Source organism: Ipomoea nil, unplaced genomic scaffold (genome assembly GCF_001879475.1).
Source record: "Ipomoea nil cultivar Tokyo-kokei standard unplaced genomic scaffold, Asagao_1.1 scaffold2827, whole genome shotgun sequence".
Taxonomy (NCBI): domain Eukaryota; kingdom Viridiplantae; phylum Streptophyta; class Magnoliopsida; order Solanales; family Convolvulaceae; genus Ipomoea; species Ipomoea nil.
The window spans coordinates 1,702,640-1,774,728 of record NW_017619255.1 but is presented as its reverse complement, the minus strand read 5'-3'; the positions used below and the strand labels follow the sequence as shown (position 1 = coordinate 1,774,728).

Genomic DNA, 72,089 nt, shown 5'->3' with positions numbered 1-72,089 from the left:
TCTAGACCTCACACCCTCGCTGAACCGGACCAGCACCGTCGTGCATCTGGCGATAGCGTTCTTAGAAGACGAATTCTGGTACTTGCTAGAAGATTCGAGAAACCAAATTTCGTTTAATCATTCTAAGCAGGCGGATGAAGAGTCCAATGGTGGAGACGATGAGAAATACCCAGAGGTGAGGAGAATGAAGATGATCGCCGGCGCCATGGTTTTGACCGGATATTAAACGGAATACTGCCAGGTTTATTCGATTGTGAGTTGGAATTGGTTTTCCGAGCAGATGAAAACGCTCGAATTCGAGAAGTTGAATATGGAGGACGTGCAGAGAGAACTTGTTTCTTCCATAGCTTTTTTTTTTTGTGAAAAGCTAGATTATGTAACAGAACAGAAAGATCAAAGATGCAGTATATTATCAGCTAAGAATAACAGGAGGAATCCATGCAGTGATAACACCCTTTTTCCATAACAGTATGGTGGGTTTGGAAATGGTGAAATGAAATGGTTTTTAATGGTACGTCCAAACCGTTACTATCTAAGATTTCATGGATTAATTAGGCTCAGCTTGATGAAGTCACATCAGCCTTTGTTAAGGCTGAATCCCTTAGATCATCTGTTACGTCCAATGCATAGAAGCGGCTCACTTGGTCCAAACTGCATGAAGGATTTCTGAAGGTGAATGTTGATGGCTCTTTTGATCCATCCTCGGGCAAGGCAACCTGTGGGGGAGCCACCAGGGACAATAATGGAGGCTGGAAACAAGGGTATATTTTCAACATAGGGAACTGCTCTCCACTTGAAGCTGAGTCCTGGGCCCTTTTGAAGGGGATACAACTGGCCATTCATATGGGTATAACGAAGGCAATTTTTTAATCTGATTCTACCCTTCTTGTGAACTACATGCTGAGCTCCAGACCACCTTGCATTGCGGCTCACAACATTTCAGAGGCATATATGGTGTTGAAATCTGGTGCACTCGTAATTTAGTGCAAACTTGAGAAATGGACAGCCATCAATGGCTTCGCTTAGCAGGCCCAACATGTTCCTCTAATCTTGGTTGAACTTCGCAGGCTGAGAATTGAAAGACGATGGATTATATCTAAGTTTGTGAAATGACTATTTTACCCTTAAAACTAACGTTTACTTAACCTTCATCTAACGGAAGGACCAACATTGGAAAGATTTCAAAAGTCAAGTGTCTAAATTGTCCAAATTAAAAGTCAGGGACCAAATGTGGAAAATCAACATAGTCGGAGGACCATTGCTGGAATTAACTCTATACTATATATAGAAACAAAATCCTGAAATTTTAACTTCACTTCGTCTCTCTCTAGGGTTTCTTTCTAGAGTTTCTCTCTAATTCCCTACTAGGGTTTGCCTAGGGTTTCGTACGTTGACCAGCAGGGTTTTCTGACGAGTCTTTGTCCGCTCCAGCGTGGTTTGTGACGTCGGGAAGGACGCATGGAACGACAGAATCATGCGGCGATGGAGGAGGGGTTGGCGGAACGAGGTTTGCGGCGTCGGGAAGGAAGTCTGGAACAACAGAATCATGCGGCGATTGAGGAGGAATTGTTAGAAGGGTATGCGGGCATCTCTTTGCTCGACGAGGAGGAGATGTTGATTCCGGCAGGGGGGGTTGTTGCGCCGGCGATGGGGGTGGATCGGAGGGCCGTACATGGATTCTTGTTGGAAGGTTTTTGACGCGAAAGATGGTGAAGCTTGAATTCATGCGGGAGGTGTTGGCTTCCGTATGGCAGCCCGTGTGTGGTGTGCAGGTTTCAGAGTTGCAACCGAATCTTTTTATGTTTGTTTTCTATCATCAGACAGATTTGCAACGTGTGATTGATGAGAGGCCGTGGTCCTTTGATAACCATACCTTGGTGTGTCGACCGGTGGAAGATGGGATGCTACCGAATGATGTGGTTCTTGATACGGTTGATATGTGGGTCCAGGTCTATGGACTCCCGATGGGTTATACATCAATGATCATACAGGAGCAGGTTGGTAATTTTCTGGGAGGTTTTCTGAAGGGCGATGAGAGGTTTGATGATCGTCCGTGGAAGGCGTTCTACCGGATCCGTGTTAGTATTCCGGTGGCTAAACCGTTGCGTCGAAGAATGAAATTTGCAAAGCGGGATAAGTCTTGGTGTTGGGTGACATTCAAGTATGAAAGGCTGCACACTTTTTGCTTCTTCTGTGGCTTACTGGGCCATTCATACAAGTTCTGTTTACAGGCGCGAAATTCGACTCTCGCTTTGGATCAGTATCTGTATGGGGTGGAGATGAAGGCGGGGTTACCACGCGGCCCTAGGCCAGTGGGCAGTTCGTGGCTGGTTCCCGTTGGGGGGAAGAGGGAGGAGGTGGCCGAGAGGGGAGGTAGGCCGTGTGCTACGGGTGGGGGGGTTGCGGTGGGGGCTTTGGTGGAGGGCCGACCGGTGAGTGGCGAGGGGGTGGTGTGTGGTCCGAAAAGGCGCAGGGAAGTAGGGATGGCAATGTGCCCCGTCCCCGTCGGGGATCCCCGCCCCCGTTGGCGATGGGGACGGGGACGGGGAAAAAATTCGGGGATCAGGGACGGGGATGGGGAACTTGTGAAATTCCCCGGCGGGGACGGGGACGGGGATGGGGATACCCCTCCCCGCCCCGCCCCGTCCCCGAATAATTAAAGTTTTTTTCTACCTATCGCTAATACCGTGTACTATTGATTTAAAAATAATTAGTTAGTTACACAAAGCATTGTTGTGTACTGTTTATATTGAATATTACATAGAATGTATGTAATTAAGCATAACTACATAAAGCATGTTGTACTGTGTATATTATTGAATATTTATATGTATTTAAATTTTGAACATAATTATATAAATCATTGCCATACTAATATTGTGTATATATTCAAATATATTATATATTATTGAATATTGAATGTTGAATTTTTTTTATTTTTAAAAATTGTACTAGTTTGACACTTTGACTATGGGTTGATCGGGGATGGGGATTCCCCGTCCCCGCCAAATTCCCCGCGGGAACGGGGACGGGGAATTTTTTCAAATCCCCGCCGGGGATGGGGACGGGGACGGGGACAGTGTCGGGGTAGCGAGGACGGGGACGGGGAGTATACTCCCCGCCCCCGCCCCGCCCCGTTGCCATCCCTATAGGGAAGAGGGGGGTACTGAGGATCTCACGGGGAGGGATGGTGAGGGAGTGGTGGAGAGGGTTGGGGAGGATGTGGCAATGGCGGATATTTCAAAAAACTTGTTCATGGCGGGCTCTGGTTCCCAGACCCGCCCATCCTTATGAGTACCTTGAGTTGGAACTGTCGTGGCTTGGGTGATCCACGAACATTTCGGGAAGTAGTGGATATGGCATCCAGAAAGAAACCCGATTTTATTTTTCTTATGGAAACGAAGGTTGCTAGAGATCATGTTGAACGGTTGCGGGTGAAACTAGGGTTCCAGGGGTTGTTCTATGTGGATAATAGGGGGCGTAGTGGAGGTTTGGCACTGTTGTGGAAAACGAATGATACGGTGCGTCTGCTAGGTTACTCTCGTAACCATGTGGATGTCGAGGTACGTATGGATGGTTTTGCGCCCTAGAGGATGACGTGTTTTTACGGTTTCCCGGATCGTGGGGACAGAGAGGAGTCATGGAATCTTTTGAGACACTTGAGTTCCCGGTCTACGCTGCCTTGGGTGGTCTTGGGGGATTTCAATGACTTGCTTTTTCAGTATGAGAAGAGGGGACGTTGCAGACATCCCGAATCGCTGTTGAGGGGTTTTGGTGAAACACTTGAGGACTGCGGCTTGATACAGATCCCCATGATTGGTTATCAGTTTACATGGGAGAAGGGGGAGGGGACGGAGGATTGGATAGAGGAGAAGTTGGATAGAGTTGTAGCGACTGATGAGTGGCGAGGGGTGGTGGAAGGAGCCCGGGTCTATAATGTACTGACCAGGAGATCGGATCATTCGGCTCTCTTCCTGGACATACGGCCAGGGGGGGTTTATGTGTTGGTCCGCGAGATTTTCGTTTTGAGATGGCCTGGCTGCTGGATGAGGGATGTAGGGAGGTGGTGGAAGAGGCATGGGGACATGGGGTGGAGGATCTACAGGCCCGGGTAGAGAGATGTGGCGTAAAGCTACAGAAGTGGGGTGGTAACCGTTTCCATAAGTTTGGGAAACGGATCGCTAGTCTCAAGAAACAACAATTGAATTGCCGTGGTCGTCTGAGCCCCCAGGCGTTAGCAGACTTTCACCGTCTGGAATCTGAGTTAGTAAGATTGGAGAAGCAGGAGGATGTATTCTGGAGACAAAGGGCGAAGCAGCATTGGCTTCGTGGGGCGGATGCAAACACTCGCTTCTATCACAGGTATGCTTCTGCCCGAAAGCGTAAGAATACTATTTTACGACTTAAAGATGAGTTAGGGGGATGGGTAGATGGTGATGGTATGAGAGCAGTTGTAATGAGTTATTTTAATAATATTTTTGCTGCTAACCCCGATGTGAGTAATGGAGCGGACTTTTTTGCCTCTATCCCTACTCATGTTACCGACACCCATAATGAATGGCTGAACCGGCCGTATGACCCGGGGGAGGTGAAAGATGCGTTGTTTTCTATGTTTCCAGACAAAGCACCGGGACCGGATGGAATGAATCCGGGTTTTTATCAGAAGTTTTGGGACATAGTTGGTCCAGATGTGACTAGTTGTGTGCTTTAGTGTCTGAATACGGGGTCCTTGCCAACTGGTCTTAATGAATCAAATATTGTGCTTATTCCGAAAACGCAGTCCCCTGAGATGGTCACGGATCTACGCCCGATTGCCTTGAGTAATGTTGTTTATAAGATTATTGCAAAAGTAATCGCTAATCGTATGAAGCCCCTTTTAGGCGATATTATTTCTGTATCGCAGAGTGCATTTATTCCTGACAGGTTGATTACTGATAATATCTTGATAGCTGCCGAGGTTGGACATTTTCTTAATAGGAAGCAGTTGGGTAAGGTGGGGTGGGGAGCTTTGAAGTTGGATATGGCAAAAGCCTATGATAAGATGGAATGGGCATTTTTGAGAAACATGATGTTGGCTTTAGGCTTCCAGGTGGGATGGGTAAATCTAATTATGTAGTGTGTCACTACTGTTTCATATAATATTATGATTAATGGTGTGTCTGGAGGACAGTTAACCCCATCTCGCGGGCTCCGTCAGGGGATCCTTTGTCCCCATACTTGTTTCTTATCTGTGCGGAGGGGTTATCATTGTTGTTACAACAGGCTCAGGATAGAGGTGATGTACATGGTTTAAGGGTGGCGAGAGGAGCACCTGCTCTCTCACATCTTTTGTTTGCGGATGACAGCCTCCTATTCTTTAAGGCAAATGTTGGTGAGGCACAGGCAGTTAAACGGTGTCTTACTGATTATGAGAAGCTTTCTGGTCAGACTATTAATTATAATAAGTCAAATATTTGCTTTAGTAGGAACACTCAGCAGGTTGAAAGAAATTTGGTGGCGGCACAATTTGGGGTTCATCAAGCACAAAATTTTGGAAAATATTTGGGGCTGCCAGCATTTGTGGGGAGGAATAAACAGGCGGTGTTTGCTTATGTGGAGGATAAGGTGAGACAGAGAATTGGCTCCTGGAATAAGAAACTTTTGTCTAGAGCAGGTAAAGAAATTCTACTCAAATCGGTGGCACAGGCAATGCCAACGTTTACTATGAGTGTGTTTTTGTTACCTGACTCACTATGCAAGAACCTGGAGCGTGTTATGAATAGATTCTGGTGACGCAATGGGAGGGATGGGGGGAATACATTGGCTCGCCTGGGATAAAATGAGTGTACCAATGAAATATGGGGGCCTAGGTTTTAAGGATTTGAGAGCTTTTAATGTGGCTATGCTGGGTAAGCAGGGCTAGAGATTTTTGACAGACCCCCATTCTCTAGTGGCAAGAATATATAAGGCGAGGTATTACCCAAAGTCAGATTTTTTGAATGCCTCAGTTGGAAATAATCCAAGTTTCCCATGGAGAAGTATAATGGCTGCCCAGGGACTCATTATCCAAAATATTAGGCGGAGGACTGGAAATGGGGACTCCACTTTGGTTTGGGGTGACCCGTGGTTGCCGTGTGAATCTGAGCCAAGAATTATGTCACAGAAACCTCCCCACCTTGGGGAAGTCAAAGTTTCTGGGTTAATTGATCCGGCATCAGCTTCCTGGGACATGCCTTTGCTTAATGAGCTATTTCCTGCCGTGGAGGCAGAGCGGATTGCGGCTGTTCCAATTAGTCTGGCCTATGATGATATGCGGTATTGGCATGGGGACCCCAAAGGAATTTATACGGTAAAAGCTGCCTATCGTAATTTAATGGGAACCATTACTGTACCCCCAAATGGTTTCACATCTTGGAATAAAATTTGGAACCTAAAGGTACCCCCGAAGTGGAAAGTTTTCGTGTGGAGAGCTGTGAGAGGAGTATTACCCACCACTATGAACCTTTATAATAGGAGGGTAGATGTCCCATTAGCATGCCCTTTGTGTGTCCTAACCTCTGAAAATATTTTACATTCATTAGTACAATGTGAATTTTCTAAATGTGTGTGGAATATTTCGGGTTTTGACGTGCAGAGTACGGTGGATGATGACTTTAGTGTGTGGCTGGAATTATTGCTACGAAATGTTGATGGGAAACAATTTATTTCTATGGTGGCCATTATGTACAATATTTGGATGCAACGGAATACAGCGGTGTGGGAGCATAAGGTGGGTAGACCACGGCTTGTGTTCGAACAGGCAATGGCTACTTTGTCGGCGTGGTGTTCGGCTACGGGCCGCATGGAGAGGCAGCAGCCGTCTCATGCTGCCACTGCCGTCAGCGGGCAGTCCGAGACACGGCGGACTACTGCCGTCACTGGGCAGTCCGAGACACAGCTCCGCTGCTCCCTTGACGCAGCTTATTCAGCCACAACGCGAAAGGGGGCGTAAGGCATTTTACTCCAGGATGCGAATGGAAATTTTTTGGCAGCCAAAAACGGTCTTTTACCGCTATGTCAGGGACCATTTATGGCGGAGGCGTATGCATGTAAGGAGGCCCTATCCTGGCTTAGGGAATGTGGAGTCACGAAGGTGGAGCTACGGTCAGATTGTTCGAATCTATGTCACGCACTTGGTAATTCAGCGACTGAGTTTCGCACTTATGATGGTTTAGCTGTTTCAGCATGTCGGGATTTGATGAATCTTTTTATTTCCTGCTCTGTTGTTTATATTCCTCGTTCTTTAAATATTTTAGCTCATTCGTTAGCTCAGTCAGCCTCTACGCAGGCAAACTCTATGTTGTGGGAGGATAACCCTCCTTCCTTTATTTCGGCTTTGATTGATTAATATATACAGCAGTTTACTTTCAAAAAAACTTCACTCCCAATTCCTAAAAAATCTCTTTCCTAATAAAATATATTGATTTCTACTTTCCCATTCGTACAATAATTCTGCGTTAAAATTCTATTCTAATATTATAAAATAGTGTAATACAATCTATACTATATATAAAAACAAAATCCTGAAATTTTAACTTCCCGCCCAATTCCTAAAAAATCTCTCTTCCTAATAAAATATATTGATTTCTACTTTCCCATTTGTACAATAATTCTGCGTTAAAATTCTATTCTAATATTATAAAATAGTGTAATACAATGTATACTATATTTAAAAACAAAATCCTTGAAATTTTAACTTCCCGCCCAAGTCCTAAAAAATCTCTCTTCCCAATAAAATATATTGATTTCTACTTTCCCATTCGTACAATAATTCTAGGTAAAAATTCTATTCTAAAATTATAAAATAGTGTAATACAAATCCCTTTGCACATCTATATCTATACTTCTATACTACATATAAAAACAAAATCCTGAAATTTTAACTTCCCGCCAAATTCCTAAAAAATCTCTCTTTCCAATAAAATATATTGATTTCTACTTTCCCATTCGTACAATAATTCTGGGTAAAAATTCTATTCAAAAATTGTAAAATAGTGTAATACAAATCTCTTTGCACATCTATACTATATATAAAAACAAAATCCTGAAATTTTTACTTTCCGCCCAATCCCTAAAAAATCTTTTATCTCAATAAAATGTATTGATTTTTACTTTTCATTCGTACAAAAATTCTAGGTAAAAATTTCTATTCTGAAATTATAAAATAGTGTAATACAAATCCTATTGTAATCTATACTATATATTAAAAAAAATACTGAAATTTTAACTTCCCGCCCAATTCCTAAAAAATCTCTCTTCCCAATAAAATATATTGATTTCTAACTTCACATTCGTACAATAATTCTGGGTAAAAATTCTATTCTAAAATTATAAAATTGTGTAATACAAATCCCTTTGCACATGTATACTATATATAAAAAAAATCAGAAATTTTAACTTTCTGCCCAATTCCTAAAAAATCTCTCTTCCCAATAAAATATTCTTAATATATTACAACAATTTCATTATGTGCATCGCACGGGTGAAAATACTAGTAAAATTAAAACTAAAATAAATAAGAAGAAGACAAAAGGGTGCCATGGACTCCCCTTTGTAAATGATGTTGGATCATTTGATCCCACATTGAAAATGTTTAGAGAAGGAGCTTGAGCTCCTCTATATAAGAAGAGCAATGCTCCTTTTACAAACATAGTTGCTTGCCCATCAATGTGGGCAAGTATTGAGAAGTCCAAAGATTTTTTTTTTATTACTATTGACCCGATAAATTATGCTGTGGAATTGTGTCCACCTTGCAAGGTACACACGATTCCAAAATTGTTCATAATTATGAATATATAGTTCAACAATTATGAACATATAGTTCTATAATTACGAACATAGTGTTGTGAGCATTATTATGAAAATATAGTTATGTAATTATGAATATAGAGATTCAAAACTTATTTGGTAAGTAAATGTCAAATGGAAATTAAATAAAATCTATTAATTGGTAATATTATATATGATATTATATTCTATAATATAATATAATTGATAATATTATTGTTCAAGTATAAAATAAAATCAAAATAATAACAATAACAACAACAACAACAATAATAATAATAATAATAATAATAATAATAATAATAATAATAATAATAATAATAATAATAATAATAATTCAAACAAAACTATATACAAAATAAATTTAAAATTAAAAAAAAAAATAAGAAGAAGACAAAGGTGGCTCCCCTTAGTAAATGATGTGGGATACCCCGTGCCTCTCGCATGCGAAGCGAGCGCTCTACCATATGAGCTACACTCCCATGGATCCCACATTGAAAATGTTTGGAAATAGGAGCTTTTGATCTCCTCTATATAACCATACAATTGCTTTCCCATCAATTTGGGCAAGTATTGAGAAGTCCAAAGACTTTTTTAGTACTATATTGACTCGGCAAATTGTGTTGTGGAACCGTATCCATCTTGCAAGATAAACATGGTTCCAAAATTGTTCATAATTATGAATATATATAGTTATACTATTATGATCATAGTGTTGTGAACATAATTTTGAACATATAGTTTAGTAATTATGAACATAGAGTTCTGTAATTGTAAATATAGAGTTCAATAATTATGAATATGAAGTTCAAAGATTATGAATATATAACTTTATAATAATGAACATATAGTTCAGTAGTTATAACCATAGACTGTGTCCACCTTGCAAGGTGGACACAATTCCATTGTATAACTATTCGATTGACCCTGTTACATGTATACTTTCTCAACCTATTGAAGACCAACGTGTCAAAATGCTTTTATTTAAGAAACCTTATCTTAATGGCTTCTTATTTTAGTTTTTTTTTTAAAATTTTTTTAATTTATTAGGGGGTTTAAAAAAGATTAATCCAAAACGTATATGAGTTGTTTTAGTTTTTAGCAGTTTGGATCAAATTGCTAAGTTATTAAATAATATTTTTGGTGTTTTGATTAAATATAAAATGTTAAAAAGACGGATTTCTTAAAATTTTGACGAATTTGTCAAATAATCAAATTAGAATAACAACAACAACAACAACAATAATAATATCAACAACAACAACAACAATAATAACAACAACAACAACAACAATAATAATAATAATAATAATCCAAAACAAAACTATATACAAAATAAAATTAAAATTAAAATAAATAAATAAAAAAAAAAAAAAAAAAAAAAGAGTCACGGGCTCCCTTTGTAAATGATCTGGGATCATTTTGATCGCAAATTAAAAATGTTTGAAAAGAGAGAACAATCATCCTCTTACAAACATAATTGCTTGCACATCAATGTGGACAAATATTGAGAGGTTAAAATGTTCTTATTTAAAAAGTCTTAACTTTGTCTTCTTATTTTAGTTTTTATTTATTATTATTTATTTATTATTTATTATTAGTGGTGGGTTATGAAAGATTAACCCAAAATGTATGTGTTGTATTAGTTTTTAGCAGTTTGGAGAAAATTACCAAGTTATTATATAATTTTTTTGGTGTTTTGATTAAAGTTAAAATGTTAAAATGACGAATTTGTTAAAATTTTGGCGAATTTATCAATAATCAAATAATAATAATAATAATAATAATAATAATAATAATAATAATAATAATAATAATAATAATAATAATAATAATAATAATAATACAAACAAAACAATATACAAAATAAAATTAAAATTAAAAATAATAAGAAGAAGACAAAAGGGAGCCACGGACTCCCTTTGTAAATGATGTTGGATCATTTTGATCTCATATTGAAAATGTTTGAAAAAAGGAGTCTTTGAACTCCTCTATATATTACTTCTCTTACAAACACAATTGTTTGACCATCAATGTGGGTAAGTATTGAGAAGTCCAACGGCTCTTATTATTATTATTATTTTTTTTTTTTGAGTACTATTGACCTGAAAAATTATGCTGTGGAACCGTGTCCACCTTGCAAGGTAGACACGGTTCCAAAATTGTTCATAATTATGAATATATAGTTAAAAAATTATGAACATATGGTTCTATAATTATGAATATAGTGTTGTGAACATAATTATGAACTTATAGTTATGTAATTATGAATATAGAGATTCAATAATTGTGAATATGAAGTTCAAAAATTATGAATATATAATTTTATAATTATGAACATATAGTTCAATAATTATGAACATAGAGTTTTGTAATTGTGAATATAGAGTCCAATAATTATGAATATGAAGTTCAGAGATTATGAATATATAGTTTTATAATTATTAACATATAGTTCAATAATTATGAAATTAGAATTGTGTCCACCTTGCAATGTGGACACGATTTCACAGCATAACTATTTATAAATAGTCAATGAAAATTAAAAATGAAACGAAAATATTAGTTAAAAATATCATTCCATTTATATTCTAATTGACTAATTGACTAAAAATAAAAAGAAATATTGACTGAAAATGAATCTAATATTACTAATTGACTGAAATTATAAGAAGAAATGAATATTAATAATTGACTGCAAATAAAAAATGATCCATAATTGACTAAAAAAAATGGTCAGATCATTGCATTTTAATTAAAAATTGGAGGGAAATATTTCAATAATAATATTCTACATTATCAATAGTAAATGCATATTTTAAAAAATAGTAAAAGTAAATTAAAAATAGAACGGAAATATTTCAATAATAATATCTAGAGTAAAAGACATTTTTGGTCCTAGACTTATAGTGGCACAGACAATTTTAGTCCTTTTTAAAAAAATCAGACAATTTATGGACACTCTTATTGTGACGAGGACAATTTTGGTCCTCCGCCAATCTTCCCGTTAGATTCTCCGTGTAAGAGAGGGTAATTGCGTCTTTTCAAGATTCCTCCTTGCTGTTGCAGCCGTTTTCATTGTCGTTCTCAGCCATTAGACCTAACATTCGCAGTGGCCGCCTAAGGTTTTCGCCTTTCGCCGGGCTTGAGAGCCGATGCTGTTTTCCTTGGATGTCTGAGATACTGAAATCTCTTGTTGTTTCTTTTTGTTAAGGATTTTGTATTTTTGGGGATTATTTTTCGGTGTTGAAATTTTTCAAACGCTCATCAATTTTGTTATGGTTTTATGGGTAAAGTCAGTGATGATAAATCCAAAGGCTTGTTTCTCAAAACATTCGCAGTGGCCGCCTAAGAGCTTTGCCTTCGCCAGGCTTGAGAGCTTGTGCTGCTTTTATCCTTCCTTGGATGTCTGAGGCTTTCCTCTTTTCTCTCTATTTTTTTTTTTTTTAAAATTGTATAATTTTTGAGTTGTGATCGTTGGATCTTTTTAGAGTTTGGATATTTTTATTGAATTGTTTCATGTTCACTTTGTGATCTTTGTTGATGATGATAAAATCTAAGGCTTGTTTCTCAAAACATTTGCAGTGGCCGCCTATGTGCTTTCGTCTTCGCCGGGTTTGAGAGCTTGTGTTGCTTCTATCCTTCCTTGGATGTCTGAAACATCAATTTTTCCATTTGTTTTATAAAGTATTGTTTTGTAATCACTGAATGTTTTTTGAAATTGTTTTTTTTTATTGAATTGTTTCTTTTTTTGCTTTGTGGTATTTGGGTAATGATAATTAATTCTAAGGCTTGTGTCAAAACATTCGCAGTGGCCGCCTAAGAGCTTTCGCCTTCGCCAGGCTTGAGAGCTTGTGCTGCTTCTATCCTTCCTTAGAGTCAAATTAAGTCTTAGAATGTTATGTCTAATGGGTAAGAACGATCGACAACGGAAAGGGCTGCAATGGCAAAAAGGAGGAATGTTGAAAAGACGTAATTACCCTCTCTTAAACTGGACATCTAACGGGAAGATTGACGGAGGACCAAAATTGTCCTCGTCACAATAAGAGTGTCCACAAATTGTCTGATTTTTTTAAAAAGGACTAAAATTGTCTGTGCCACTATAAGTCTAGGACCAAAAATGTCTTTTACTCATAATATCTACATTATCAATTAAAAATGGAACGAAAATTATGTAAAAATATCACTGCATTTGATATTCTAATTGACTAATTGACTGAAAATATAAAAGGATAACTAATTGAGATTCTACCCTTATATATTTTCACCCAAGTAACCTGTCCTGTTGGATTGAAGGTGTTAGCTCTAGATGAATATGAACAAGATTGTGTTGCCACTACCAATGTCGTCTAGAAAGAGGTTTCAATAATGTGTAAATATAAACGGTGATATTAAGTTTTTTTTAAAATGAAAAAATTGTTATATATCTAGACAAAAAAAAAAAAAAAATATCTTCCATACAAATGAATAAAGATAACAATTCATTTCTAGAACTGAGCTGTTAGAGTACGAGCACATTTGCCTAATTTCTGAAAATACTAAACAATGATAAATAAAATCTTTAAAGTTATAGCACCGCATGCGTACATCTAGACATTAGCTATTAATTTGAGTAATTATTTGCACAAATTCAAGAAATGATATCATCAAAATATATAAACGATCTAAACCATATCTTTAATTGCACTATATAATATTTGATGTTCTAATTTAAATAATTATATATAAATTCATATATTCTTAACAAATCCATTCCGTGCATCGCACGGGTGCAAATACTAGTATATAACTAAAAAAAAAAAAAAAGAGGCGGGCTGGCGGGCTAGGTGGGGCGGGCAAAAAAGTCCGTTTTTAAAACGGGCTTCAAAAACACGAGCCCACCCCGCCCTTTTTGCGGACGGGGCGGGAAAGCCCGACGGGCTAAGCCCATTTTGACGGCTCTATTAATTATATTGTCTTTATTTTTCTCGAATATAAAAATTCTTTACATTCAAATTCATCAATTGATTATATTCGCTACATTGTCTCTACAATGTCTTTATTAAAAAAAAAAATATTCATTATCAATAAATTAATTAAGAGAAATAATTTTATTAGTTATATTGTCTTTATATTTCTCCAATGTAAAAATTCTTTACATTCAAATTCATCAATTGATTATATTAACTACATTGTCTATTATCTTTTGTGTGCACTATTTTTTAATTAAATATCAAAGTTATAATACAAAATATTGCTATATATTTATTTAACAAGAATTTTATTAATACCATGAAAAAATTAAAAAAAAAATATAATTAATAAAGTCAATCATATTAACTACTTGAGGGATTTGTTGACAAAGATAGTGTAAAAATAACACAACAAATTGAAGTGAGAACTACCTCGCAATGTGTTTGTTTAACAATCACGAGTTAGCGGTTAGCGCTCAGATTATATTAGTGAATTTGACCAGCGAATTATATCAACGGTTGGAAAAAAGATATTTGAAAAAATTAACTGTTTAGATTAACATGTAAAATGACATAATAATAATAATAATAATAATAATAATAATAATAATAATAATAATAATAATAATAATAATTTTAATAATAATAATAATAATAATAATAATAATTTTAATAATAATAATAAAATAATAATAATAATAATAAATAATTAATAATAATAATTAATAATTAATAATTAATAATTAATAATAATTGTTTTAAAAAATAAATTAAAAAAAAAAAAACTAAGCCAATCATATTAACTACTTGTGAGATTTATTGACAAAAGAGTATTCAAATCGCACAATAAATTGAAGTGGGAAACTATCTCGCAGTGTCCTTGTTTGACAATCAGCAGTTAGCTCTTCAATATTAGTATATATATTTAATATTTTATGCCTTAATTTTTATTTGCTCTCCCTTATGTCCCGTATTTGGTTTCAACCATACCTATACAATTATTATATTGACAATTATAATCAATCTTGACTATATTATCTTGCATTTGTAAACTTAGAATTACCTATTTAAATACCCAAATTTAACATTCAATTATCTATGCATGAACAATTCTCATATAGCCCGCATGGGCAGCTCAACTGGTTATAAAGGTGAAATTTAAAAAGAATGAACAATTCTCATATAATATTGCATTGTTATACTTTAAAGTACCTATTTAAAAAAAAAACATTGGGCATTTTCCCAATCGCGCAATGCGCGTAAAAAAACTAGTTGTTATTATATATCGTACAGATGTACAAAGGGAATTGTATTACACTATTTTAAAATTTTAGAATAGAATTTTTACCTAGAGTTATTGTACGAATGGGAAAGTAGAAATCAATATATTTTATTGGGAAGAGAGATTTTTTAGGAATTGGGCAGGAAGTTAAAAATTCCAGGATTTTGTTATTATATATAGTATAGAGTATAGATAGATGTACAAAGAGAATTGTATTACACTATTTTAAAATTTTAGAATAGAAATTTTACCTAGAATTATTGTACGAATGGAAAAGTAGAAATCAATATATTTTATTGGGAAGAGAGATTTTTTAGGAATTGGGCGGGAAGTTAAAAAATCCAGGATTTTGTTATTATATATAGTATAGAGTATAGATAGTATAGATGTACAAAGGGAATTGTATTACACTATTTTAAAATTTTAGAATAGAATTTTTACCCAGAATTATTGTACAAATGGGAAAGTAGAAATCAATATATTTTATTGGGAAGAGAGATTTTTTTAGGAATTGGGCGGGAAGTTAAAATTCCAGGATTTTGTTATTATATATAGTATAGATGTACAAAGGGAATTGTATTACACAATTTTAAAATTTTAGAATAGAATTTTTACCCAGAATTATTGTACGAATGGGAAAGTACAAACCAATATATTATATTGGGAAGAGAGATTTTTTAAGAATTGGGCGGGAAGTTAAAATTTCAGTATTTTGTCATTCAATTTTTACCCAGAATTATTGTACGAATGAGAAAGTAGAAATCAATATATTTTATTGGGAAGAAATATTTTTTAGGAATTGGGCGGGAAGTTAAAAAATCCAGGATTTTGTTATTATATATAGTATAGAATAGTATAGAATAGATGTCCAAAGGGAATTGTATTACACTATTTTAAAATTTTAGAATAGAATTTTTACCCAGAATTATTGTACGAATGGGAAAGTAGAAATCAATATATTTTATTGGGAATAGAGATTTTTTAGGAATTGGGCGAGAAGTTAAAATTCCATGATTTTGTTATTATATATAGTATAGATGTACAAAGCGAATTGTATTACACTATTTTAAAATTTTAGAATAGAATTTTTACCCAGAATTATTGTACGAATGGGAAAGTAGAAATCAATATATTTTATTGGGAAGAGAGATTTTTTAGGAATTGGGCGGGAAGTTAAAATTGCAGGATTTTGTTATTATATATATTATAGATAGATTATAGATTATAGATTATAGATAGATAGATGTACAAAGGGAATTGTATTACACTATTTTAAAATTTTAGAATAGAATTTTTACCCAGAATTATTGTACGAATGAGAAAGTAGAAATCAATATATTTTATTGGGAAGAGAGATTTTTTAGGAATTGGGCGGGAAGTTAAAATTCCAGGATTTTGTTAGAGTAAATACCCAAAATGGTCCCTCGACTATAGCTAAATTCACAAATTGGTCCTCAACTTTTAATTTCACCCAATTAAGTCCTTAACTTTGTAATTTTGACACGATTTGGTCCTCCATCTAATTGACCGTTTGTTGACCGTGATCGACGATCTCCAGAAGAACCTTCAGCTCTCGTCGGAGCACGTGGAGGCCTCCAGGATGACGTTGCACCGGTTCGGAAACACATCGTCTTCTTCGCTCTGGTACGAATTCAACTACATTGAATCCAAAGGGATGATGAAGAAGGTGACCGGGTTTGGTAGATTGCTTTCGACAGTGGATTCAAATGTAACAGTGCGGTCTGAAAATGCAACCGGAACCTTACAAAACCGACGGTGGACCATGAAATTACATATATATCCTCAAAAATCACAGTCAACAAACGGTCAAATAGACAGAGGACCAAATTGTGTTAAAATTACAAAGTTAAGTACTTAATTGGGTGAAATTGAAAGTTTAGGATCAATTTGTGAATTTAGCTATAGTCGAGGGACCATTTTGGGTATTTACTCATTTTGTTATTATATATTGTATAGATATATAATAAAAGAGAGTGAATTCCATTTTTTGTGCTACTGTTATATGAGTGTTTTCAATTTTAGTCCACCTTAATTTTTTTTGCCACTTTATGACCACTATTATTGAATGTCTCCCACTTTTTGTCCACTGTTAGTATTTCCATCAAGAGGTCGTGTAATCTAGGGGTATTTTGATCTTTCTTCTCATCCAAGACTATGTTTGACTAAAAGAAATGAGAACATTAAACCTAAAACCTAAGAAATCTCGCCGGCCCATGTTGGAACGAACGAAATGATGTAGCTTTGGCTTCCCATTCTCGTTGTTCGAAGAACCATCTTCGATTATCCGAGGAGGAGGACGAAGCGCTTGGATTAAAAGAGAAGAGACAACCATAAAAAGACCAAAATACCCTTGGATTATACGACCTCTTGACGAGAATATTAATGGTGGACTAAAAGTGAAACACAATTCAATAACAATAGTTATAAAATGACAAAAAAAAACTTAAAATATACTAAAATTAGAAACACCCATATAACAGTAGGACCAAAAATGAAAAGGGAAAAGTGCATTTTCCTAATAAATTAAATGCGGCTACGACGTACGCTACCTCCCTCTTCACAAAATAAACGCAACGTAGTCTCGACAAGTCATCATTGTCCGATATGCTGACTCATTCGCACCATTTCTTTATGCTGTTCTTCCTCGGACTCTCCACGGTGTTTCTCCTGTTCTCTCTCCAGTTACCTTTTTCTTGAAAATGTTTCTCTTTATTTTAATATTATTTCGTTTCTTTTCTTTTACAGGTTCATATACAGAGATGATGAGCCTTTAGTCACACTGTTCGTTAGCAACCAATTCACTTCAAATTCGTCGAAATTTTATTATTTTATTTCATTTTCTGAATTTTCCAGTACCCTCCCCACTCCGCTACAAGTAAGTTAGGGCTTTCTTTGCTTTTTCGCTTTCTTTATATTTAAGGATTCTTTATATTTACGGAATTAATCGTGTGGTTTTTAAGCACTGGTAAATTCAATACTCTTTTTTTCTTTAGCTGCTGTACAGTTTCGGAGGAAATTAGGCAAAATAAGATCATGGGTTTCTTTTTCCTCTGATTATGATTTTCTTTTTGAGTGGGATTGATCATTTGTTTTCTGGGTTTGACTTGTTAAGGCATAAAGCTGAGAAATTTGAAGCATGGGTTCTGAAATTAGATTTTGTTCTTACGGTTATTAATTTGAAGCAATGAAATTGATATTTGTTTTCCCATCTTGATCAAGGAATTTTGAGCATATAATTATTTGTGATTCTGTGATCTTTATTTGGTGATTGAGGTTTTTGTCATCTTCTTATAAGGAATGGCTGGGAAGGTTGTTGAAAAACAATCAAACTCTTTCCTCGGCTTTGAGATTGTTGAACCTGATATCCTTGCAAGTGTTGTAGCAACATCTAGCCAGATTAGCCCGTGGATTGACCCGATCAGTATCAAACTTTGGCATAGAATTGGAAGGGGCGTATTTGGTGATGTTTGGTTAGGGACTCGTAACCAAAGTGCTGAGGATTATGAAGTAGCTGTTAAGATTTTGCATCCCATAAACAAGGACAATGTTAATGTTGTAATGAATCGGTTGGGAAATTTGTTTTCTCAGTGTCAGGGGTTGAGAAATGTTTGCCATATCCAAGGTGTATCAGTCTTAAGTGGGAGGGTGAGTATACCTTTAATCATTAGTTCTCGATATTTTATTTCCTTCCTAAATTTCAAGTGTTATTCCAGTTATGCATCGTTATGAAGTTCTATGAAGGCTCAGCTGGTGACAAAATGACTCACATGAAAGGCGGAAAGCTGTCCTTGAAGGATGTTTTAAGGTGATATTAGCTTGTCATGGATGAATAAAATAGTTTACTAAGGGCTATGCTTGGTAGAGCTTATTTTAAGCTACAGATAAGCTATAAACTCTGTTTGGTAGCTTAAAATAATAGTTTATTTTGAAATGTTATCCTAAGCGTTTTAGAATAAGCCAGCCCAGACTCCAAACTCAGGAGATGGGGTATCAAAACTGCACTCATTCTTTCGTATTTACAGGTATGGGACTGACTTAGCACAAGGAATAATGGAGCTTCATTCGAAAGGAATCTTAGTCCTAAACCTCAAACCTTGTAACTTCCTTTTGAATGAAAATGACGAGGCGGTGTTGGGGGATATAGGAATTCCTTACTTGTTGCGAGGAGTACCTTTGTTGGGTTCGGATATGACTAGAAGACTTGGTACCCCAAACTACATGGCTCCGGAACAATGGCAGCCGGAAATAAGGGGTCCCATATCTTCTGAGACGGACTCGTGGGGATTTGGTTGCAGTATTGTGGAGATGGTGACCGGTGTTCAGCCTTGGGTTGGTAAATCAGTCGAGGAAATTTATAAATCCGTTGTAACGAGACAAGAGAAACCACATATTCCTGACGGTCTCCCTCCTGCAGTCCGGAATGTCCTCCTTGGCTGCTTCGAGTATGATTTGAGAAACCGTCCTCTGATGCAAGACATAATGCACGCATTTAGAAGGTATGCAAAAAGAGCACACTTTGTGAGAGTGCTTTATTGATCTTATTATTTGTTCGATTGTTGTAAATCTATCTTTTCCGTTGTCTAGTTAATCATGTCAATTGAAGCATGTGCTCCATCCCATGACCTTTGGTCTGGCTCTGATACCAAATTGAAGCATGTGTTCCATCTCAACTAAAAGCCTAAGCTGATAGTTGGATTACACATTAATGGCTATATGCTCAACAATGTCCATATCACCGAAAGCGTTTTCTCCTGATATACCATCCACTTTGCAGTTTGCAGAATGCTACCAATCTTGGGAGTGGAACAATTGTAGAGAGCTTTAAATCGATTGGCTATAGTGAGTGGTTTCTGCAGAAGGATCAGCTCCAGATAGGAGATGTGGTTCGATCGAGGAAGCCACCGAACTCATGCAAGCCGGAAAGCATGGAGGTTCCCGAAGGCACGATAGTGGGAATGCAGAATGATACAGAGAGTAATGGATTTGTTTTGGTGAGGGTACACGGCATCCATGATCCAATCAGAGTTCATAAATCGACACTGGAGCGGGTCAGTTTTGGCCTCGCGGAAGGAGATTGGGTGCGTTTGAAGGAGGACAGGAAGAAACATTCGCCCGTGGGTATCCTTCACTACATAGACCGGGCTGGTAATGTGGCTGTTGCGTTTATCGGCCTCGATACTTTTTGGAAGGGAACCTACACCGATCTTCAGATGTCAGAAGCGTACTGTGTTGGCCAGTTCGTGAAGCTGAAGTCTGACGTCTTTAGCCCTCGATTCGAATGGCCTCGGAAACGAGGTTGCGAGTGGGCTACAGGTCGGGTTTGCCAAGTGCTACCAAATGGTTGTCTTGCTGTTAACTTCCCGGGAAGATTGACATTCGGGGAGGAACGTAATAACAACTCCTTGGCTGATCCAGCTGAGGTTGAACTCGTTTCTTTTAATACTTGCCCGAGCATGGTGAAGAAATATCAGCATCTCGAGGACTTTCACTGGGCCGTGAGGCCAATTCTCATCGCAATGGGCTTATTCACCGCCATGAAGATGGGACTTCTCGTCGGGAAGAAGATCGGGAGGGCAAAGTGCAGGAAGGGACGCAATCCCACGATACAAGTTGAGCATCAACGCGGAGAGGGGAAAACTTCTGGCTCAGCGTGGCTTCCTCCAAAGATGGCGAACGTGATCTTCAGAGATGGCGTCACCATAACAACCTCGCGGTAATCCTCTCGAGCTCTCATTGCCATCTTCTCAAGATGAATGCCAATTGTGAAGGTGAAGGTAGTTGAGGTTAGCATGATTTCTGGTATGTTTATTTACCAGTTATTGTAAGTATGGTTGTAAATTATGGCACATAGTTATTTTATGTTCTCTATTGCCACCTTGATATGAATTTGGTTCCCTCTGAAATCTGATGAACTTCTATTGAATTTGGTAATCCCTATGATTTCTTTAATCATAGGATGTTTTTTCTTTAATCGGAAAATGATTTCTGTTAACTTCGATTTTTAGACTTTTTCAAATACTTGAAATCCAAAAGATGATTTTTAGAAATCATTTTTCGAACTTCTAAATACATCCTTAATGACGTTTTGACACTTCAAGATTTTGCAACATAAACTTCTTTTGTAATTTAATCCATTAACTTTTTTACTCTAAATCAAAATGTTCAAAATATCTTAATTTAAACACAATTGACATACTATCACTGGAAGGTATTTTGAAGTTCAAAAATTTTGAAAGATTTACTTTAGTTAAATTAATAGCTTAGAACACTTAATAAGTGGACGAGTAATAGTTGTAAGATTAGAGCTTCTATAAGGGACTAAGGGTATGCTATGTAACCCTATGTTATATACTGGTGTGTTATGTTAAAAAAAAAAAAAAATTGAAAACATGTTGCATAGTCAAAAGATTAAATTAAAAATAGTACTCATTAACTTTTTTATTGTAGTGAAAATTAAATAATGAAGATCTTCAGAGTTATACTTCCATTCTTCCCAAGTTAAGTACTTCCATTACTATATAATATGATGACACCTATATTACCGTTCTAAATGGATAGTCACACTTCCATTCTTCCCAAGTTAAGTACTTCCATTACTATATAATATGATGACACCTATATTACCGTTCTAAATGGATAGTCACAAGATCGAATTCTGTAGTGGTGGGGGCATTGATTCTTTGGACTGAAAAAGTTTGAAAAAGTATAGAACAGATAATAGTTTGTAAAAAATCATGAATGTTTCAAAAAATACTTCCACTAAATTATAATTCTCATAGTTTTTAAAATTTATATTTTATGAAATCACATTAATGATTATTTATTTTAAGAATTACAATTCAAAGTTTTAAAGGTATATGATAAAGGATTTCAAAACAAAAATGATAAAAAAAAAAAAATATTATCAAAATTAATTTGCGGTAATTCACAATAAATGATAATGGACAACAATACTTCAAAGGCGGAGACTACTAAATAAGCTTTGCAAACAACCCCATTGTATCAAACTATAATTTCACAACTCATATTCATATTTAGTTATTTTACGTAGTTAAATCATATATGGTGGAGTATGGTCCACCTTGCAAGGTGGACTTTAATCTATAAAATTTATCTCTTTAACTTTTTTTATACAAATAAAATTAATCTATAAAAATATATATCATTAAAAATTTTTAATTGATATATTTAAATAACACCCATATCAATATTTAATAAAAAGTTACTAATGTACATAAAAACCACTACTGTAGGTACATAAACACTAGTGTAACTATATAAATATATAAATTTAATATTCTTACTATCATATTAATGTATTTATAGTATTATTTTTATGTACTTAAATTTTTATATACCAACAATATTATTTTATATACTTGGTCCACGATGTATTAAAGATATATTTTAATACACTAAATGTTTATTTTTTGAAAATATATTATTTAAGTATTAAATGATTATTATACTATCAAATAATAAATCTTTCGTATATTAAAATTAAAATTAAACATTTATTTATAGTTCACATTTCACAGTATAATTTGCCAGAGTTTTATAAGTAGGCTGGTGAATTGTTATAAAGTTATTCGGTGGGATATTGGGCCAGTTAAAGTTAGGAGAAGGTTGAAACAGAAGAAGCCTGAGGAATGAGAATATTCTGGGCAAAGGTGGCAGATTATATCGTACACCGCGGTATATAATCGATTATGCACCGAGCTTCAAAACGATGTTATTTTGTTTACTGAAAAAAACAACACCCGTTTCGTGCCGTTCCGCAAAAAAAGTAACTCTTTTATTCAGTTTCATTCTATATACACTGCAGTTTCAGTTCAACACAACTACAGTTTTATTTCAATATAACTACAGTTTCATTCGATATTTATACACTTAAATATGTGAAAATGTTATTTAATTTTATTTTATATACATTATAGTTTCATTAAAACACAACTACATGATCATTTCGATATAACTACAGCTTCATTGCACAATATACACTCAAATATGTAAAATGTTATTTAGTTTCATTTTATATACACTGCAGTTTCATTTCACCACAACTACATTATCATTTTGATATAACTGCAGTTTCATTTGATAATATAAAAATAATACGTGAGGTAGTGTCGTTTAGATACACTGTAATGTCAGTTTATACACACTGTAGTATAACGACTGAATTGTTAAACCCTAGACCAGGGTTCATCTTGCATCAATTTTTTTTATTTTTATTTTGAAAGGATATTCATCAAATTTTTAGACAAGAAAATATGATAGATTCTTAAATATAAAAACCTGTATCTTGATGTACTTGTATTACATGAAAAGACAGGCAAATATATCAATGTTTATTCTATCATTTACCAATGTTAGGATGACAAGTTGTGTTGGATTACATTGTCTTAGCTTACACACAACTTAAATTTAAATCTTGTAAGTCTTGGTTTTTGCCCGCAACGATAAAAAAGTTTCATTAAAAAAAAAAGTTCTATAAAAAAGAAATTGGCCTACAAATAAATAATAAGAAAACAGGCTAAGCTAGACTAGGGGGTAAATGAACGCAGTAGCTCGCAAGCCACTCGGTCAAAGTTCAGCTCGAATTCGAACCAAACTCGAACGATTCGTTTTCGTAATTGAGCTGAGCTCGAGCTCAAATATTTTAGACTTGTAATTTATCTAGTTGTTCGCGAATCATGTATGTACATACACACACATACAAAATTACAGTTGAGCGGCTCGTTTACAGCCCTAGGCCAGACAACTAACAATTAAATACAATAAGAACCCACTATATACATGCAGACCATCCCCCATCACCAAAACTATGAGTAATAATACTAATAATAATAATATTAATATTTGAGTAAATACCCAAAACGCACAAGTGTCAAATAGGGCCATATACTACTTCAAAGTGCTTAATTTCCCCCATCAATTAAAACATAATTTAATTGGATACACTTACCTCTAAAACTTTGTCGATTAGCTTTTTTTGCAGGTTACCTCCGGGTTGCCATTTCACACTGCTGACATGTAATTTTATTTAAATAAAAATGGTGATGATGTTGAATTTACTTCCTAATATCCAACGAGAACCCTAGTCCACCGTGCAAAACATACAAATTATAGGCGCCGCTGGTCCCGATTGTAAGTTGTTAGGTAATGATTATCGGAATTAATGTCGCATGCTTCCAAAACCTCTGTCAGCCAATCTTCAATCTTGCATGCAGCTCAAGTGTTTTAGAAAAGTTTTCTGGGCATTGTTTTTCTTTTTTGAAAAATTATTGGATATGATTGTAGTCTGGTTTAAAACGACATCAAAGAGAAAATTTGATTAAAAATCTTTAAAAATGGTGGAAAACTCAACATAGCAGCCATGAAAGTTAGAAGCTCATAAAACCGTAGCTAGAGCAAAGCTAGGTGAAACAAGAAGCCTCTGGAATAAGAAACCCAAAACAGCAGCGTAAGGGATCTGTAGAAAGAAGGTATAGCAAAACGTGTAATAAATTCCACATCATTACCATATTTATTTAAATAAAATTACATGTAAGCAGTGTGGAGTGGCAACCCGGAGGTAACCTGCAAAAAAAGCTAATCGACAAATTTTTAGAGGTAAGTGTGTCCAATTAGATTATGTTTTAGTTGAAGGGGGAAAATTGAGCACTTCGAAGTAGTAGATGGGCCTATTTAACACTTGTGCCTACCCAAAATGGTCCCTCGACTATAGCTAAATTCACAAATTGGTCCTTGACTAATGATTTCAACCAATTAAGTCCTTAACTTTTCAATTTTGACCCAATTAAGTCCTCCATTTATTTGACTGTTTGTTGACCGTTATCTCTGAGGATATTTTTGTAATTACAAAGCTCCATGGTATAGATTACAGAAACACTTATAAACACATGTCCACGTGTAAACATCCGCTTTTCCCTCTGCAGTTAGTGCTCTTCCCCAGCACAATCCTTCCGCGTCAGATCTTTGAGTTCCGGTACCGAATCATGATGCACACTCTGCTGCAGACCGATCTCTGATTTGGGGTCATTTACTCCGACACCGGCGCCACCGAGGTGGGGCTGCATCGGGGAAGTGGTGAAGCACGGGCACCTCGTCGACGACCGCTTCTTCCTAATCTACAAAGGCCAGGAGCGATTCCAGGTCACGAAGCTGCCCGGACCAAGCCGTACTTGGTGGTGGAGGTCACGTTGCTAGAAGACCGACCACGTGACGGGGAAGAGGATCTCAAATCGCTCGCCTCCGAAGTCGAAACGTATATTAAAGACGTGATCCGATTATCCAACATGCTTAACGGCAAGCCGGAAAAGGAGGCGCAAGATCTGCGGCGAAACCTTTTTCTGACGATGTTCTCGTTCTTCGTCGGAAGCACGTTCAAAGGTGCTCCCAGAGAACAGCAGGCGTTGCTGGAGCTGGAAGACACGGCCATGTAGCTAAAAGGGAGAAAGAGCATTGGAATTACATAAATATCCTCATAGATAACGGTCAACAAACAGTCAAATAGACAGAGGACTTAATTGGGTACGGTCACAATTGAAAAGTTAAGGACTTAATTGGTTGAAATCAATAGTTGAGGATCAATTTGTGAATTTAGCTATAGTCGAGGGACTATTTTAGATAGAGTTAATACCCAAAATCGTCCTCGACTATAGTGGTTTTTTTCTCAATTTCGTCCTAAACGACTTTGGTGACCTAATATTGTCCCAGACTTTTGTATTTCGCTCAATTTAGTCCTCCATTTGTTATTCCGTCAAATTGGTGTTAAATAAAGGGACAATTCAGTAATGTCAATATTGATCTCTCTTTATTTTCAACTTGTAAAGTGCGAAATTCCTCTTTCTTGTACGAATTACACCCAGAATTACTCCCGGACCTGCAAATCAAATTTTATATTCGCAGTTTTATGAGTAATTCTGGGAGTAATTCGTAAAAAAAAAAAATGAATTTCGCAGTTCACATGTCTATGAGTAAAGAGATGCCAATATTAAAATTACTTAATTGTGTATTTATTTAACACCAAATGGACAGAATAACAAATGAGAGACTAAATTGAGCAAAAACACAAAAGTCTGGGACTAAATTGCGAGAAACACAAAAGTCTGGGACGATATTAGGTCACCAAAGTCGTTTAGGACGAAATTGAGAAAAATCACTATAGTCGAGGACGATTTTGTCATTTTAGATATTTACTCTTAATATTAATTTAAAAAAAAAAAAAAAAAACACAACTCATAGTGGCCAAAGTATTGATGGTATATATTAATACAGATTGGATAAGAAAATAGTAGAAAAGTTTAGTAAGCGTAAAACTTGTGTATTGATTGTTAAAAATGTTTGATTATTGTAAGTACAACTAACTTTAGGCTTAGTCAAATATTATTTTGTGCATGATAATCTTCTTCTTCTTCTTCTTCTTCTTCTTCTTTTTTTTTTTTTTTTTTCAAGATTGAGATTTATAGACGTAACAGATAGGAGTAGTGGTTATGTGGCCGGATTAACCAACCTTAATTAAATTCATATTCGAGCACGATAATGTCCTTATTATGGCGCTAAGCTAGTTTGGTCTCCAAGTTAGTTACATCCATTGACTTGTCTTTTTAGACATAAATAAATATCATGGTCTAAAATATTACGAATTTAGATTTTATGAATATATCTATTTTGAGGTGAGCTATTAAGTTGATCCAACAATTAATTGGATGGCCGAGCTCTTTCAACTACTTTGAACTCTTTGTTTGATTATCCAATCAGTATTATTCAAATTTATTTTTTAATATTAATTTTTTACTTAATAAAATTAATAGTTAAAATAATAAATAACAACGGTAAAAATACAAATAATAATAATTATTATTATTTAAAATAAAACTAATTTAAATTAAATTTTATACATAAAACTAAAAATATTTTAACGATAATTGAATAAATAATACAAATTATCTCGTGACAATAGATAATCAATTTACCACACATTCCATACAATCTACTAATGGCCCGTTTGGTTCACGGAATAGGCCGGGAATGGCATAGCATTCCCAGTAATAGGCCTATTCCTTTGTTTGGTAACCATTTCTATTACCAGGAATAATATTCCTGGTAATAGCCTATTACCTCAAATAAGGTAATAGCTATTACTAGGGCCCCCCTGGTATTAGCCTATTACTGAACGCTCAGGAATAGATTTTAGAATCTATTTCCTTTTTTACCCCTTTCTTTAACCTAATTTTTTTATTATATATATAAATTTATCCTAATTCACCACCGTCGTCGTCACCACCACCATCACCGTCGCCACCGCCGCCGCCGCCACCACCACCACCACCACCGTCGCCGCCCGCACCACCACCGTCGCCCACACCACTGCTACCGCCACCACCATCACTACCACCCCAGCACCACCACCGTCGCCACCATCATCACCACCACCGCCACCACCATCGTCACCGCCGCCGCCACCACCACCGCCACCAGAACCACCACCCAGGAGCACCATCGCCACCACCACCACCACCGCCACAACCGTCGCCGCCCCCACCACCACAGCACCATCACCGCCACCACCACCATCGCCACTGCCGCCACCACCACCACCATCGCCACAACCGTCGTCGCCCCCACCACCACCGCCGCCCCACCACTGCCACCGCCACCACCACCACTACCACCCCAGCACCACCACCACCATCGCCGCCACCACCACCGCCACCACCACCATCACCACCACCGTCACCACCATCGCCACCATCACATATTTTTATAAGGGTATTTATGTCTTTTAAAACATATTTCATTTCTATTCCTTAAATCAACCAAACACTGTAATATAATTCCTAAAGTCTATTCCTTATGCGAACCAAACAATAGAATACAATTCTTATTCTATTCCTTGCCTATTCCATTCCTTTTGGAATAGTATTCCTATTACCTCAAAATTCATTCCGTGAACCAAACGTGCTGTAATATTATTAGTTGGTCAAAACAATTATGGTTGTTTGCTTGGATGTAATTGCAATTTAATTACAGTATAATTCTTGGCCATCTAAATTACAGTGTTTAGTTAGAGGGAATTGTAATTCCACTGAGTTGCAATTTCCTCATTTAGTTGAATTGAAATTCATATCATCCCCATATGAATTGCAATTCAATGGGGAAAAGAAAGGAAAAAAAGAAGAAAAAGATTTTTTTTACTCTTAATTATTATTAATATTATTATTACAGAAGGACATTTTAGTTTTTATACTATTTATTCCATTCTCATTCTCAATAATTTTATTCTTTTCTACCAAACAATGTAATTTGAATTCCTGCTTTATTGTCACTATATTCATTTTTCACCGAATTACCATTCATTTCTCTTCCTTAATTCATTCATTCCAACCAAACGCCGATTAATATCAACTGTCAACTATTCACTTACATGCATAATAATATACTCCATATCAATTAATTATCAACTACTAACTAATTTTTGCACCCGATATTCAAAGTGTAATTACATATACATGACTTGACTTGCTTTGGACTAGGGTTGTTAATGAACCGAACATAAACGAACGAAAGTTGTTCGTGTTGGTTTGTTAAGAATTTTGGAGTGTTCGTGTTTGTTTGTTAAGATTTTTGAAAATCCTGGCCGTGTTCGTTTGTTAAGCGTTCATTAGTGTTTGTTAGCGTTCACGAACGTGTTCGTTTATGTTCATGAGCACGTTCGTGAACCTTTAATAACCAAACACATGTACATGTTCATGATCACAATTCGTTCGTGAACAAGAAATAATCTACATTCATGTTCATGAACATTATTAAACGAACACTAAACGAGCTTGTTCACGAATATTATTAAACAAACATAAACGAGCTTGTTCACGGGCATTATTAAACGAACGCAAACGTGATTGTTCACTAACATTATTAAACGAACACAAACGAACTTGTTTATGATCTCTTAGCAAACGAGCATACAACTGTTCAAGCTCTGATCTGTTCATTTATTAACCGATCTCTAATTTTTGTTTGCTAATGGTTCATTTACCTTAACAAACGAACATGAACGAACGCTTATCGAACACGAACACAAGTAATTTACCGAAAATTCTGTTCGCTAACACCCCTACTGTGGGCATAAAAGTCCACACTTTTAATATAGATTTTATGAGATTCTAGTTTGCATTTTGATACACTCTAGTATCTTCTGTGAGATATCCGTGCCCACCACGCCCACTACAACGTTTAATCACTTGTGATTTGACAAACATGTCTTATCAACAATGAAAAAATTATGATGATATTAGGTGTTGATATCCTAAGTCTACCTCAATCCTTAATAATCAAATGAATCTGATCTCTTGTCCCCCGAGATTATTTAGCCGCAAATCATCAATCCGGACAAAGTAATTATAATTTTCACTTGAAAAATACTACTCCTACTCCCAACTTTTATTCTATCTCACCAAATTTTAATGTTGACATTTTTATTGAAACCCACAGGATATAAATAACTAACCATTAATTACACATCAAGAAATAAAAGTGAGGGAGTAAAAATAAGATGTTGATATAGTAGGACTCTTTTCACTTAAGTTCCCTTTTGAAAACTTGAAAAATATTTTTTGAAAATTTATTTTAAAATTTATTTTTTTAACAATTAATTTAATTTTTTAATATTTGAAGTCAGAAAACTATATTTTTCTATTTTGCTTAAAGTTAAGAAATTATATATATTTTTTATTTATTTCATTTTTTTGAAAATGAAAATATTATTTCTTATATTATAATAATAATAATAATAATAATAATAATAATAATAATAATAATAAGAAGTGGTGGTGTGGTGATGAGTTTACATGGTGGTAATAATAATTTAGAAAATAGTTTGAAAAAAAGATGAAAGAGAAAATAAATACGGGAAAGTAAAGAATCTAAAAAATGTATTTTGACTAAAAATTTAGGAAGATATTTTTAGTTAAATTAAACATTTTTTTCTATTGACCAGAATGAATGTTTTTCTTGAACATTATTTTCCTTGAATACCCAAACACCGAAAAATCTTAAAAATTACTTCTGCAAGTTATTTTTCGGGTTTTCAAACTGACTATTAATTGTTCTTTATTGTTTTTTTTTTTGGGGGGGTATTTTTTGTAGCTTTAGCAAAAAGAGAGAAAAAAGGGAGAAAGAAGAAGAAAAAAATTAATTGGGATGGTTGGCAATTGTCCTAGCCCGCTTGAATGTGCTGCGCTGGTGTGTGTAATTAATAACGTTTTTTTTAAAAAATAAATAAATAAATAAATAAATAAAAACACACACACATTTTGAAACTAGAGTAAAAAAATTCACATGAGCATAATGTGAGTTTTTTCTCTCTCCTCTCTGTTCTCTATTATTTCTCATTCACATAAGAAATCTCAAACCAAAACTACATAAAAAATAAAAAATAATAAAAACATTTTTCGAACCAATGGCGCGGCCCTTAGAAATTGAATTTAATGATGATTTAAAAAAAAAAAAAATCGATGCACATTAGTCATTAGGTCTCTCAAATTACACTACAGTAATCCTAAGCATCCAAAATCCTTGTCCAAGAGTGCTAGAGGAGGTAAATCGCGAGTCTTCCAATTAGTTATTAGTTTCTAGCCCTATCTATATACTATGCATGCACAAAAGGAGTTTTCATCACCTTTGTTCAATTTTATTATTATTATTATTATTATTATTATTATTATTATTATTATTATTATTATTATTATTATTATTATTATTATTTATTGGGTCTCCTAATAGATAGATTAGATTTTTCTTTAGAAAAAAAAAAAAAAACTTCACAAATATCCAATTATTATTATATTGACCATGATCCACAAAATTATGTGGACCATAAATAAAAATTATATTTTTAATATACTAAGGGTACATTATTTATGTACGTAAGGTACATTTTTTGAAAATACATTTTTAATATATTACTTTTAATATATTAAAAATGTACTTGATATTTATGGTCCACACAATAATTTGCCACAAACCTCCCATTGACCAAAGTATAATTCACATCCAAATTGGAGACTATACACACGCATGTATTAAAATACTATTTACTAATGCCCATGTATATATTCTAGTTCTAGGATAAGCATGTCTGCATGGTGTATATATGTACTCTCAATGTGGTCCTCTTTTAAGTTGCGTGTTTAATCATATTTACGTGCTTAATGAACTAAGCATGCTTAATTCACTATCGTGTAATTAATAAACATCTTTTTAAATTTGTTAAAGTATCGTTGTCTTATTTATTTCCAATCTAATAAAAAGACAAACAAAAAAAAAGGGAAAAAACTCTTGAGTCGATATAAATAAATAATAAAAAACCACATGTAAATTTTAGTAGGATTTTATTTCAAATTGGTCCCGGATGAGCATTGATAAATAGTTGGGAGTTGCAACAATTATAAATGCAATCAATAAATGTGTACTCAAAATTAAAATTTTAGAAGTGTGTTATGATTGCACTACTACACAGATGACCTTTAACGTCGGTTTTTTAGGTCATTTAACGTCGGTTAAAAACTAACGTTGTTTTGGCAAACGCTATAAACTAACTATACGACGTCGGTTATATATATAACCGGTGTCTTATATTATTTTTTTATTTATTAAATATAACTTATGACGTCATTTATTAATACATAACAGACTTTATATATAGTTGTTTAATTTATTTTTATTTTTTAATAACATAACACGTCGGTTTTTTTTGCAAAAAACCGACGTAGTATATTTTAATAACCGACGTCGTTTGTATTTTTTTTTTAAATAACATACCACGTCAGTTTTTTGTAAAGAATCGACGTGTTATGTTATTAAAAAAAAATTAGTGCCTACAACCAGGGAACTCGAGACTCAAATAGTGCCTCCATGCGTCAAGGTAGGTCGTGCGTGCGGGAAGGTGGAAATGCGGTGAGAGGGGAACGCGATGCGGCGGTGCATCTGTGGTCCTGTGCGGGGGAGGGTGTGTTGCGGTGGCTGTGCTGCAGGCGTTCAAACTTCGTTTGGGGAGAAGAAGAAGACGAAGGGGATGGCGGTACGTGGCTGTGCGGGGCAGTGTGGCGGTGCGGATGGCAGTGGCTGAGCGTCAATTTGTGGTGGGACGGAGAGGAGAGGCTGTGCGGTGGTTATTGGTTTAATTGTTTGGCTGTGCGAAGTCGATTTGTGAGGCCTAGAAATTTAAAAAAATAATAATAATAACAATATACGACGTTGGTTTTGCAAAAAAACCGATGTCGTATATGAAATATAAAAAAAAAAATCTAAAATTGCTACGACATCGGCAACTATGTAGATAGCCGATGTCATTTTGTTGTCTTTTTTATTTTTTATTTATAATGTCGGTTATTAATAAATAACCGACGTTATATGTTTTTTTATTTTTTTTTATAAATTCAATTAACCTTTATCGTCGGTTACATATAAAACCGATGTTATATGTAAATTCTGTAGTAGTGTTGAAACAATTACAAATACAATCGTTGATATGTAATAGTGCATTACACTATTGTATATAAACGATTGCACTCATAGATGTTGTACGATTAACTTTAAATTTGAAATATTTATTAAGAACAAATTGCACTTTTGGTCCTGTGAGTATTAGGGTACTGACAATTTGAGTACGTGACTTTCAAAACTCCCAATTTAAACCTTTAACTATGCAAAAATTGGCAGATTTGGTCCTCCGGGCCAAATTGCCGGCCAATTTTGGCCGGAAAAACATAAATTGGTTCGAATTTATTTGTGTTGAGGGCAAAATCGTCATTTCACTCCCTTCTTCTTCATTCTCCCTTTCTTCTTCGTTCTTCTTCTTCTTTTTCTTCTTCATTCTTTTTTCTTTCTTCTTCTTTGCTGCTTCTTTAATCTATTACTTGTAGCTTTTGTTATCATTAATAATTTATTTTGAATTTCTAAATTGTTAAAGAATATATTAATCATTTCGCAAAATTTTCTTAAATTCCCTTCATGAAATAATCTTCATATATAAATCACTATATCCACACGCTTATGAAGATGCCTTCCGAGCTTCTAAGAACGAACAGGGCGTCGCCGACAGTGGCGGAGACGGAGAGGGACCTCAGCGGCGGCTTGCCCAGGCAGAGCTCGGAAAGTTCATGAGCCAACAATATATGTTTATGTATTTATTGATTACATATATGTTTTTATGTACAACCGTATTATTTTTATGTATTTAGGAGAATGGAAAATGGGTGATTGTTGGATTTACCAAATTTGGTTTGAGAGAAATTTAGATGATTTTTTATTATTATTAAATTAATTAATCATGGCTCATGCATTGTATTGGGTCGGTAAAAAAAGCAGCAAAGAAGAAGAAAGAAAGAAGAAGAAGAACGAAGAAGAAAGGTAGAATGAAGAAGAAGGGAGTGAAATGACGATTTTGCCCTCAACACAAATAAATTCGAACCAATTTATGTTTTTCCGGCCAAAATTGGTCGGCAATTTGGCCCGGAGGACCAAATCTGCCAATTTTTGCATAGTTAAAGGTTTAAATTGGGAGTTTTGAAAGTCACGTACTCAAATTGTCAGTACCCTAATACTCACAGGACCAAAAGTGCAATTTGTTCTATTTATTAAAGTGTAACCACATATTATCCCTTACTTTAAAGTCATGCATGCATTGATCATCCTAAATTACTGGAAGATAGATTTGGTCTGTAGTTCTTACATAAAGCTTGATTCTTACATGATTATATATATAAAGTGTCATCACATATTTTCCCTTACTTTAAAGTCATGCATTGGTCATCCTAGACTACTCACAGCTAGAATTGGTCTGTAGTTCTTACTTAAAGCTAAGTTTGATTCTTACATGATCTCTCTCTCACACACACACACACACACACACACACACACACACACACACACACACATATATATATATATATATATATATATATATATATATATATATATATATTATATCAACTAAGAGCATCTCCAATGTGGCGGTATATCTGCAAATTCCAACGCCATCCCTCCATTTCCTCAAATTTTTGCTCTCCAAGGTGAAGCAGCAAAACGGCATAACGCCAATATTTTTAGCGTTGATGAACAGTGCCGCGCCATATATATGGCGCGGCACTGTTCAATATGGCGCGGCACTGTTCATCCACAGCAAATCTAAAATGGGGAGGAAAATTACAATTTTGCCCTTGCTTTTTTTAATAATTCCAAACGTATCCTTTATTTGTTTTATATATAATTTTTTATTTTGTTAAATACTTATATTTAAAGTTTGTATTATTAAATATAAATTATACCATTTTAAAGATCTCATCGAGACGATCGAAACAAGACTAATATTGAATATATATTAATTAAAATTTTAAATACATCAAACATAACTAAAACATAATAAAAATTAAAATATATATTATTATTGTGGAATAAATTAAATTTTCAAAAATATTGTTAAATTTTATTTTTAATAATTAATGCTATAAAAAATTAATATTAATATAAATTATTATTTACATCACAAGTTATATTTTATATTAAACTAATTAAGTTAGAACAAAATTATATTAAACTAATTAAATTTGAATTAATAATTGAGAAATTAAATTATTTTAGTGTAGAAATTTGGTGTTTTGGTGTAAATGGATTAGAGATGAATAAAATTTGGTGTGAGAAGATGTTGAGGATATTTTTCTGATATGACATTTGGTGAAGAAATTTGATATTTTGGTGTTAAAGTGGGTTGGAGATGCTCTAATATCTACTCTAACTTAGTTGCATGGATACAATTGGCTGACTAGCTATGATATGTATTAACTAATACCTATACCTTAGTCGTAGGATACAATTTCAAATTGCTCCTAACTAGCATGTGAGAAATTGTGGAGATTAAACAATAGGTTGGACTTTTCTTTAACTAAAGAACAAAATGACTTAAATAATATATCTAGTTTGCATGCATGACTTTTTGTGATGAACCTAATCCTAAAATTCTAACTAATAATCTCAATTATTTAATAGTATTCAATTCCAAATTGCTCGTTTGTAAGCATGTGATTATTGTTTAGAATGCACGGCTATATATCATCTCCTTTGATTTCATAACTTTTCACACCATCGCAACCAAAAAAAAAAAAGTTTTTTTTTTTTGAAAGGAAGGTTTTTTTTTTTTTTTTTTTTTCTTTTTATAAATGCATATCAATTCGAACAATTTGTTGAAAAAATTGACTAGTTTGGGATTAATCTCCTGTAACTCTTGAATAAAATATTGTGCATTAGCCACCCAAAATAGAATGTATTGCCATTTTCAAATAAATATTTAATACATCTTTTTTTTTTTTGAGCAAGAAATAAACAATTCATTAAATCAAATGCGCGATACAAGAAGGCGGGTGGTCATCCCACACACCAAGGACAGATAACGAAACAGTCGCCCTCGCCAGCGCGTGAGCCACATGGTTCCCTGACTTACGGACATGGCGAACCTGAACGTTCCCAACGTCCCTAGCAATGGATTGACATTGCTTTACAACTAAACCAACATACGATAAATCTAGAAGTCCAGAATTGTAACTAATACAAAAAGCTTGACAATCTGTTTCGATGATGACTTCCCGGATGGATCTACTCTTGAGCCATGAGAGAGCTTCTTTCACCGCCATCGTCTCCGCCAAATAAGGAATTGGTGCACAAGAGAGTTTACCACTGCGGGCAGCGACAAATTGACCGGTGTGGGCACAGATAACTGCTCCGTATCCTACGTCCTCCCCCTTCAATGCCGCGTCGACGTTGCAACGTAAGATGGACCTCGGCTGTCGGTGCAGAATGTGGGTAGAGCATGAAGGCCGGGGACTCCTGTGTGAGTCTGAGTTCACATACGTGTCTGTCCAGAGCTTCACCAATTCATTAATATCCTTCAGCAGTTTCGAAAGTGGCCAAGCATTGCCATTCCAAACCATCTCATTCCTTGCAAGCCAAATAACCCAAAGGCCTGCAACTGCATTTAGAGCATAATTAGGCGTACTGCGTAGATTAGCCTCCATCATATCAACAAAAGAGACACCACCTTTAATTTGGACAGAATTCCAGACTTGAATGGCCACTGTGCAATCACAAAATAAATGCGAGATTGATTCCTGGTCGGCGATGCATAATGGACAACCTCCACCAATCCACACCCCTCGAACCTGAAGGTTTTCACGGACCGGTAGCAAATTCGAGACGCAGCGCCAAAGGAAATTTCTGATCTTTGGGGGAACAGGCAACGCCCACAACTTCTTCCATTCTCCAAATCTGCCATCATAGTTAGAATGGAGCAGCTGGCTAGTGCGAAGATGATATCCTTGCTTGACCGAATTGATTCCCCGCGAGTCCCCCCTCCAGCACCATGTATCCGTGTATGAAGGAGAAATAGGAGTGTTCATAATCCTCTGGATATCCTCCTCAATGAAAATATCACGCAGCAGCTCCTCATCCCATTTGCCATCCGCTGTCAGAAGATTACTTACAGTAGCGTCTTTTAGTTGTTCAATACGTGGTGTATGAATAGTGGGATCCCCTGAGTCTATCAGCCATGGCCAGCCCCATATTAGAGTGTCTCGCCCATCACCCACCCTCCGCGACACGCCTTGTCGCAACACATCCTGCCCGGCTAGGATGCTACGCCAAAGGAAGCTCGGGTTGTGCCCCAACTTGGCATCAAGAAAACAATTCGTAGGGAAATACCGAGCTTTGAGAAGTCTAGCCACCAGAGACTCGGGATTCATCAAGAGGCGCCATCCTTGCTTTGCCAATAGCGCCAGGTTAAAATCATGGAGGCGCTTGAAACCCATCCCACCACTGCATTTTGGGGTTGCCAACCTAGTCCAGCTCATCCAATGAATACCTCTGTTGCCCGACCCGCCACTGTTCCACCAAAAACGGTTCATTAGCTTTTCAATAGCGTCACAAACTCCTAATGGAAGAAGGAAAACAGACATGGCAAAAATGGGCATGGCTTGAGCTACGCTTTTTAAAAGAATCTCTTTGCCTGCTCTACTCAAAAAATTTTCCTGCCACATAGTAATCCTATCCCGAACCCGTTGCTCAATATATCGAAACACCTCAGATTTGTTTCGCCCAAGGAACGATGGGAGTCCCAAATAACGGCCAAAATCCTCTGTCTGCCGCACCCCAAACACACCTGCCACATGGGAACGCATATCCATCCCAGTATTTTTGCTAAATAAAATATTAGATTTGTCAAAATTGATGAGTTGGCCCGAGGCAGCACAATAGCGGTCTAAACATGATTTCACCACCTGAGCTTCACAATCTTTCGCCTTGAAGAACAGAAGGCTGTCATCTGCGAAAAAGAGGTGCGAGATCGAGGGAGCCCCTCTCGCAACTTTGATCCCATGGATATTGCCACCAGCTTCCTGTTGGTACAGAATAAGAGACAGACATTCGGCACAAACAATAAATAGATACGGCGAAATCGGATCCCCCTGTCTAATTCCTCTTGTTGGAGTCACTGCACCGGCAATTTCCCCATTGACCAGGATATTATATCTGACTGTACTCACACACAATAACACCAAGTCCACCCATTCCCGGGCGAATCCCAGTGCTGTTAACATACCTTGCAAGAAACCCCATTCCATACGGTCGTAAGCCTTGGCCATGTCCAGCTTCAAAGCCGCCCAACCGTCTTTACCCCCATTCTTTCTTCGCAAATAGTGCCCTACTTCCCCGGCCACAATAATATTGTCTGTAATTAATCTATTCGGGACAAAGGCACTTTGTGACGGTGAAATAATAACATCAAGAACAGCTTTTAACCGGTTTGCTACCACCTTAGCAATCACTTTGTACGCAACATTGCACAAAGCAATCGGTCTCAAATCAGAGACCGTTTCGGGGACTTTCTTCTTTGGAATCAAAACAATGTTTGCTTCATTCAGGCCAATTGGAAAGTCACAATTTGTGATGCAATCCCGCACAAAACGTGTGAGATCTTCCCCCACAATTGACCAGAAAGATTGGTAGAAAGCGGGAGTCATCCCGTCAGGTCCCGGAGATTTATCCGGTGACATGGAAAAGAGCGCTTGCTGCACTTCATTAGGCTCAATCGGCCGCAGAAGTTCAGCATTCATAGCCTCAGTAATACATGTCGGCACCCTATTCAAAAGGGCAATATCACATGATTGCGTTTGAAAAATAAATTCATAGTACCTCAAGATTTCATCATGCATGTTCTGTCCCTCTGCCCAGGAGCCCGTGATGTCTCGGACACGCCGTAGAGCATTGTTACGTTTCCTGGTCGTTGCTGTAGCGTGGAAAAATTTAGTGTTACGATCTCCGGCTTCCAGCCATAATTGCTTGGATCGTTGCCTCCAGTACAGCTCTTCCTGCGCATAAAGATTGCGGATTTCACATTCCACATCCCGTAGTCGTGTCAAATCTGCTTCCCGGTAACTGCCTCTCAGATTCTCAAGCAGTATGAGCAGTCCCCGTAAACGCCGCCCAAACCGTTGCGCATAATCCCCTCCCCATTTCCGTAACGCTTCTCCGCACCTTGCCACCTTCTGCTGGAAGGTATCCCCGCGTTGACGGCCCCAGTTTAATACATCTTTGATTTACAAAAAACTCCATAGTTACTACCTCCTAGCTGGGAAAAGACAATAAAGAGGTAAATCAGTCTAAGTTGTACATAGTTGACCGATTCAAACTAAGAAGGCCAATAAATAATTCTCACGGGACTCAAATTTTAAACAATTTCCGTAGTGTCCAGGGTTATACATGCATGAAAAATCACTATTAATATTTTCTAAACCCATTTCAAATGTTTTTTTATTACAAAGGAAGGGGATACCCATACAACCTATGCCTACAACAAGGCTTGAAACCTAGATCTCACACATAGGGGAGCAATCCAATACCAGTGGACCACAAGCCATTTGGTACCCCTTTCAAATGTTAATCACATATAAAGAAATTATGGAATTAACGCACACTTAAATGGTAATTCATCAACTACCATGTAATGTAATGACATCTCGATTATCATTCAAAATGAGTGGTCATAGATTCGTACCCCGGTGATGAGGTGTATTAGATTCTTTAAGTAGAAAATGTTTGAGAAATTATATAACAAATATTACCTTATAAAGAATCATGAATATTTTTTTAAAAAAAAAACTTAAATTCATGTCAAATATAACAACATATAGTTCTACATAGTATTTTATTTTATTTTATTTTTTAAAATTTTCGGAACAAAATTTTGGTCTTCAATCATACTAACTTTGAATTTTTTTTTTGTCAGATCAGGTGTCCTGAGCAGGCCTTAACTGTAGAAGACACCCTTAAGCTCGTACTATACTCAGACAGTTGTTATATCGTGGACCGCGGTGCATAATCGATTATGCACCGCGCATCAAAACGTCGCCGTTTCTTTAAGTAAAGAAACTGCGCGCTGTTAGTGTTAACGGAGTGACACTACAGTGTATCTAAACCGACACTGTCTCACGTATTATTTTTATATTGTCAAATGAAACTACATTTATATCAAAAATGATACTGTAGTTGTGGTGAAATGAAACTGCAGTATATATAAAATGAAACTGAATAACATTTCACATATTTGAGTGTATATTGTACAATGAAGCTGTAATTATATCGAAATAATCATGTAGTTGCGTTTTAATGAAACTATAGTGTATATATAATATAAAATTAAATAACGTTTTCACATATTTGAGTGTATAAATATTGAATGAAACTTTAGTTATATCGAAATAAAATTGTAGTTGTGTTGAACTGAAACTGCAGTGTATACAAAATGAAACTGAAGAACAGAGTTATTTTTTGCGGAACGGCGCAAAACGGATTCCGTTTCTTTTCATTAAATAAAACGACGTCGTTTTGATGCGCGGTGCATAATCAATTATGTACCGCAGTGCGCGATATAATTTGCCATACTCAGACTAATCCTCATTCGCACCGGGTCGACCCAATTAAGGGGCAAAGTGCTGGCTAGATTAGTAGTGCTTGCCAGATTAGTTTTTCCATACGAGAGGGGGTTCAAACTCCCGACCTCTCTTAAAGGTTGAGAGTGCACAGCCACTCACACCAACCAAGCGAGTTTAAAATTCAACATTAGTTTTGCAATGCTCCAATATCTCTCAATTTTCGCCATGTACAATACCCAAAAGAAATACCTTATGGAATTAAGACATACTAAAACTAAAGTCGAATGGAGCAACACATAATTCACATTGGCCCTGTTTGGTAAAAAATTGGCTTATTTATAGGTCAATTTTGACTTTTTTTTATCACTATTAATTGTTTGATTTAATTAAAATATCAATATAAGTGTTTGATTAATTAATTTTTTGCAACTTCAAAATGCTAAAATTCAAAAAGCTACTCTAAACAACTTTTCCAATTAGCTTTTTTAGAAAAGAAATTATACCAAACAACTATCAGCTAACAACTAATTTACCATACACTTTTCTACAACAGCTAATGTTATTAACTAGTTATTCCCTCTAATTAACACAATCAGCTAGCAGCCATTTACCAAACAGCGTCATGTTTTTGTTAAGTTACCTATGATAAAAACCAATGGAAAAAATTTTAATGTGCTTAAAAAGAGAACGTACATTTCAACAACATATTTCATCTTCTTTAAATATATTTATAGCCAAAAAATTTTAATGTGCTTAAAAAGAGAACATACATTTTTTTTGGTGTAAACCACAATATGGTCCTGGTCTTAAAGAGAACGTACATTTCAACAACATATTTCATCATCTTTAAATATATTTATAACCTCCCCCCCCCCCCCCCCCCCCCCCACCCCACACACATATGTGTGTGTGTATATATAAATAAATAAATAAATAAATATAATATATATATATATATATATATATATATATATATATATATACATATATATATATATATATATATATATATATATATATATATATATATAATAATAAAGTTTCTTATAAAGTTTTTGAAAATCTTTTTACAAACTTTATGGGTAAACTCAAAAAATTATTTTCTCATTTATTCATTATCCATTTTAAGTGTATCTATATGAGAAATTCATATCATTATATAGGAGAATTTGAATCCACCTTGATATAGTTCAAATCGGTAGTAAGTAAACCCACATAAAATAATTATTCAAAATAACCATTCATATATCAAATTTTATCAATTTTCTAACATTATAACTAATAAAATTATTTCTCTTAATTAATTTATTGATAATGAATTTTTTTTTTTTAATAAAGACATTGTAGGGACAATGTAGCGAACATAATCAATTGATAAATTTGAATGTAAAGAATTTTTATACTGGAGAAAAATAAAGACAATATAACTAATTAAATTATTTCTCTTATTTAATTTATTGATAATAAATTTTTTTTTTAATAAAGACATTGTAGACACATGCATAATTCTAAATTAAAGAAATGCATATGTATTATTTTTTGTTGTAGCTACTAAATTATTGGACATTATCCCAATTGTGCAATGCACGTAAAAAATAATAATTAATATCAATAAGAATTAAAAGAGTTGTAGCTGGTGGTGTTTTGTTTTATAATGATTTAGTACTAAAATAAAATAAAAAAGATATTAATTAAAGGACATTTTTTTTAGTATTGTAAGCAAACTTTTAAAATATTTTATAAATGGCATGAGTACAATTCTCACTAATAACATTTTGATCTCTTATTATAATAATAAAATTGCATGGTGTAGATTTACATGTATCCTTTGGGGAGAAAATGAAACTCCATTTATTTGCCTATAGAATATCTAGTTATAATTTCATTTTCTATGGTGGGTGATATTTTGCTATAACATTACCTAAATCATTAAGAATTATAAAATAGCACAACATTACCTAAATCATTAAAAATTACAAAATATCACCAATTAGTGCATCATATACATTTTAGAACGAAAGACATATTTTGTGGAACCCTTTCACGTCGTTATACATTGTGCATGCCAACTAATGGCCAAAAAAGTGTCACATTATATTTTTCTTTTTATTTTTACTCATTCACATATTAATTCTAATTTTATTGTATATTTAATAATTGCATAAATTTTTCATGATATATAATTTTCCAATTAACTCATGGAAAGATTATCAATCAATTCATAAGTAATAAAAAAATATGAATATATTTTATTTTTTAAATCTTATAAATAATGTCATATTAGGAGGCAAACGTTAGAGTAAGATTGGAATGGAAAATAGCATTTTTCAATAGAAAATATATCCAAATTAAATTATATTTAAATTTATAATAAATATTGAATTATTTAAAATTTTATTGTTCTATATATATTTTTTAAGTCAAGAAATGGGATGAGTGCACTCAATGATATTGATTTGTGGTTAGGGTTGAGGGGGTGGAGATTCCAATAAGGGTAGGTAAATAGATATTAGTTGGTAAAATTAATAATTACAATTGAATTAGAATTGGTTACTTAGATTTACGAAAAAGTTTATAATTGCTATTTGAAAATTCATTTTGAGATTTTTGGATAAAGTTTATATTTTGAGTTATGACCTTGTCAGTAAAGGATCATAATAAGATTAAACAAACCAACCTACGTTATCTATAATTAATTATTTCAAACAGAGAAGACTTATAAACAACGAACTCTCACAAATGAACTCTTGTGATTAGCGAGCCAATAAAGAAGGTATAAGTAGGCCAGGTGGGGCGTAGTATATAAAGAAGGTAACATGCATAGATAGAAGTGAGTCTCTAAGCACTACTGATATAGGTAAGGTGTTTACAATTAAAAATGGAGTAACTAATAATGCATTTGCAATTATTATAATATGCAAATAAAAATTAAATATAATAAATAATAAAGAAAAAATGGAGTAACTAATAATGCGTTTACAATTAAAATGTTTTTCTTTTGTTATTTATATTTTATTTTTAATTAAAATTTATGTATTAAAAAATTAAATGAAGATATGGGAATGCCGCATTACCAAAAATAATAATTAATTAGTTTAACTGCACTAATATAATTTCATTTCCTATGGTTGGTGATATTTTGCTATAACATTACCTAAATAATTACAAATTACAAAATAGCACAACATTGCCTAAATAATTAAAAATTACAAAATAGCACCAATTAGTGCATCATACATTTTAGAATGAAAGACACATTTTGTGGAGCCCTTTCACATCGTTATACATTGTGCATGCCAACTAATGGCCGGAAAAATGTCACACTATATTTTTCTTTTTATTTTTACTCATTCACATGTTAATTCTAATTTTATTGTATATTTAATGATTACATAAATTTTTCATGATATATAATTTTCCCATTAACTCATGGAAAGATTATCAATCAATAAAGATGCAGTTGTTATACCGCAAGGTGAATCTTGATCCTAAATTGTGTTTTTTAGTATTAGAATTGTGAACATCTATAATATAAATTGTGTTTTTAAGTTTTGAGAATCTATGAATACATGCAATAATGGTCATCACAAATTGTAAACATTTAGTATATAAATTGTATATTTTTGGACTCGGGTCCACAGAATAATTTGCCATAAGAATGGGAATAGGTCAGGACCCTATAAAGGGGCCTATGATCTGGCCTAATTAAGGCTTAGTTAGGCTTGACTTGTTTAGTAAAAAGGTCAGACTTGAGCTCATTTCAAAGCTTGTTAAATTAAACAAGTCATGTCTATATATACCAAGCCCGGCCTACAGGCTTGACCTATATATATATATATATATATATATATATATATATATATATATATATATATATATATATATATATATATATATATTCTATTGAAAATATATATAGGGAAGGGATCAGGTGGGGGTGGGGATGGTGCTTCCCGTGAGGTTGTGCGGGTGGACTCACATTAACCATTACACTGGCTCACTTTAAGTACACAACAGACGCACATTAAACGCACAAACAAAATACATTCAGAACACAAACTCACGCACCTTAAGCACAAAACTCACGCATCTTAAGCACAACCCTCACGCACCTTAAGCACAAAACTCATGCACCTTAAGCACAAAAATACACGCACCTTAAGTTTTAACAACAACTAACATTAAGTACACACTCACGCACATTAAGTACAAAACTCACGCACCTTAAGCACAAGACTCACGCACCTTAAGCACAAAACTTATGCACATTAAGCACAAAACTCATGCACTTTAAAGTTTCAAATACAACTCACATTAAGTACACACTCACGCACATTAAGCATACAACTCACGCACCTTAGGCACAAGACTCACGCACCTTAAGTACAAAACGCACGCACATTAAGCACTACACACTCACACACATTAAGCACAAACCTCACGCACCTTAAGCACAAGACTCACGTACATTAAGTACAAAACTCACTTCACATTAATCACCGGGACAACCGCACGGGAAGCATTCACCTGCACTGGAACTTTTATATATATATATATATATATATATATATATATATATATATATATATATATATATATATATATATATATATATATATATATATATATATATATATATATTTATTTATTTATTTATTTATTTATTTATTTATTTTTAATATTAAGTTAGTATATATATTCTATTTTATACCTAATATATTTTTATATTTACAATATAACCTCAAGTATATATAATTATCAAACGGTAAATCTCCACCTCCAAAATCCCATTCTAAATTTTAATTTAATTATAAAGATTGTTGCTAATTCTGCTATAAGTGTTCTTATTGTTTAATTGTTTATTAATTGTTGTTACTGTTATAATATTTAATGAAGTGTCGCGACTTAATTATGTGAGTTGATTGTTAACTAGCATGTTGAAGTCGTAACTTGTTTTATTTTATTTTATATTTTAATGCTATTATGTTTGCATTGTGGTTATATACTTATGTAGTTATGTATTAGGTATATTTCTTAAATTATTTAAAAATATTTATTACAATTTTTAAAAAGACTTAACATGTAATCTTTTAATAGGCTCAAAGAGGACTTACTTTGAAACCTTTATAATGGCCTACATATTAAACATGCTTTTAAAAAGGTTTCAGGCTAAGCTAGACCAATTGTAAGCTTAGGTTTAAGCCTAACAATCCTACATACGGGCTCAGGCCGAGATCCAGGCCTTAGATTTTCATAACAAGTTCATGCTTAATTTTTTAAAGCTTGGCTCGACTCGACATATTTTCATCCCTATCAATCAATTCATAAGTAATAAAAAAAAAATGAAGGTATTTCATTTTTTGGAATCTTATAAATAATTTCATATTAGGAGGTGAATGTTAGAATAAGATTGGAATGGGAAATAGCATTTTTCAATAGAAAATATATTCAAATTTATAATAAATTGAATTATTTAAAAATTTATTGTTTTACTGATTTTTTTAAAAAAGTCAAGAAATGTGATGAGTGACAATGATATTGATTTGTGGTTAGGCTGGAATTATCCTGTTTCCATTTGCAAAATGATGTGGCATTTTGCCACATCATTTTTACTTCTTTTTTTTGAACAAGATTTGTAAATTTGTGTTTTTTGTCAATTTGTAAACTGTTGCGGCAGCTTTTGTATTTTTTTTTACTTTATAATATTTTAATATCAGTAATATAAATTAATAATATTATTTTAATATATTGGGACCCAGTTTTAAAAGTTAATTGGATTTGCAAGAATGTGACGTGAATAGTGAATGATTTGTAAATTGGGTGATGTGAAAGTTTGACCCATTTTTAAAAGTGAGAAAGATTTGCAGTGATAATGTTAGCCTCAGGGGTGAGGGGGTGGAGATTCCAATAAGGGTAGCTAGCCAAGCTAGGTAAATAGATACTAGTTGGTAAAATTATTAATTATAACATGAATTAGAATTGGCTACTTAGATTTACAAAAAAGTTTATAATTTCTATTTGAAGATTTATTTTGGGATTTTTAGATAAAGCTCATATTGTGAGTTGTGACCTTGTCAATAAAGGATTAACTGGACAATAATGAGATAAATCAATCTATGTTATCCATACTTAACTATTTCAAACAGACAAGTTAGGCTACTAAACAACTCTTACAAAGAGTTAAGTTAAACTTGAACTCTTGTAATTAACAAGCCAACTATTTGACTAATTCAATTGGAGCTGCTCATTTTTAGTAGTGGTGACTTGTGAGGTATAAGTAGGTGGGGTGTAGCTAGTATATAAATAAGGCAACATGCATAGATAAAAGGGATGAGTCTCTAAGCAGTAAGCACTAGTGATCGATATAGGTAAGGGATAAAGTTATCTGGATAAAAATCATTAAAATGTTAAGAATATATTTATATTGTCATGTTAAATGATATAGCATTTTTGTCCCAATAACATGATCCAAGTAAGCAAGGGAGAGAGGTGAGTATAATAAAAATAGATATGTAGTATGTAGGGTTGGTTTGTATTAACGCATTATCTAAAATTCATCTTTGGAAAATAGATCAAAAGTACCTAAAATGTCTGCATATGCTATATTATCTTGTTGGGGTTTTTATACTTAAAAACATAATAAAATTAAGGACAAAAATCAACGATATTAAATAAACCGTTACCTTTAATTTGCTTATGCATCAATAACATAATCATGTCATAATATATGCTGACACAACAATTGTTACATCAGTATTTTTTGAAGGTCAACCAATGGGTTGTATTCATAGATAAACTGAAATAAAGTCAGGTGAGACATCGTCCCAGTACATCGCAGCAGAAAGCGTAAAAGCTGTAGTAGCTAAGGTATGGGCTAATAAGTTCTGCAATCTAGGAATAAAAATAACAGAGCAAGAATTAAACGCATACATATAAATTCTGCAACTATCTATGGCATAGCCAGTTTATGAACGAGATGGGTTGTCCGGTGCGGATAGGTAGCACTGTAACGTATGACAATCCGTATATAGCTGTATAGACTGTTCACCCCGGGCCTTTAGCCAAGAGAGAGCCTCTTTACATGCAAACGCTTCAGCCATAAGTGGGGAAAAACAACTTAGAATAGGCGTGCTGAAAGCCTCTATAAAACGATCGTTGGCATCGAGTAGGACCGCCCTGACCGTAGCCGAGTTTGTTCCCTGGTGATACCCGGCATCCACATAACACTTCTTCGGCCTTACTATATTTGGTTGGTGCGGCGGTGAACCATGCAAATGGTTGGCAGTGGCGTGAGGCAGCATGTGGTGTGGCGGAATTTGGTTCGTCGCATGGTGACTCGGCAGTGGCGGTGCTGTAATAGTGTGGCCGTGAGACTGCCGGGCAGTGGTTCGGCTGTGGGCACTCCGCCATGCATTCATGGTGGCAGTGGCCGCCGCAAGAACAGACTTTGGTCGCGGTAGACAGACATCCCACACAGCTCCATTCCGTGCTCTCCAAATATGATATAAATTTGCAGCTGCGTAAATAATTTCATTAGTGTCTAGAACATTCATGATTGCAATAAACCATTCATAGAAAATATTTGTTATAATATTCTTCCAAAAGGCTGAACCCCAACCCTAAGTATTTGTTACTCCGTATAATATTGGGGAGTGGTAGGTTGGATTGAGACCATATGGAGCTTGCATAGCCACACAATACTAATGAATGCATAGCATCCTCATTCATGATCCTACACATGGCACACATCAGATCAACTTCCACTCTCTTTATAAGCAAATTATTGGTAGTGGGTAGGATATCACTAATAGCTCTCCATAGGAAGGTTTTCCATTTGGATGGAATTTTTAATTTCCATAAAGTGGTCCAATTGCTAAATGCCCCATCATTATTATTCTCATAATTTCCAATAATGCATCTATAGCCATTCTTGACAGAGTAACAACCATTCAGATCCTTATACCAATACCACATATCATCATAATCTGGAGAGATCGGAATTTTTAGGATTTTAGGTATATCAACTGGCAGGAAAATATCAGTGAGAATATGTTGGTCCCATGAACCAGTATCCTGGTCAATCAACCCCTCAACCCTTGCTCCAGCTAACTGTGGTGGCATCTCAGTTTGAATCATAGGATTCTGTTCATCCTGTAGCCAAGGGTGTTCCCAGATTAAGATAGATTTTCCATTCCCAACTCGCCGTCTTACCCACTGCATATTAAGTTCTTAGCTGCCATAATACTGCGCCAGCAATAGCTGGGATTATTTCCTAGATATGCCTCAGAAAATGTATCCTTAGGATAGTATCTGGCCTTATAAATGTGCGACACCAACGAATCAGTGTTAGTAAGCAATCTCCATGCCTGCTTACCTAGCATTGCCAAATTGAAAGCACTCAGATCCTTGAACCCCAGGCCCCCATGTTTTTTCGAGATGCATAACCTATCCCAAGCCTTCCAGTGAATTCCCCGATCAGTTCCTGATCCCCACCAATAGCGGTTCATTACCCTTTCAATGGCTGTGCAGACAGATGTAGGTAGTAAAAAAACACTCATTGAAAAGGTAGGCATGACTTGAGCTACACCTTTCAATAAAATTTCCTTCCAGCTTGAGATAACAACTTCTTGTTCCATGAACCAATTCTCTGAATTAATTCACTAATTGAATTAGGATTAATTACTCAATTAATCCGTTAATTGAATTTGGATTTTGGGGTGTCACATTCTCCGTCCAAGTAGCTGCAGAAGATGGCCACTAGTTTTTTTTTTTTTTTTTTTTTTTTTTTTTTTGTAATTTTTTTAAAATCAATTTTACATGTTATTACCATGTGTTTAACTTCAAATTGAACTAATTGCACAAATTTAAGAACTTAGGCAAATTATTGTGTGGACCATGGTCCACACATTGTTGTGTGGACCATAACAAAAAGTACATTTTTAATATACTAAATGTACATTATTTGTGTACTGAATAATGTACACTCAATACACAAATAATGTGCATCCCCTGAATACAATGTACATTTTTAATATACTAAAAGTATATTATTTTTGTACTGAATGTACACTATTTTACAGTATACAAAATATGGTCCACACAGCCTGTGTGGACCATAGTCCACACAATAATGATTGAAGAAGTTATGAACTTAATTGCATACAAGTAAAGAGATGAATGAGCTTAATTGTAGCTTTTGTTAATTTATGGGGCTAATTATACTTTGACTTATAGTTGAAGGAATAGTTATGCTCTGCAACCGTGTGCACCATGCAAAACGAAGTCGTTTTGACTAAAAATGCGCGTCTCATTTTAAAAAAAAAAATTCAGGTTCGATTCCCCTCAACAGCATTATGTTGTTCATTCATTGTGGATTTTTAGTTCATTCATTGTGGATATTTAGTTCATTCATTCTGGATTTTGTGTTATTCATTCACGGTGGATATATAGTTATGAATTTGTGGATATATAATTCAAATTATGCACAAAAAAGTGCTATTGTCGGGAATCGAACTTGATTTTTTTTTTAAGTGGGACCCGCATTTTTAGTCAAAACGACGTCGTTTTTGCACGATGCACACGGTTGCACAACATAATTTGCGTAGTTGAAGGACTTATTTGACCGTTATCCCAAAAAAGTATAAGACATGGGCCCTGTTTGGTAAAAAGTTGGCCTATATGCCAATTTTGACTTATTTGACCACTATTAATTGTTTGATTTAGTTAAAATATCAATATAAATGTTTGGTTAATTAGCTTTTTACAACTCCAAAAGGCTAAAATTGAAAAAGCTAACCCAAGCAACTTTTTCAATTAGCTTTTTGAGAAAAGAAATTATACCAAACAGCTAACAACTAACAGCTAATTTACCAAACACTTTTCTACAATCAGCTAATGTTATCAACTATTTATTGCATCTAATTAACACAATCAGCTAACAATTAACAGCTATCTGCTAACAGCCATTTTACCAAACAGGGCCATGATCTTTTTTAACAGTTTAGTTTGTTTATTTATTTATTTATTTATTTATTTTTTTACCTCTGAAAATACATCATTTTTGTTTTATAATAAAAACAAAAGTATATTTGATATTCTAGATATCATTTACACAATTACACCCTGGCATTTTATGTGTACTATTTACTATTTAATGATCAAATTAATCATTCTTTGTTAATAATTAATTTATGTTCCTTATAATTTTAAAATTGACTTTTTAAAATCAATAATTATTTAATTTAGTTGTTATAATAATAATAATAATAATAATAATAATAATAATAATAATAATAATAATAATAATAATAATAATAAGTCTCAATCAAGATTATATCTTTGATTTATATACCTCTTTTTGTATGCTAATAAATGTATACATTTTTACTTTAAATCAAATTAGGCGCGTGAATAATACATAGTCACATAGATTATATCATTAAAAATAAGTCTTGTACTCTTGTGTGAAATCGACTCAATAAATGGCTTGGAATGCTCAACTTTTAGTTAAACATATACTTCATTTATCTCATTTTACTTGTCATGTTTATTATTTATTGGTCAACTCAACTCATTCTTCTTTGATTATTTTATTTAATATTTTAATTTTTTTTGTGTGTTTAATAAGAGTAATACTTTTATTATAGTTTCTAAATATATAAATTTTATACACAAATAATAAACTCATTATTATGAAAAATTAAATTAAAAATAATTTCGGTAAAACTTCATAAGCAAACTAGACGCATAAAATTAAAGTGAGGAAATAATACATTTCTATGAACCAATAAAAAAAGTATTACATTTTTAACTATAAATGATATTACACATCTCACTTAGCCGGTCACGCACAAGTCCTACTCCATCATCTTTTATTCTAAAACTAATATAAAATCACATGTATACATTAAAATTTAATTTAGTGGTTTTGGATAAGCATATCGCTATTGTGATAATATTCAATAATCAATCTATAATTTGCACACCAAGATCAAATAATTAGAGAAATAGACAGACCATAGTTTGCATTAATCACTCTATAAAACTACCGTACCACACACACAACAAGAACAACAACAAAATCTAGAGAGAGAGAGAGAGTGTGTGTGTGAGGTAGAGCGAGAAGATGTTTGCAGCAGAGAATGGCCTGAAAGGAGACCCAAGGCTTCAGGACATTACTAAAGCCATTAGAGTCGTTCCCAACTTTCCTAAACAAGGTTTCTACTTCACTCCCTCTGTCTGCATTCTTTCTTGAATTTCTCTTCCTTTTTTTCTTTTCCTTGTGTTTTTTTTTTTTTTTTTTTGTTTTTAAAATGATTTTGTGTGCATAAGAGAAATGAAATTTGATGTAAATGCATGTTCCCTTTGGGCCCTTTTCTTTGTTTTTGCAGGCATAATGTTCCAAGATATCACCACTTTGCTGTTGAATCCCAAGGTCTTCAAAGACACTGTTGAAATATTTGTGGATAGATACAAAGATATGGGCATCTCAGTTGTTGCTGGTAAATTCTTCAGATTTCTGGGTTTATTTGCTTACACATTTCTGGGTTCTTAGCATATTCATTTATTTGTTTATGTGTTCTTCAGTAGTTGTTGCTATCTTGAGTGTATATTTTGGGTTAATGGTCAGTAGTGGGGTACAACTTGTCTATTTTATATTGAAGAATTTCCAGACCTTAGTTTCTCCAAGTTGCCAATTGTTAATTGTTGTTAATTGGGGGCTTATAAGATGTTTGGGATTTTACTAGATTTAGTAGATAGAAAATGGGACATCATAGATTTCTTGGATACCCACAATATCTTTGCCTAGATTAGTGTTGGAAGTGGTTGATAAGAGGTTTTGGATTTTTCTTCTAAACTGCAGAACATCTTATTCAGTGGGCATATTGATATGCAATGAAGTTTCTTTTCCTTTGTAGGGGACCAATGGTTAGTTTGAAGTTTAGCTGGCAATATGAATTGCATCTAGACATGAACTTTTGAAATTGTCTTCTGATAGTGATCTCCACCATATAAAACTTTTGAATTTTCCTGTTTATTAAATTTTGTCTGTTTTCTTTTCTAATTTTCTCTCCCATCGTGTTCTATTTCATAGGAGTTGAGGCTAGAGGGTTCATGTTCGGTCCACCTATCGCCCTAGCAATCGGTGCCAAGTTTGTTCCGTTACGTAAGCCAGGAAAATTGCCAGGTATGCTGTGTAAAATCGTGTTTCAAGTACAAAAGAAAACAGCTTTTTTTCATTTTTTGGTATCGTTTCTTCTAATCGACCTTGTTATAGTTGCATTGAGATAAGTATTAAGTTATTTCTTTGATAGATTCGCGACATTTTAATTGAGTGCTTCGTTTTCTTTTATTTCACTATCATAATCTTGATCTGGATTTACAGGTGAAGTGATCTCGGAAGCCTATGAACTAGAGTATGGTCGGGATTGTTTGGAGATGCATGTGGGTGCCGTAGAGAAGGGGGACCGGGTAGTGGTAATTGACGATTTGATAGCTACAGGAGGGACTCTCTCGGCTGCCATAAACCTTCTAGGTAAGTCGAACTATTCTTGGTCCCGTCTTTATGTTAATTTCCTAATTTCTTTTCGACTTTTGATTGCCAGTTCTCTAGTGGTTGCCTGACAAAAAATGTTTTGCTGCCTTTACTAGAACGGATGGGAGCTGAAGTCGTTGAATGCGGTTGTGTTATTGGATTGCCAGAAGTCGAGGTAGTGCTTAGTGTACTTTCTTTATGCCTTGTCTTTTCATTATAAGCCTTTTTTTTTTTTTCCGGAACGTCTTCTTGATACCATAACTTAGCCGGAAAAGTTGAAACGAGTTATAGGTTTCTGGTACGAAAAGGATTTTGTTAGCTGTAAGGGTGGGTATAGTTTGCTAAATTTCTTCAAGCAATTCTAACCACCACGAGGAAAATTAAAACGGTCTTGCAGCCTTAGCCGAAAGCCGCCAAATTGGACCAAAAGTACATAAAACGTGCCAAATTCACATGAATATGAGTCTATGTTGGAAAAATAAACTTTCTTATGATCCTATATAGCTTAAGTTATTGAGGAAGTGCTTAAATCGGGTTTCTGACTAGTGACATCTACGGTTGTTAAGATCATGGTTTACCAGATATCCCCGAGATTTGACTTTCTTGTATGGTTGTTCAGGGACAAAACAGGCTAAAAGGGAGGCCAGTTTATATGCTTGTCGAACCCCGGGAATTAGATGACTCGTTTTGAAATTTCGAGGTACAAAATCGAACCGAGAACAGGGTATGATCGATCAATTGAACGTCCTTACAACGTAGAATATTTGTTCCGTTGCATATTTCGTTCCCAACTGCAACACAGACATGCAGAAACATTGAATAATTTTATGTGATTCTTTAAAAATCATTTTTTTTTTTTTTTTTTTTTTTTTTTGTAGATATGGAAATTGACATGCTGGAGTCTATCAAGAAGAGATGATGATGGGAAAAAAAGCTTCCAAATCTTTCACATCAACTAATGATTCTATACCATCTTCTAGTGTCTATTCAGTTCCATTATTAGCTTCTTTTCTTCATTGCTTGATCATTTTATTTATTTTTCTAAGAGAAATTTGTGCTGAGATGAACAGTGAGGATATCTTGAAGCATATTTCTCATATGATCTTTAGGCCCCATGTCTCCTCCATTCAATTACCAATAATGCATGTCCCTTCAATGCCTTGCTACTTTTTGTTGGTCACAATTAATTTTTTATAAATTTTCTCTCTAAACTGAGAAAAATATTGCTGTCCTCTAAACATTTTATTGATTATTATTGATTCAGCCATTCATTTATAAAATCTTGTATTCTGTACCTTCTTTTCTTATGATCTGGATTCAGTTTCTGCAAAACACCAATTGTTGAAGAGAGGTTGAGGCATGAGCTTGCCCGCACTGGTCTAGCTTAATTGTTCAGTAGGTAGTATTTGAGAGACTAGATCAATGTTCGAATTTTGGTGGGTAGATCTCTTGTGCACACTGACATTTTGTTCTGTCTGCTGAGTTTTTCAAATGCTCTATTGAGTCGGGGTGTGGGGGTCCTTGGAGATGAAGATTCAACTTTTTGGAAGAAGGTTGAGTGAGCTTTACTCTGTTCCCCCTACCCCCACCCCCGGACCACCACACAGACACAGTAAATGCAAGCAAAAGCAAACATCATAATGAATTAATGACAAACTTGTAATGCTATCATACTGTTGGAATCTGGGTGCTAACATCATTGTCTGTTTGCCCACCTCTTTTTCTTTCCCACGTTGATAAAACTTATTAGCAATATATTTCACCTGGTGATAGCTAGACTTGAACCTTTAGGCCCCCGCGAGGCCCAACAATCCTCTAGCCACATGATGCTGGACTAGATTTAACCCTTTACTGACTTCCACCCAACAATTTTCACTGGCACATGTCAGCCTTAACTGTACAACTTTTACTCCTAATTTGGCTTTGATACCACTTGTTAGGGTCAAGTGCTTACCAGTCACCACTACTCCAAAAGTTGTAACTCGTAACAAAGACAATTTTATTTTCTTATACCGCCACATTTTCGGGAGGCTGATGCTGGACTTGACTCTTCACGCCTCCACCCAACAATCCTTAGCCAACTGATGCTAGACTTGACCCTTAACCAGCCTTCACCCAACACTTCTGCTTGCCTGTATACATAATGATGCTTAGTAAAGTTACAAAAGCTAATAATCATGACTTCTAGCCAGCACATTTGGGTGAAAAGGGTGCCTTACAAGTAACAAGGTGTGGAAAGTCAAAAGAACATTTGGTTGCATCTTACTGATCTGATTGATCATTGTGAAGGGTTATTCCTTAGGTTCATAATGCCATTATGCCATATGTTCATGAGTATGATTAGAGTACAAAGTTAACGTTCTTTTCTTATGGTACATTTAGAAAAAGGGTTAGAAGTGTGTGCATTTTGAAACGTTATTTAGATGAACTATTTCGAAAATTTTTACCTGAAAGAGTAATGGGTCATCTTGCAATATGATTGGAAGATGTTTAAATGTTCTAATGTCACCATCACCGTCATTATGCTAACTGTAGTGTCAATTAACCTTAGAGCAACCTCAATAGAAGTTTTTGCTCAGTTTTTTAGAAAGAAAAAACCATATGTGTTGTTTTGAACAAATAGGGAGGGTGTTTTTTTTTTTTTTTTGAATATTTTTCTTTTGCAATTGAAGGTTCTTTGTGGGTCCAAGTGAAAAGACAAAAGGAGAAAATGAAGCTCAAATTTGCGCGTGTGGCGCAATATTCGTGTCCAGTAGGCGCGTGCTATATTGGGTGTTGTATGCTTTTTATTTTTATTTTTTAAAATTTTTTGTCAGATTTTTTTTTTCCTTTTTCTTTTTCCTCCATCCCCTCTTCCCTAATTGGCACCTAAAAAAAAAAAAAAAACACTACGATTCGGCTTGTCATGTTTTGTCCTTGTCTCAATGTCCTAATCATTCTGTCAAGTCTCAACTCCGTGATCCCAACGCTTCACCTGAACATTTGGCTTATGAATTATGATGAGTAAAAACAATATTTTTGAAAGAGGTAAAAGATGGGAGATACTTTCTATTGCTAGAAGGAAAGACCACCATTTCTTTTTTTAAAAGGAAAAACATTTAACTTCATTAAAATAAGTGTTTAATACACGAAGGAATAGAAAGCAATCAACAAAGGGAACCAGTCTGAGAACGAATAGCTCTAGTTATAGCATGAGCAAACTTATTCACTCATCTAGAGACAAACAGAAAGGACACTGCTTCAAAGTGTCTTAAAAAATCCCGACACTCCTGAATCACACAGCCTTCATACGAAAGATTCGGTACCTTGCCATTTAGTAACCTGCACACCGCTTGACAATCAGAATGGATAGCTACCTTGGTAAAACCCTTCTCTTTAACCCAAGAGAGTGCTTCTTTCACGGCAAGAGCCTCAGCGAGAGTGCTTCTTTCACGGCAAGAGCCTCAGCTAAATGAGGGTCATTACACGGAAAGACCATCATTTTGGTTCTTTTATTAATCTTTTTTTTTTCTTTTGAAAATGGTTCTTTTAATCAAACATTTCTATTTCATTTGACAGCACCACAATGTTAGCTAATTAATTGATTGAAGACATTATAGCTTTCCCTACGTAACATGTTTGATATTTAGTTAAGAAAAATGTGTTTTCCCATGTATGTTAGTTATATCCTTTGTCAGTTTCTGTGTCTTGACTTTGCTCATTTCACTTTCCAAGGCCACAAAAAATCTGTAATCAACGCACCAATATCGGCATAAATTCAATTATGTGAAGTAGCTCTGATCTAGTCAATAATATACATAGCTTTTGCTTCAAAACTCAAAAGCTATAGACTTAAATTGCAATATATTAGAGAGCAAAGAAAGTCAAACAACAATGTCACATCTCTTAAAGCAGAGGGATAGTTTGATTGCCAGAAGTTGTGAACATGTGGGCGGTGGCCATAGTTCACTTCGAAGTGAACTGTGCACTGCTGAAACAAGATTCGAACTGTATGGACGATTCCATAATACTTGGAACCGGAACCGGCTTCTAAATCTGAAAGTAATAAAAAAAAATGGTTAATTAATATTTTTTTTTTGGCTTAAAAAAACTATTTTTTTTTTATTAAAATTTAAACTATAAATAATATCTTAAAGTTTAACTATAACAATTTTTTTATAATTTAAATTTCAAGTTTAAACATTTCATATAACTATTTTAAAAACATTTTAGAATGAAAAATTTTCATAAAAAAAATAATTGTTGAATTTGGACAATTTTAAAAATATAAAATAGAATTTGCAAAAAGAAAAAAGAAAAAAGAATGGTTTGAACCGGAACCACCGGTTCAAAAACCGGATGTAGAACCTTTATACAAGGTTCCGGTTCGGCCGATCCGGAACCAGGAATCGTTGATTCGGAACCAGAACCGAACCGTGAGCATGGCTATCCACAACTATGTTTTAAAAAAAAAATATTGAAGGAAAAAGAAAATTAAATAAACCTCTAAACTTTATACGAAAAGTCAATTAGCCTCCTAAACTTTAAAAAGTAACAATTAAACCTATAAACTCCCAAAAAAATAATACACGCAACAAAAAATTGTTTAAAACATCACTTCATATTATAGATAGCTAGGGAAGTTATCATTTTACACATTCCAAAAATTGTTATATAGAGCAATCTATTCCCCATAAAATCTTCCTACCAATTATTGGAACTTTGTAAGAGCATCCATATCAATGGATTTTTGTTAGTCTTTTTGTGGCCGGGGTCTATTGTGATGTGGAGGTGAGAGAAGTATGAAAGAGAAGCAATTTTGATCTCATGCAAGTTATGATTTTTTGTGGACTCCAAGAAAAGAGCGAAGAAGAACATGGCTTGTTATTGGTTCTTTTCCCCGTGTTTTCGTGTCAAATGGCTTAGTTTTTTCTTCTTTTTTTATTTTTATTTTTTAATTTTTCCTCTCTCCTATCTCTCCTAATTGAACCATAAAAAATCGTGAAAAAAAACTAAACTACTATAGATGCTCTGGGGCGTTTGGTTGGGATTATATTGAATAACAAATGTTATATTGGGTTGGTTATTTAACATGTCTATGTTTGTTTGGTTGGGAATCAAATATTGCCTCCACATCAAATTTTTCTCTTTTAAGAAAATGTGATTCCCTTGCTAAACTTAGGTAATATTAGATTACCTTGCCATTTTACATAGTCCAGTTTTTACCAAATACAATAATTTAACATTCCCAATAATCTAATATTCTCAGCAATTTCCTAAGATAATCTAACATTCCGTGAACAAAACGCCCTACCAAGTAGTGTGAATCAAAAGAAGCAACATACATATCCTAAACAAATAACAGGCGAAAATATCAATTTTACCCTTATGTTTTGTATGTCTTTTGACCCACACTACTATTTTATATCATTGTTCTAATAAGTCACTTGTAAACGGAACACATTTTACTTTTTTTATTTTTATTTTTATTTTGTCCGACCACGAGATGTCTTGAGCAGGTCCTAACTATAGGAGGTACCTTTAAATTCGTACCATACTCAAGTTAATTTTCATTTGCACCAGCCCGACCCAATTAAGTGGTAAAATACTGGCCAGATTGATTTTTCCATATGAAAGAGAGTTCGAACGCCCGCGCGACTTCTCTTAAAAGACAATAGTGCATGACTACTCACGCCAACCAAGCTGGTTTATACTTTTTAGTTCATTCTCAACTATTATAATGTTAGCACATTTAATCTTAAGCTTTTAACTGTGTCCCATTATATAATTGACTTTAATTTCTTTGAACACAATTAGTTCTCTATTTAAATTGCTATCATTCTACTTTTAAATAAAAATAATTAACATGTAATTTTATAATTCAATTAAAAGAGTTTACAAGATAGGAGAATATATTATATATTGGGACAAGATGCTTAAATGATGATATTACATGGTAACCCTCTATCTTAAAGGTGGAATACAAACAATAAATGAAAGTCTATAACGTGAAAAAATCACAATAATAAAATTAAATGTGGCAATGTCACAATAATCAATTATTAAAGTAAAATTTAGTTCTTATAAATATAAAAGATGAAACATTTGGTGCCATTTACTAACCGGAAATTTTCAGAAATTCCCAAAAACTGAAAAATAAAAAACAGAAAACATGTTTACTAACACAATTTTCCATTTTGAAAACTGAAAAATATTTCTGGAATACTGGAACACACTTAAAAACTGTTTTCGAAATGAAAAACAGAATCATCTATCATTTATTTAGTTATATGTCACTATAACCACATTACTATGATTACATTCATTATCGTCTTATTTTATTTATCACTATCTTCTATCTTTTCTACTTTTTTTTTTTGAAAATATCTTTTCTACTTACTTTACTTATTTAAGCATAATTTATTTACTTACACTTTAAAATTAGACATTATTTACATTATCAAAAAATTAAGAATTAAACTCTATATAATGTTTTAGATTTTGATTGAACTCAATAGATTATTAGTTCGGATATTTTTAATTATGTTACATCATAATACAAGTTCGATCCAGATATCGGATATTGGAATCTCACATTTATTAGAATTCAAAGTAAAAGTTATATACTCATATACATGTCATTCAAATGAATATATATATATATATATATATATATATATATATATATATATATATATATATATATATATATATTTATAAAATTAAATATTAGCTCAAAAAATATTAATTTTATCTAAACTAAATTTTAGGTGAAATTTGAAAAATTAGAAAACAGAGAACAATTTTCTGTTAGTAAATGGACTCTTAGCTCTCCAGGGCTCAAACTCAATATCATGTGTACAGTGGACCCTGATCCACATAGCTGTGTGGATCATAGCGATACACCACAAATATTTATATTGTCAAATGAATCTCTAGTAGAATTAAAATGATACTTTAGTGTTGCTATAATAAATCTGTTATGTGTATAAAATAAAACTGAATAGTAAAGGTCATACATACATGTATATTGTCAAATGAACCTGTAGTAGAATTAAAATAATACTTTAGTATTAGTATACAAAATAATATACTTTAATACATTATTTTGTATACTGTGAAATAATGTTCATTCAATACACAAATAATGTATTTTTAATATATTAAAAATGTACCTTGTATTAAGAAAAAATACATTATTTGAGTACTAAAAATATATTATTTTGTATAATATACATTCGATACACAAATAATGTACTTTTAATATATTAAAAATGTATTTTTTTATTATCCACATAATAGTTTGCCGATATATGGACCATAGTCTAGTAAAATTTGCCTGAAATTATCAAATGGATCAAAAATATAAATTAGTGATTAACAAAATTGAATATAGAATGATAACATATTACTTTAAATGGATATTTTAGCCCAACATAAAACTATGAGTTAGACCGGCCCAAGCCCAACATTCTTCCTCTATTTTCTGAAAAGATATCTGTAATAACTAATAATAATCTGTTATTCTCGTTTAGATTGTTCTCTGTAAATTCTACCATTCAAACTCTCCACCAGAAACTCAAATCCGCCAAAACGAAAGGAAAAAGCATAGGTGCCGTGCATATACGCATATATATAGAGAGCGAGAGAGGGGAGAGGAAGAGCGAGAGGGAGAGAAGGGAAAATGACGATACTATATGCGTTGGTGGCCCGGGGATCCGTAGTGCTTGCGGAGCACAGCGCGACGACGACGAACGCGAGCACGATCGCTAGGCAGGTGCTTGAGAAGATCCCTGGGAGCAACGACACCAACGTCTCATACTCTCAGGATCGCTACATTTTCCACGTTAAACGCACCGATGGCCTCACCGTCCTCTGCATGGCCGACGACGTCTCCGGCAGTATGTCGAAATCCCTAACACTTTCCTTTTTAATTCCGATTCGATCTCAGATTTCCATCTTTTAATTATTTTATTTCCTGATTTATAATTTAATGTTTTGCGTGAATTTTTGTAGGATTTTGATTGCGCATTTGTAATTAATTATTATTCCATTGTTCGTTTCGTGTGTTTGGATTTAATTTTGAGTTGAAATTTAGAATGAAATAGTTGAAGATTGAAAGGATTATTGTTAAAATGTGGCTGTGATGTTGAGGTATAGGGGACCTGATGAATATATTTTACCATGCCCTATTTCTTTGTAGGAAGACTTCCGTTTGATTTCCTGGAGGATATTCATCAGAGGTTTGTGAGAACCTATGGCAGAGCAGTGCTGTCTGCACAAGCTTATGCCATGAATGATGAATTCTCAAGGGTCCTTGGCCAGCAAATGGAGTATTACGCCAATGATCCAAATGCAGATAGATTAAACCGGCTAAAAGGTGAAATGAGTCAGGTTAGCTCTGAATTCCTTTGCAATACAATACTTCATATGATCTTGATCTTCAATACAGAAATGTTCTTTCTTTCTTATTTGCTAATATATATACTATAGCTGTGTGCCTTAGCTATCTCCTTTCTGAATGCAATTTGTGGCAATTAGATTGATTCCTATGAAGAAAATGTGTTAATGGATTGCTAATTAAGACAGTCTTTTTAATATTCCCTTGCTTATGCTTTAGCTACATCATTTTTTGCCCATAAAAGGTGAAATCCCTCGCTTTGGCCCGATAGAATTTGTGGAAGTGGAAAATCACGGTGACTCAATAGCCAATTATGTGGGAGGACCCATGCTTGGTGCCCACAATGAGGCCACCACATTGGGTGTGATTCTCATATTGCGGTGGCCCGATATAATTTGTGGAAGTGGTAAATCACGGTGACTCAATAGCCAATTATGTGGGAGGACCAGTGCCTGGTGCCCACAATGAGGCCCCTACATTGGGTGTGATTCTCATATTGCGGCTGCGAGGGCTCGATCTTGCATCGTTGCCTATAATCTGCCACCCAGAAACCAACTGAGCTACCCGTGTAGGTTTAGCTACCACTCATTTCTGATTGTACCCAGTGGCTAAAAGCCTAAAATACAATGTCTGGTTGATACATCAATTCATTTACATACTATGATGATTTTAACCCATACTATGTGTGTGCCTCTGGTGCAGTGAATGAGTTAATTAAAAATGTTACTTGCTCATTCAATCCTATATATTATTACTCAATATTCGTTTCTCTCCAGATTTGATGGCCATTTTCTTGTAAGTTTGAAACTGTTAAATGTTGTGTGGCAGGTGCGTACTGTGATGATTCAGAACATTGATAAAGTTCTAGAGAGAGGGGATCGTTTGGAATTGCTGGTTGATAAAACTGCCAGCATGCATGGAAACACAGTGCGCTTCAGGAGGCAGGCCCGACGATTCAGAAGCACAGTATGGTGGAGGAATGTGAGGCTTATGTATGTGACAGTCACACTCTTCCCTCCTCCCACTTTATCATTTTCTACATACTATTGGGTGTTTCTCTCAGTAATGGAGTAATATAATGATATATACATACACACAATACATTTCTTATCAACCTCAATTCTCAGTTAATTAACTTGGTATATATATGAATGCATAGTAATATGTGGTTGGTCATTATTGAGCATCTTCAATGATATTTCTTTGCTGAATTGTGTTTGTTGCTTTGCAGAGTTGCGCTGATACTCCTCCTGGTGCTTGTAATCTACGTAATTTTGGCCTTCGCTTGTCACGGGCTTGCACTTCCATCATGTTTGAATTGAGATTCAGGCATTATCCACTGCTTTTTTCTTCTTCTTCTTCTTGTTCATTTTGTTGCATATGGTTTATTTTCTAGGTCATAAAAAGAAAAAAGAAAAAAGAAAAAAAAAGAAGGTAGATTCTTGTTTCCACGAGGGGATGGAAGGACGGAATATTGAAAGAAAATACAATTAGTTTGTATTGACAGGTTGTATGTTCTACTGCACCCTAGTTTGTGTGTTTGGTTCATAGGTTTACACACCAGGAATGAGAATCAAAATCATAGTGTTTGATTGACAATTTTTTAAAATACAACTATGAGATTTGATTACTTCTTCAATTAAAAACTGCATTCTCTAATTAAAAGCGGATATCATTACATATTATTAGTAACCTGATTTTTAAGTTTGGATTAATGATTTTAGATTTTTGTTTTGGTATTTTTGTTCATATTGGTGCTTTGGATGTCATTATATTAGAATTAATTGCCTTGATTTTTTTATTTTTGTATTTTTAAAACCTTTATTCATATTATAAGGTTATACATAACCAAAAATTAATATTTGTAATCATTCCAATTTCATTATACTACCAAATAGGCAAAAAACATTCACCAAAACATATTAACATTACAAGTATTTAATTCTCATTCCAGTTCCAATTCTCACATGCGAACCAAACACACCCTTAATATATTTAATGACACCTTTTATAAAAGGTTAATAATTACCCTATAATCATATAATAGTAAGCATGCATTTGGGTCAAAGAATAGAATTGGGATAGAAATTGTAATTCCATCACTACTACAGAAATTACATATAACGTTGATTTTATGTCAAACTGACATCAAAATGATAAATAAAATTATAATATTATTTTATTGTATATCACAAATAAAAAATTAAAAATTAATTTAAACTATACGACGTCGGTTATTTACATAACCGATGGCGCATGTTGTAATTTTTTATTTTTTTTTATTTTAAAATTTCATATATGACGTCAGTTAAATGAAATAAACAACGCCGTATCTAAAAATTAAAAAAAAAAAAAAATTATACGACGTCGATTAGTAACATAAAACCGACGTTTTATAGTGTTTTTTTTTTATATAAATAATTTATATACGATGTCGGTTAAGTTACTTTTTTCTAAGTCTTGTCACACTCTCATCACGAACAACTTTTCTCACTTCATGCAGGGATAATCAAACTCGTTCCGAAATCTTAAAATTGTCTCATTTATCATTGTTATCCATTTTATGGATGGTGCCTTAATAAAAATAAAGAAGATGCATTTAGTTAATGAAAACGAAGAACAAACTGCTAAATTGTAGTCCAAACTTACATTATATGGTACTCCGTATTTCAAAGCTGGAAACCTATCCTTTTTCCACAGTACTACGGAGTAATAGTTTCAGAATTTATTTTTGAAAGCCACATAAAAGTAGTTGATTATTAATTAGGAATACTTCTCAATTGCCAATTGTACGTAAAATACAATATATTTTCTCCTAAAAAGTTGAATTTTTAACCCCAAATATCTCCATCTATCAGGTCTAACAAAATATTTAGAAGGAAATACATATATCTCTATTTTGTGTCCACCGGCACCGTACCACCTTTTCCAAAAGCGAACCAATTAAATCCCCCATCACTAGCAGGACACCTTTGTCAGGTTAAAGCCTGTGAGATTAATTGCATTTCCTCATTTCTCAAAAAAAAAAAAAAAATTGCATTTCCTCATTTTGTTTTGAATTAATTTCACTTTTGGTCCCACGACTTTTGAATTCTTATCATTTTTGGTGCATAATTTTAAATTTTTTTAATTTTGGTGCCTAACTTTGTTATTTTTATCAGTTTTGGTCCTTCCAGCCAAATTGACGGTAAAATATTTCCGAATTTTATATTTTAGGGGCAAAATCGTCATCCCATGGAAAGATCTTCAATATTTAAACAAAAGAAAAATCATATTAAGATGAAAAAAAAGAGTTTGCCAATGGTTGAAACTATAAATCCCATAGATCTGTCTGATTTCTGCCCGTCTTTCCCATTATTCTCATCATCAAACACCTATACATATAATTTTACAGTGATTTTGTTTAGATATTGAAGATGTTTCCTTGAGATGGCGATTTTACTCCTAACAATATAAAATACTGCAACATTTCGCTGTCAATTTGGGCGAAAGGACCAAAACTGATAAAAATAACAAAGTTAGGCATCAAAATTAAAAAATTTTAAAATTGTGCACTAAAAGTGATAGAACATCAAAAGTCGTGGGACCAAAAGTGAAATTAATTCTTTTGTTTTTATCGTACCCAAAAAATATTTTATCTCCACTAACAAGTAATACCACTTTCTCTTCACTTCTTCCGACATTTGGCGACACAAATTGTGAAATGTCAATGAATTGAATGACATTGATGAAAAACATGATACTTTTTCATTCTAAAGTTACTATTTTATATTTGCTACCTCATATGACATTTATAAAGAAAGTAAAAGGAAAAATGACATTTTTCTCTCTGAATTATATGTATATAGTATATTTTTCTCTTGAATTATTCATATAAGCATATTAGTCCTATCAATTATTTTAAATGTGACGATTTTTTCGCTGATATATTAAATTGACAATTTTACCCTTAAAGTAAACATTTTATTTATTTTTCTTCTCCAACAAATTATTGCTTATACGTAGGGATGACCACGGTTCGATTCGAACTGAACCGGACACTAGCAATCGAATTGAAAGTTTCCGATTATGATTCAAATCCAGAACCCAATATTTGGATTTCAGTTTATTAAAATCATGAGTCGAAAAAATTGGATCATGAACCGTGAACCGGCGGTTCGAATTGGAACAAATACTAGCATTAGTTTAAAATTAGAATTATAATATTTACATATAATGTATGTTATTTTTTACATTTATTATGATTCTTACATATAAGTATATATGACCGTGATTTGATTTTGATTTGAACCACCGGGTCACGGTTTTGGATCCAGTTTGAATTGCTAGTTCAAACTTTATTTTAAAATTTTATTTTATATTTTTAAAATAGTCTAAATTCAACAATAAATGTATTTTTTTCAGTTCGGAACATGAACCAGTTGTTCCGGTTTGAGATTTTAATAAACTCTAAATATCGGGTTTCGGTTCAAAATTGTAATCGAAATATTTCGATTTAGTTGTTATAATGTCTGTTCAGTTTGAACCAAATCGTGGTCATAATTTGTTGGAAAATAAAATTAAATGAAATATTTATCTTAAAGGTAAATATGCCCATTTAACATTTCATGAAAAACAAACTGCCACTTGAATAATTCAGGAAGAAAAAATGCTATAAGTATATAACTCAAAGGAAAAATGGTGTCACTTTCCCAAAGTAAAATTAGCTTTTTATTTTAACCGATTATTACTTGCAAATTAATCAATTTTAGTATGAGATAATAAAGAATTTGTACAATAATAACATTGTTGTAATTTGGCCTATCAACTTGTTAGTTCTCGCGTGATGATTACACGGTAATTGCCCGGAGATTATATATAAGATTATAAAGTGTAGAGATGTAAGAAGAGAAGAATGACACAAGATGTAGAGCACAAACATGAGCACCTTATTTCATTAAGCCTTCACATGTATTTATACTAATCCATACAACCCTTCATATGCTTAACATAAACAATATATTAAGTAGAAGGAAAATGGAGAGTCTCAAGATTAATGGCCACTAATAAAATATTTATAACACTCCCCCTTGGCCATTAAATAACTATACTCATGCCTCGTTAAAAACCTCGCTAGAAAAACTCAGTGGGAAAAACCTAGACGAGGAAAAGAGTACACGAAGTATGTTGATCCATGTGTTGCACCGGTTGCCTCATTAAAAACCTTAGCCTAAAAAAACCCAGCGGGAAAAAAACTTAGCCAAGGAAAAGAGTACAACCATAAGCCTTCTGGGCATAGTCTTCAAGATTTCAAGGGTCTTCAGGACTATCCACTCAAGTACACCAACATCGGTTGCCTCATTAAAAACCTTAGCTTAAGAAAACCCTGTGGGAAAAACTTAGCTAAGGGAAAAAGAGTACAACCATATGCTTTCATAGCATAATCTTTAGGATATCAAAAGTCCTCTAGATTGTCCATTCTAGCACAGCTAGGGGTTGTCGCTCCCCCTGAAGATAGCAATCTTCTAAGCCTATGCATCCCAATTTTATAAACATATTATTCAAAAGTGGATGTAGGCAAAGACTTAGTGAACATATCTACAAGATTGTTCAGTGGGGCAAACATTCTCAACAAGAATTTTACAACTCTTCTGGAGTTCATGTGTGTAGAAGGACTTAGGTGCAACATGTTTTGTAAGGTTCCCCTTAACAAAACTATTACTTGCTTGTGCAACACAATCTTATTTGTCCTCATATGAGACATTGAGGGTAAAAATATAACATAACCAGTTTTGGACTTAGCATCATAGGGATCAAATAAAAGAGCCAGTGCCCAAATAGCCCATCAAAACCACATATTGGTTTCTTACATAAATGTCAAAATATTTGTACCTCGAAGGTGCTGGAGGATATGTTAAATACCATTCCAACTTTCATTGTAGGGGGAAACACTAAATGTTGCAATCAATTTCATCGCGAATTCAATATCAGGCCTGATGCGATTATGAAACTTCTAGTTCAATAATAGTGCTCCAATAGGAATGTAGTAATGGACTTCCAGTCCCTAAATATCCTCATTATCATCTTCGAGTCTAAATGGTCCTTTATCTACTTCAAGAGATTATTGGACAACCGTTTGTGTGATAAGTAAATAATACTTATCCATATAAAACATCTTCATGACATTTTTCAAGTAGGCTAACTGGTGTATAAAACTTCTTCAAGGAGAAGCTCGATCTTCAGGTCGAGACAATACTTGGATTTCCAAGTGTTTTATTTCAAAACTCCGTCTTTCGGCATGAGCTGATGTCACCAAGCTCTCTATGTGTTTCAATGATATTTAAACCATCAATATCGACTATGATAATAAACAAATAACTCCATTAGCAATTCTTTAACGAACACATAATGGTACATATTTGCATATTCCTTCTTCGGGAGGAAAAATACACAGTCAACTCAATCATTCAATATGCATTCCTTCTTCAGGAGGAAAAACACTCAGTCAATAATATTCAATTCTTACAAAGACTTTTGTAATTTAATGATACACGTTGCGATTTTTACTTTCCACATTCCAAAAGTGTTGAATCCATCAGGGATTTACAAATAAATATTAGCGTCTAATGACCAGTAAATTACGGTCATGACGTTCATCAACTGCATATCTAAATTCATAATTCACTGCCAATAATGTTAATTTTCGGAACGTAATGCCATATGTTGTGGGAGAGAATATTTGATCAAAATTAATTCAGGGTCTCTGCGTAAACCCTTAAGCTACCAGTCTCGCTTTATATTATACCACCATATTGTTTATATTTCTCTTTCGTACAAACACTCATTTGTAACCTACAGGGTTAACATTAAATGGTGTACGTGTTATAAAGAGAATACAGTTTTAGCGAGCTGAGCTGTACATGCCTTAATTGCTCCGTTATACATAAAAAATACCAAGGCACAGCTGGTGCCTAGCTCTGGATCCAGATTATCATATAACGAGAACAATTTGTAAAGGCAATTCTGTTGTCGACAACTATAACATTTTTCATAAATCTCTCCCATATATATAAAATAATGGCAATTTCTAATTCAACCAGACTCTAGACATTTCCCAAAGATATTTTTATCTGGTCGTTTCGCATCCCCAGTATTATAATTTGGGTGCACCTATAATTTTACTGGGTTTTCGCCTTCCGGACGAATGTCTTCTGGACGAATATCTGCAGGACATACTTCTTTAAGCGATTTCAAGAGTGACGAAATTTTCTACTGGCTTTAGTTTTCCGCGGATTCTTGTCTTTTATACCAACATGTCTCCACGCTTCTGGCGTCAAGGAGCATTGGTAAATACATACAGTCCAAGTTCGGGAAGATACGTGAGACCTAGTCACTCTTTTTATCAGTATATATATTGGCAGATTAATTATCTTCTGAACTTCCAGTTCAGTTTACTTCTTATGAACTTCTAGTTCAGTCTACCTAGTACGTGGATTCAAAATATTGAAGATCAATCATTCATAGAATTTCTCGGCATTCTATAAAATTTGAGCTCTTATCTCCCCCTAATGCCGTGAAATGATCTTCATAAAATGTGCAGTCAGGGTACATAATTATATATTGATCCCTTATCATGGGCTCTAAAGATTTAAATAACAGACGGAGGTTTATAATCAACATATACATGCCCACAATGTACGCTATGATGGTGATATAGGAAAAAGACTGTACATTGTGAATAAAACGCAGATGGGAAATGTTTGATTTTATACCACGTACTAGGTGTTAGGGGGAAATACTTATGATATGCAGCAGGCCAGATTGTGATAACAACAATAACATATAAAACTGATGTCCCCAACAAGAAAATATATAATTGCCCAAGGCGATGCACTAACTCATGCTATACTATAAAATCATGTGGGTCTATAAAGCTTTTAAAAGTGCATCGCAATATATGAAGTACCCAAAACATATATGCAATCATCTAAGAGAAACATATATAATTAGATATGAAAGCATACATATCAAATGATATTATAAGGGTACACAACAATCATAAGGAAGCTATGAAGCTTGTCAAATAAAATAGATCTTCAAGATCTCCCAAAAAATCCTTATTCTCAACTTTACATTAGTTCACTCACTGGTTTGGGAATTGCTTCGTGCAAATTCACATGATATAATTCACTCCCTCATTTGCTTCGGGCAAACTAATATGAAATGATTTATTCCTTCGTTTGCTTCGGGCAAACTGATATGATATCATTTTCTCCTATCTTTCAAATTAATAACATATAAATCAATCATATCATTTAAGGCATAAGTCAAAGATCATTTTTATAAAGGGGTATAGTATACTACCCCTTAAATAACACAGAATTGCACTAAGCCGTACTCGGAAAGGATTCGACATTTTGACATCTTAAATTTAGTCAAAAGATTATTATCATAATTTATTGACAATAGCAATCCTTCTGGGATTGATAATAATTCAATTTTGAATTAGCAACCAGACAATTTCATACGAGAATCATGTTGCATGAATGAGAAAAAAAATTTCATGAGCAAGCATGCAAACTAAGAGGAGTAACTCCGAGAAGTAAACTTCCTCCGGAAAATAAAGTTCCAGAAAGTAAAAAACATTCGAAAAGTAAAATTCAAGAAGTAAGAATAGAAAGTTAAGCTTATAGAAGTAAACTTTCCGAATAGTCACTTCGAGTAGTAAAATTAGCAGGGAAAAAGTGAAAACAGCAAAGTAAAATCACTTTGCATTCATAATAATTTGCGTAAAAAAAAAACTTAACTTTTCGAATATTACGGTCATGAATTAACTTTTCGGATGCTTCAGGCATAAACTAACTTCTCGGATGCTTCAAGCATAAGCTAACTTCTCGGATGCTTCAAGCATGAGCTAACTACTCGGATACTTCATGCTTTAGGCATGAACTAACTTTTTTTGGCCATGAATATATTTTCATGCACTGTTCAAAACATTATCATGACACCAATCATTTCTTCATCAATACCTCGTCATTTCATTATCATCATTTATCGCAATATTTGCTTCAGGCAAATTAGCTAGAATTATCAAGATGAGGTTCATTCTCCGATGAGCAAATGCTTTGGTGCGCGGCACGTAGGGATCAATACCCTTCAGACCCAATTGTTAGCAAACCTGCTTCTGGCTAGGATTTTGCCTCGATAGGTTTGGTCGTCCTTGAATATCTTGATCACTTTGTTTCTTATTCTAAGCTCGAAACTCATACCACACCGATTATAATCTCGACTGCAACCCCTTATAAAGTTACTCAACTAGGTAACATTATGTGCTTCAAGCACCTGTGCAAAATCAACCAGACATGCACTTTTGATCCTTCATCAACAACTAGTTATGATTCTTAGCCACAAGGAGTGCTAAAATCAGCTTAGGATACTTCACATAATTTGTTGTCTTGTACTACTGCTGGAGTACAAATTACTCGCATGAAAAGTTGGCAATGTCTTTCCAATTAAATATTTATCTAAAACTTCTTGTTTAGAGTTTCAGTTGCGAGACTATTTTGGGCATAGCTGAATTATATTTAATCATTGACTTACATTATAATCTCAAAATTAAACATGAGATTAAACTAGTCAAAATGTGTCTTGGGGAAGAACATTTGATGACTTTTGGTCGGAATAGTCCTTCATGGACTTCCATTAATTCAAGGGGTTCTTTTTCAATCAGATACTCATTTTTAAGATCGTGGTTCAAGTGGTGACATATGAAAATGAGAGCTTGTGCCTCTTGGGCATCGATGCTCTGTGACTTAGCAAAAAAAACTTGGCTCAATTCTTTGGATGCCAAATAAATTTCAATATCTAGAACCCAACAATTGCTTCCTTCATAAGCGAGTTCAATAAATTCACATTTGACAATGGAAGACGTAATCTACAAAACATATATCATATATTCTTATATACGTTCATAATATCACATGTTTATAGCAAAATAAAGAATTTAACATCTTTTAGATGCAAAACGAATTTTCGGGGATGAAGTCAAAATATAAAATCTAAAAACAAATTGATCTTTCGAATATACACAAATTAAAACCGAAATGGTGCAACACGAATCGGTGAGGCAAACACCAAATTGATGCAACAAGCATCGACTTGTGTTTATAGCATCAACTCGTGCTACAAGCAACAAGGCACGAATCGGTGCGGCAAACACCGAATTGATGCACCAAGCATCAACTCGTGTTTATAGCATCAACTTGTGCTACAGGCAACAAGTGGTGCTTCACTCTCCAATACACCGAATTGATGCTCCCAAGTCATCAATTAAGCTTTAAAGTCTTACTCACTCTTAAGCTTCCACAAAATAAACTTTAACAATCTTAATTAAAAACCATTCATTCATTGCCTAATCAGGCATAAAAACGAATTGCTAATCACATGCAAACGACATATCATAAAAACATAATAATGCACTACAGCATATGGTATATAACATACAAAGTATGCGAAATGAAAATAATATGTATACATATATTGCATCTTCATACGAAAAGTCTCTTCTATTTACACAAACATATATATCACATGCTTTTCTTTCAATTTGAAGAATCAAAAATAAAATTGGAAATATATATAGGAATTTACACAATCATATATATACGAACCAGTATGTGCAATTCATATTTCAAATTTTAGAATCAATATGTATCATATCAATCATGCATTTCATACTCATATCAAGAGGTGTAGAATCAACATGTGCCATATAAAACATGTATTATATAAAAACATGTATTGTAACAGATTCAGGCATATCGTTCACCGAAGATTACGATAGAGACTCGTGCTGATAACGTGTTGTAATTTGGCCTATCAACTTGTTAGTTCTCGCGTGATGATTACACGGTAATTGCCCGGAGATTATATATAAGATTATAAAGTGTAGAGATGTAAGAAGAGAAGAATGACACAAGATGTAGAGCACAAACATGAGCACCTTATTTCATTAAGCCTTCACATGTATTTATACTAATCCATACAACCCTTCATATGCTTAACATAAACAATATATTAAGTAGAAGGAAAATGGAGAGTCTCAAGATTAATGGCCACTAATAAAATATTTATAACAAACATGTCATATTAT

At 34.1% G+C, this 72,089-nt stretch overlaps 5 protein-coding genes across 7 annotated transcripts; 4 read left to right on the top strand and 1 right to left on the bottom strand.

Moving 5' to 3' along the window:
• Nucleotides 1-1,482: 1,482 nt before the first annotated feature.
• Nucleotides 1,483-5,902, top strand: LOC109159433. The gene is made up of 8 exons (XM_019307545.1): nt 1,483-1,668; nt 1,821-2,373; nt 3,277-3,563; nt 3,723-3,904; nt 4,060-4,690; nt 4,781-5,098; nt 5,263-5,653; nt 5,763-5,902. The coding sequence occupies exons 1-8, from the start codon at nt 1,483-1,485 to the stop codon at nt 5,900-5,902; spliced, it is 2,688 nt and encodes an 895-aa protein (XP_019163090.1).
• An 11,713-nt stretch (nt 5,903-17,615) lies between these two features.
• LOC109159474 lies at nt 17,616-20,991 on the top strand. 2 transcript variants are annotated; one of them, XM_019307572.1, is made up of 6 exons: nt 17,616-17,718; nt 17,806-17,935; nt 18,356-18,705; nt 18,774-18,865; nt 19,083-19,556; nt 19,835-20,991. In XM_019307572.1, exons 3-6 carry the CDS (start codon nt 18,358-18,360, stop codon nt 20,775-20,777), a joined length of 1,857 nt encoding a protein of 618 aa, XP_019163117.1. In that variant the 5' UTR covers nt 17,616-17,718; nt 17,806-17,935; nt 18,356-18,357; the 3' UTR covers nt 20,778-20,991. The 2 variants fall into 2 exon arrangements, with proteins under 2 accessions (XP_019163117.1, XP_019163116.1); XM_019307571.1 differs by having other exon boundaries at nt 17,716-17,935.
• A 14,462-nt stretch (nt 20,992-35,453) lies between these two features.
• Nucleotides 35,454-48,550, bottom strand: LOC109159432. The gene is made up of 4 exons (XM_019307544.1): nt 48,326-48,550; nt 47,745-48,194; nt 47,490-47,559; nt 35,454-38,701 (listed from the first exon to the last, which is right to left on the bottom strand). Exons 1-4 carry the CDS (start codon nt 48,548-48,550, stop codon nt 35,454-35,456), a joined length of 3,993 nt encoding a protein of 1,330 aa, XP_019163089.1.
• Nucleotides 48,551-51,007: 2,457 nt separating this feature from the next.
• On the top strand, nt 51,008-53,744 carry LOC109159364 (adenine phosphoribosyltransferase 5-like). Of its 2 annotated transcripts, none has more exons than XM_019307477.1 (7): nt 51,008-51,259; nt 51,434-51,544; nt 52,138-52,230; nt 52,429-52,578; nt 52,695-52,753; nt 53,198-53,302; nt 53,457-53,744. In XM_019307477.1, the coding sequence occupies exons 1-6, from the start codon at nt 51,169-51,171 to the stop codon at nt 53,267-53,269; spliced, it is 576 nt and encodes a 191-aa protein (XP_019163022.1). In that variant the 5' UTR covers nt 51,008-51,168; the 3' UTR covers nt 53,270-53,302; nt 53,457-53,744. The 2 variants fall into 2 exon arrangements, with proteins under 2 accessions (XP_019163022.1, XP_019163021.1); XM_019307476.1 differs by having other exon boundaries at nt 51,009-51,259; nt 53,198-53,278.
• A 6,362-nt stretch (nt 53,745-60,106) lies between these two features.
• LOC109159363 (vesicle-associated membrane protein 711-like) lies at nt 60,107-62,605 on the top strand. The gene is made up of 4 exons (XM_019307475.1): nt 60,107-60,458; nt 60,761-60,951; nt 61,787-61,950; nt 62,190-62,605. Exons 1-4 carry the CDS (start codon nt 60,242-60,244, stop codon nt 62,278-62,280), a joined length of 663 nt encoding a protein of 220 aa, XP_019163020.1. The 5' UTR covers nt 60,107-60,241; the 3' UTR covers nt 62,281-62,605.
• Nucleotides 62,606-72,089: the final 9,484 nt, after the last annotated feature.

Excerpts from the sequence above, each read along its gene's own strand:
- LOC109159433 (XM_019307545.1), top strand. The coding sequence starts at position 1,483 with ATGGAGGAGGGGTTGGCGGAACGAGGTTTGCGGCGTCGGGAAGGAAGT. Across the intron at positions 3,905-4,059 it reads GTTGTAGCGACTGATGAGTG|GGAGGTGGTGGAAGAGGCAT; the intron begins GCGAGGGGTGGT and ends TGAGGGATGTAG. Across the intron at positions 4,691-4,780 it reads GGGACATAGTTGGTCCAGAT|TCCCCTGAGATGGTCACGGA; the intron begins GTGACTAGTTGT and ends CCGAAAACGCAG.
- LOC109159474 (XM_019307572.1), top strand. The coding sequence starts at position 18,358 with ATGGCTGGGAAGGTTGTTGAAAAACAATCAAACTCTTTCCTCGGCTTT. Across the intron at positions 18,866-19,082 it reads TCCTTGAAGGATGTTTTAAG|GTATGGGACTGACTTAGCAC; the intron begins GTGATATTAGCT and ends TCGTATTTACAG. Across the intron at positions 19,557-19,834 it reads ATAATGCACGCATTTAGAAG|TTTGCAGAATGCTACCAATC; the intron begins GTATGCAAAAAG and ends TCCACTTTGCAG.
- LOC109159432 (XM_019307544.1), bottom strand. The coding sequence starts at position 48,550 with ATGAACCGCTATTGGTGGGGATCAGGAACTGATCGGGGAATTCACTGG. Across the intron at positions 47,560-47,744 it reads AGGATGCTATGCATTCATTA|CTGCAAATTTATATCATATT; the intron begins GTATTGTGTGGC and ends TTATTTACGCAG. Across the intron at positions 38,702-47,489 it reads GTCTGTCTACCGCGACCAAA|ATGTATTAAACTGGGGCCGT; the intron begins GTCTGTTCTTGC and ends TGTAAATCAAAG.
- LOC109159364 (XM_019307477.1), top strand. The coding sequence starts at position 51,169 with ATGTTTGCAGCAGAGAATGGCCTGAAAGGAGACCCAAGGCTTCAGGAC. Across the intron at positions 52,579-52,694 it reads GGCTGCCATAAACCTTCTAG|AACGGATGGGAGCTGAAGTC; the intron begins GTAAGTCGAACT and ends TGCCTTTACTAG. Across the intron at positions 52,754-53,197 it reads TTGGATTGCCAGAAGTCGAG|GGACAAAACAGGCTAAAAGG; the intron begins GTAGTGCTTAGT and ends ATGGTTGTTCAG.
- LOC109159363 (XM_019307475.1), top strand. The coding sequence starts at position 60,242 with ATGACGATACTATATGCGTTGGTGGCCCGGGGATCCGTAGTGCTTGCG. Across the intron at positions 60,459-60,760 it reads GGCCGACGACGTCTCCGGCA|GAAGACTTCCGTTTGATTTC; the intron begins GTATGTCGAAAT and ends ATTTCTTTGTAG. Across the intron at positions 60,952-61,786 it reads TAAAAGGTGAAATGAGTCAG|GTGCGTACTGTGATGATTCA; the intron begins GTTAGCTCTGAA and ends GTTGTGTGGCAG.